Raw genomic sequence first — 59,553 nt, forward strand, 5'->3', positions numbered from 1 at the left:
GAACGGAGATCTAGAGTCTCAACCCTCAGTGTATCGTATGAAGGTCCACTTGTTCGGCGCAGCTTCATCTCCTGGTTGCGCCAACTATGGTCTCAAACATCTCGCTGCCGAAGGACGAGGAAGCTTCAGCGAGAAGTCTATCGAGTTCATAGAAAGGAACTTTTATGTTGATGATGGGTTGACGAGCGTATCGTCTGAAGCTGAAGCGGCCCAGCTGGTGAAAGAAGCAAGAGAGCTTTGCAGCATCGGCAAACTTCGGTTGCACAAGTTTATCTCTAACAGCAAGGAAGTTATAGCCACAATTCCCAAGGAAGAATGTGCTGAGGGTGCCAAAGACCTGGATATGGCTTTGGGTGAACCACACATGGAGAGGGCGCTTGGTGTACTATGGTGTGTCGCATCAGACGAGTTCCAGTTTAGGGTAGTTGTTAAGGAACGCCCACTCACAAGAAGAGGAGTGTTGTCTACAGTAGCCTCTGTATATGATCCGCTTGGGTTTGTGGCACCCTTTGTCCTGGCAGGGAAGCAGATCTTGCAGCAGATGTGTCGTGACAAGATCAACTGGGATGACCCCATTCCAGATGACCTACGTTTCCAGTGGGAATTCTGGCTCCAAGGTCTACAAAAGTTGTCGGAAGTAAGAATCCAACGAGGCTACTTGCCATCAAGTTTCAAGGAAGTGCAGAGTTATGAGCTCCATCACTTCTCCGACGCTAGTACCTCAGGTTATGGAGAGTGCTCATACCTCAGAACAATCAGCACAGCAGGAGAAGTTCATTGCTCCCTAGTTATGGGGAAGTCGAGAGTCGCCCCTTCCAAGATTACGACCATACCACGACTGGAACTTTCAGCAGCGGTGGTAGCTGTTCGAACAAGTGACATGCTCAAAAGGGAGCTAGAGATACAAGGTCTACAGGAATACTTCTGGACAGACTCAAAGGTAGTTCTTGGCTACATCAACAATGAAGCCAGAAGATTCCACGTCTTTGTAGCTAACCGTATCCAACGCATTAAGCAAAGCACAGATCCCGAACAATGGAGATATGTGACCTCTGAAGAGAATCCTGCGGATCATGCTTCCAGAGGTCTCACATCAGAACAGCTCATGGCTTCCAACTGGTTCACAGGTCCAGACTTTCTTTGGCAAGAAGAACTTCCCAAAGGACAAGTCAAGGGGGGAGAGTTCGCAGACAATGACCCAGAGCTGCAGAAATCCCTGGTCCATGATACCCAGGCAAAGGAAGAAAGATCATTACTAGATCACCTTCACAAGTTCTCAGACTGGGCAAGAGTGGTAAAAGCTATCGCCAGGCTCAAACGACGTGTCAAGGAAGCCATAGGCTTCAAATTGAGGTCTAGTGAAGCTACAAGCATAGAAGAAAGGAGAGAGGCAGAGCTCACCATTATAAGGATGGTTCAAGAAGCAGCCTTCTCCCATGAGATACACAACCTTAGGCACCAGAAATACATCAAGACCAAAGATAAAGCAAGCAAGTTGCATAAATTGAGTCCATTTCTGGATGAGCAAGGTATCCTCAGGGTGGGAGGTCGCTTGGCTCATGCAACTCTTCATTCCCACGTGAAGCATCCTGCAATCCTGCCAAGAGATAGCCACTTGTCAGTGCTGCTCGTCAAGCACTATCATGAAAGAGTACGACACCAAGGACGTGGAATAACGATCAATGAGCTGCGATCCAACGGTATATGGATCCTAGGATGCAGCAATGCAGTTTCCTCGCACATCTACAAATGTGTGAAATTCAGAAGATGTACAGAAGAGCAAAGGATGGCAAATCTTCCGAAGGAACGCATGGAGACCACGCCTCCCTTCACATACTGCGGGATGGACTGCTTTGGACCCTTCTATGCCAAGGACGGAAGAAGAGAGTTAAAGCGTTATGGGCTCCTACTCACTTGCATGGGCTCTCGAGCAGTTCACATTGAAATGCTTGATGACTTAACCACCGATGCCTTTATCAATGCCCTGCGTTCATTCATCGCCATACGTGGTAATGTTCGTCAAATCAGATGTGATCAAGGCAGCAACTTCATTGGCGCAAGACGCGAGTTTGTGGATGCCCGGAAGGAAATGGATCAAGAACGATTGAAGGAACTTGGATGCGAGTTTATCATGAACACCCCATCTTCAAGTCACATGGGTGGTGTTTGGGAAAGGCAAATCCGCACGATACGAAGTGTCTTGACATCCATTCTTGATCAGTCAGACGGAAGACTCGACAGCGCTTCTCTGCGTACCTTTCTCTATGAAGTCATGGCGATTTTAAATAGTAGGCCCCTAACTACGGAATATCTGAATGATCCATTAGGTCCAGAACCGCTCACACCAAATCACATCTTGACAATGAAGTCCACAATTCTCTTACCACCACCTGGACAGTTCATCAAGGAAGATCTTTATCTCCACAAGAGATGGCGCAGAGTACAATTCTTAGCCAATGACTTCTGGGCAAGGTGGAAGAAAGAGTACCTCCTAAACCTCCAACACAGGCAGAAATGGAATAAAGACAGAAGAAACGCAAGTATTAATGACATTGTCATATTGCAAGATGATACTGCACCACGCAACCAGTGGAAATTGACAAAGGTTACAGAAGTGTACCTGGGACAGGATGGCCGGGTGAGAAGATGCAAGTTACTGATCAGCGACTCAACCCTGGATGAGAGAGGTAAACGCATCACCAAACCCACCTATCTGGAGAGGCCCATCCATATGACAGTCACCCTCCTGGAAGCCAATCAAAAACCCTGCAGACCCCTTTCACAGAAATCACAGGTGATTGGTGGGAGTGTAACTGACAGTTAATCTGTAAGTCTATGTCGTTGTTTTTTGTTTGAATTGTTTACGTGTTCGCTATACGAGGGAAATGATAAGACAGGTGGAACTACGTGGCTAATAACTGTTGTAACGGGGATCATTATCGTAGCAACACATCTTTGGGGGTGAAGGCTTTCCCGCGCGATGTTAGCTAAGTTTTCATGTTACCGGGTGTAGTTCGTAAAGGTTGATATGTGTATGTTAGGATGAAGCGTGAATTCATGCCAGGAATATAAGTGTGAAGTTTGATTTCCTCCCTTCTGTAATAAGCAGCCAATGAGGTATTTTTTCCTTTATTCGTGTGCTCAATCTGATACTGTTATAGCTCCGGCTAAACTGTTTATGTATGTAATTACTTCAGAGTTACACCAAGCTAATAAGTCACTCATAAGACAAGAAGGTGTAAGAGTGTGCTTAAACTGTATTTTCATTTACTTTATAGTTCTCACGGAAGGTGATAATTCTGACTAAACTACAGAATAAAGCCGCCAGTTAAAATCAAGGTACGGTTGTGCTCGTGGTTACTGGAGGGAGTTACAAATAGTTATGCACGCACAAAGTTTTGTTTTATTTTGTCTTATTTCTTGTTTGTTACAAAATATTTTTTTATTGTGAATCTTCAAAAAGTGGTAGGCATGTTGTGTAAATCAAATGATACAAACCCCCCCCCCCCCAAAAAATATTTTAATTCCAGGTTGTAAGGCAACAAAATACGAAAAATGCCAAAGGGGGTGAATACTTTCGCAAGCCAGTGTATTATGCCCCCAGCCTCTGGAATAGCCTGCCAGAGAATCTGAGGGGGCGAAACAGTGTACATACTGTATTTAAAAGAGATCTTAAAACACACCTTTTTAGCTTTGCTTTTCCTTAGGATTCTGTTTTGTCATTCAGTTTTTGTCATTCTTTTGTTTTTTTTCCTCTTGTTTGTTGTGTAGTAAACATTTGTTTTTATTTTCTCCTGTGAAGCACATTGCATTGCATTCCATGTCTGAAATTTGTATAAATAAAGCTTTATTTAATTTCATACATTGGCAAGCCAGTGGGCAATAGGCCAGGCGACAGGCAGTTGGAAGTTTCTTACAGCTAAAATGGAGGAGTACCTATACAAGTCGAGCTAGATCATTGCATGGTGTTGCTTTTATTATTGCGCAATTGTTGCATTTCTCAGTGTATTTGAATATTTTGTGGCTCCTCAAGGTTTTTAGTCAATGAGTACTACTACAGGTACAAATAAATGTCACACCTCCTTCTGGAACCTTAATGGTCAACTTGAGATGTGTGCTTCCAATTAAAACTTTAGGAATATGGAAAACTTTAAATTACACATGCATTTCTCAGGTTAGGATTCAATCCAAAGCGCATGCATACTGTAGGTCAGAAACAAATAACAATAAAATCTGGGCTTAGATGAAATCAACAGGAAAAAAACCACATCCCAAAACTGTCTCCCAGCATGTGGAGACTAGAGCGGCGTTTTCTAATGATTATTATAGGGGTTTCAAGTTAAGGATTGAAAAAACCTGACCAGACTAACAGTATTTCATAGAGCAGATGGTTGCCAGATTCACCTAAAGGATTGTTATGGGGAGGGAGGGACGTCTAGGCCACCCTTCTCGTGGCATGTTGCTCTCACAGACAACTGACACTAGAGAGTCACAACTTTTCTTGTTTGCAGGGACTGCCCCCCCAAAAACCACCAAGTTCAGAATTAGAAACAAACTATACCATTAATTCACAAGTCAAAACACAAACAGTAATTCAAAAGCAAAGTCTATAGATGGAAGGGTCTTGTTGGAGAGAAGGGCCTACATTTTCCAAATAGCCTGATGAGTCATCTCTTACCTGAAGAATTTCTATTGAGAGAGAACTTTTAAGTGCTCAGGGAGTCTATATAAATAGGTCTATTTATATATTTGGTACTGTGTAAAATGCAGTTCCGTGTCTTACTATGATCAGGTTCACTCCACTCTTGAGAAACCATATAAATGCATGTAGCGATAAGGTGCATACTCAAATACAATACTGAACAAAAATATAAAAACACAACATGCAACAATTTCAAAGATTATACTGAGGTACAGTTCATATAAGGAAATCAGTCAATTGAAATAAAAGCATTAGGCCCTAATCTATGGATTTCACGACTGAGCAGGGGCGCAACCATGGGTGGGCCTCGGAGGGAATATATGCCCACCCACTGTGGAGCCAGGCCCAGCCATTCAAAATCAGTTTTACCCAACAAAAGACATGACGACAATCATTCACAAGGGGGGTCAGTTTGAGGTCCTGCGTGTGTGTCCACCTAAGCTTGGGAAAGGGGGCGTTCTGGTGTCCTCCTCATGGCAGACAAACAGGGCTGAAGGAAATGTATCAGTTCTCAAGAAAAGCCACGTAGTCAGTGAGTCTGGCCAGCTGCTGCTCGTTTGGAACCAGCGATACAGGGGGAGGATCTGTTGAAAGAGAGAGAGTGAGTGAGTAAGAGAGGGATTCCTCATAGAGCCAAGTCTTCTACCATGTAGCATCCTCCATCCGTGTGCGTGTCAGAGTTTCCGTTATGAAAATGTGGTGCAGGACATTTGACCAGCAGCATTTCCATTTACCAGACATTTTAGAAATTTACCAGAACCATAGGCCTATGCATTGGGTGCGTAACCTGATTAAGGCATCCACCAACGGTGATCGGAATGACAGAAACCACATTCAGATTATAGTGAATTAATCTTAACAAAACGTGCAAGTCGAGTATGCAATGACGTGTCTCTTACTTACCGCTCACTTTGTAGATGATAGAATAACTGTTGACATTTACTTTTCCTCAGCCAACAAGACGAGAAACGAAAAGTACAATCACTAGCCTAGGCGGTGCGTGAAGTTTGGGGAAGCCAATTTTCACCATAAAAATGCAACTGTATTCGCAGACTTATGTAAAATAGCCTACTATTCGGAATGTGATGAGTAGAGTGTATAGTCATAATTTAGGCTAATAATATAACTCAAAATCACTGTTCGCAAGAAAGACTGTCCAATGCATGGCTGAGCGCATATAGCAGAGAGGCCTAGGCTATATCAGATGTGTTTTTTCTTTCTTTGTGCAGGAAAAATTAAGCTTAGACGTATCATTCAATTCTACTACACTTTATAATACTGCAGACATTAGCAGACTATTTTTTAATTACAGGGTAGCCCACTCTGCTGACACTGACAAACAGATCAATAAAAACGACGTTGTCCATATAATAGGTGAGACAAATAGAATATGACATCCATCTAAGCTGGAGGAGGAAATTATTGCCCAAAAACAAACTTAAGTGGCACTGACCCGACAATGACAGAGTGAATATGTGCAGTGAGCACTCACCAGGGATATGGTCAATGCTCTCCGCTGGTGCCAAACAACATGAACATGACAGAAATGGGCAACAGGTTTCAATGGCATATGGAAGTCTTTATAAAAATAGGCTAATTGCCTCCACTGAAATGGTCAGATTTTGCCTAGGCTACTCTGAAGAAAGGTAAAACATGCCTCATAATATGTAGTAAAACTTTCAGGTTTCAAACAATTAAGAAACTATACACTTTCAAAATGCATACTGCCTCCAGCTCATTGCAAAGTGGTGTGTGACGCACTGATGAAGCCTGCCTTCATTTGCCTATGCATTTAAAAAGCAAATGGGAAGCATGCTTCAATTTCCAGTTGAGAAATAAAAATAATACCTATAAGTACGGCGTGGGACAAAAATATATTTTTAACACAAGATTGCATTTAGCATTGTTGCGCAATGATTGGGCTTATGAAAGCGCTGTCTGGCAGATTTTCTGCTCAAAGGCTCTGTATGCTGATTCAATGTAAGAAAAATTGAGGTGCGAGAGGATTAATCGAGGGGCTGACGGATCAAGTCAGATGAACATATGTGCCACAGATTCTCAGCATGATGGTCTGCTGATTAGAGAAAGGGGCTGTTACAAGGTCCCGCAAAATGTTTCCATAAAGAAATGCGTCTCAAACCAGACTGATCAACAAGCCACCCACTGGGCGTGTCGACAGTTAGGATTGGAGGGAAAAGAACGGCATATGTGGTGATGAGAGTTGAGGGGAGGGGGAAGATGAGGGAAGGGAGTGAACAATGAGCGAGCACAAGAGAGAACTATGGTTACGAAGTGGATGAAAGAGAACACAAGTGGGGGGGAAGAAGGAAAGCATGATGTGTGAGAAATAAAGGGATATCTGATGTTGCTCATTCCTGAACCTGTATTTGACCAGTTACACAGGGACAGAATGTCTCAGGAGGTAGGCCAGGCAAAGGAAACAGAACAGTAATATGGGGGTAAAAATGCGCAAAGAAAAACCTATGAGAGCCCACAAATACATGAGAGAAACAGAGAGGAGGGGAAAGTAAGGGCGGTGAGGAGGAGTGGAGTCAGTGTCTAAGCCAGCTATGAATGACCTCATAATTCACAGCTCTGGACCGGGTTCGCTCTCACACACAACACACACACGGCATATGGTTAAATGGAGCATATGGGGGAATGACAGTCTGGTTGGAAAATGCCATCTGCACCAGAAGAGGGCGTGATTGAGCAAAGTAGGGGGAAAAAGGCTCAGGCATGACAAATAGCCTACTGACGGGAGAAAAGAGAAGGGCAATAGCTCCACCTACCTGGCTTCTGGGGCATTACCATCCTGGTGGCAGGGTCTGCCTGCCAACCCTGGCTCACCACCCCTGTGGGAGGGAAAAAGTGATAAGAGAGAGGAGGGTTGGGTGGAGAAAAGGAGGGCAAAATAAGCGAAGAGAGGAAAGGAGAAAAGTTACGAGACACTATTTTCAGGTCTAAACTTGAAGTCACATGAAGAGATTAAGGATATACAAAACAATGGTATACGACTGTGTTATTGATCCAGTAGCCAGATGGTAGTGAGTATAGATTAGGTTCTACACTGCTTCTGCTTACCCTTCACGGCTTCCTCCACGGAGTAGCCCACAAAGGCGGCAAAGTCTTCGGCCATGATGGAGGTATACGCCTGGGCCACCAGGCCATACGCCCTCCGACGAGTGGTCTCTGTGGGAATAAAGATGGGTACACACGTGAGATGTATGCATTTAAGAGAGGGCCATTTTGTCTTTCAAACATGCAAAAAAAATCTAATAACACCTCATGTAAACTGCACAATGTGGAGTCCAGCCCCATGGTCAAAAAGTAATGTTATTGTACTATTCATGTAGCAGCGCTAACAACAATTTGTCTATACTTGGACTGAGAAATAGCAAGTCAAATAGGCCTACAGTGTAAGGCAGATGTTTTTTATTTAACCTTTAACCAGGTAGGCAAGTTGAGAACAAGTTCTCAATGTATGTAAAGATGTAAGGAAAAGGCGAGCACAAAACAAGGTCAGAGTATGATTTGGTCCCGAGTCAAGAGTGGGTCAACTGCTCCTTATGACGACATTGCAAAACAATTTAGCCTCACAGCTGACGGCAAACCAGACTTTGGCTTACACCTTTGATGGATTGTATGTTTATTGATACCCCGACAGCTTCAATGAACAAGCCCTAAGTTATCGCCTTCGCACTTTATAGCCTAGCAACAGTCTGTGTGTATTAACAACCCCCCATTCGCTACAACAGTGTTACCGGTGGTAACATAACAACTGGGACAAGTGGAGACAGCTGCAAGGACGGGCACAGTGACTGTCCGGGGTTTTTCCCCCTTTCTTCTCCCCAAAGAGCCCCTGTTATCAATGTTACTTAATTTTCTGAACAAAATGCCACATTTGCTTTTAACTCCAGGCATTGGCCCAGAAAAATCAACCGATATCCTTCCAACCACATTATGTAGCCTACTGTATATGGCACAATTGAGAGCCAGAGCATTATCAACTGGTGTGCCCAAGTAATATAAATTAAAAAACTTAACTGGTCCTGCCTTTTTAAGTACACCTACAAAATGCCAAACCCATCTGATGTCTTTCTCAGCCATCTACAGTGCATTCGGAAAGTATTCAGACCCCTTGACTTTTTCCACATTTTGTTACGTTACAGAATTTCCCCTCATCAATCTACACACACAAATACCCCATAATGACAAAGCAAAAACAAGTTTAGAAATTTTTGGAAATGTAAAAAAAAAAATGTAAACTGAAATCTCACATAAGCATTCAGCCCCTTTACTCAGTACTTTGTTGAAGAACATTTGGCAGTGATTACAGCATCAAGTCTTCTTAGGTATGGCGTCACAAGCTTGACACCTGTATTTGTGGAGTTTCTCCCATTCTTCTTTGCATATCCTCTCAAGTTCTGTCAGGTTGGATGGGGAGCGTAGCTGCACCGCTATTGGGTTCAAGTCCAGGCTCTGGCTGGGCCACTCAAGGACATTGAGACTTGTCCTGAAGCCACCACTGCGTTATCTTGGCTGTGTGCTTAGGGTCGTTGTCCATAGGGTCGTTGTCCTATTGGAAGGTGAACCTTCGCCCCAGTCTGAGGTTCTGAGCGCTCTGGAGAAGGTTTTCATCAAGGATCTCTCTGTACTGTGCTCTGTTCATCTTTCCCTCAATCCTGACTAGTCTCCCAGTCCCTGTCGCTGAAAAACGTCCCCACCACGATGCTGCCACCACCATGCTTCACCGTAGGGATGGTGCCACGTTTCCTTCAGACGTGACGCTTGGCATTCAAGCCAAAGAGTTTAATCTTGGTTTCATCAGACCAGAGAATCTTGTTACTTTAGGTGCCTTTTGGCAAACTCCAAGCAGACTGTCATGTGCCTTTTATTGAGGAGTGGCTTCCGTCTGGCCACTTTAGCACAAAGGCCTGATAGGTAGAGAGCTGCAGAGATGGTTGTCCTTCTGGAAGGTTCTCCCATCTCCACAGAGGAACTCTAAAGCTCTGTCAGGGTGACCATCGGGTTCTTGGTCACCTCCATGTCCAAGGCCCTTCTCACCCGATTGCTCAATTTGGCCGGGCAGCTAGCTCGAGTCCTGCTGGTTCCAAACTTATTCCATTTTAGAATGGATGGAGGCCAATGTTTTTGGGGACCTTCAATGCTGCAGAAATGTTCTGGTACCCTTCCCCAGATCTGTGCCTCGACACAAACCTGTCTTGGAGCTCTACGGACAATTCCTTTGACCTCATGGCTTGATTGTTGCTCTGACATGCACTGTCAACTGTGGGACCTTATATAGGCAGGTGTGTGCCTTTCCAAATCATGTCCAATCAATTTAATTTACCACAGGTGGACTCCAATAGAGTTGTAGAAACATCTCAGGGATGCTGAATGGAAACAGGATGCACAGGAGCTCAATTTCAAGTCTCATAGCAAAGGGTCTGAATACTTATGTAAATAAGGTATGTGTTTTTTATTTTAAATTAGCAAAGAAATTCTAAAAACCTGTTTTCCCTTTGTCATTATGGGATATTGAGTGTAGACTAAATACATTTTTAAAACAAATTCAATCTATTTTAGAATAAGGCTATAACATAACAAAATGTGGAAAAAAGCCAAGGGGTCTGAATACTTTCCGAATGCACTGTATTTCCTGTGCTTGAGGGGTATAAAATCAATGTCACTTAAATCTCGCTGGATTGATTGCATTCATTTTATTCTTGCATGTGCCGATAATTTTTTTCCCGTTAATGTTACAATCACGGAAACGTTTGTAATGTTAAACACACCCTGGTAATGACTGAAATGGACTCAAAGGAATAGATTGTCTTTCTGTTGAATCTATAAGAACACTCAAGCTTTGTCAGGGATTTAACAGTCTTGACACATACCACAAGAAATAGAAGATAACAGTGCCTTCAGAATATATTCACAGTGCCTTCAGAAAATATTCACACCCCTAGACTTTTTCCACATTTTGTTGTGTTACAGCCTGATTTTAAAATGGATTAAATGTAGATTAGTGGGCATCGGCCAACACACAATACCCCATAATGTCAAAGTGGAATTAAGTTTAGAAATTTGTACTAATTAATTAAAAATGAAAAGCTGAATTGTCTTGAGTCAATAAGTATTCAACCCCTTTGTTATGGCAAGCCTAAATACACTCAGAAGTAAAAACGTGCTTAACAAGTCACATAATAAGTTGCATGGACTAATAATAGTGTTTAACATTTTGTTATGACTACCTCATCTCTGTACCTCACACATACAGATAATTGTATGGTCCCTCAGTCAAACACAGATTCAACCACAAAGACCAGGGAGGTTTTCCAATGCCTAGCAAAGGACACCCATTGACGTGAACATCCCCTTGAGTATGGTTAAGTTAATTGACTTTGGATGGTGTATCAATACTCCCAGTCCCTACAAAGTTACAGGCGTCCTTCCTAACTTAGTGGCCGGAGAGGAAGGAAACCGCTCAGAGATTTCACAATGAGGCCAATGGTGACTTTAAAACAGTTAGAGTTTAATGGCTGTGATAGGAGAAAATTGAGGATGAATCAACCTTGTACAGTGGGGGGAAAAAAGTATTTGATCCCCTGCTGATTTTGTACGTTTGCCCACTTACAAAGAAATGATCAGTCTATAATTTTAATAGTAGGTTTATTTGAACAGTGAGAGACAGAACAACAAAAATATCCAGAAAAACGCATGTCAAAAATGTTATAAAATTATTTGCATTTTAATGAGGGAAATAAGTATTTCACCCCTCTGCAAAACATGACTTAGTACTTGGTGGCAAAACCCTTGTTGGCAATCACAGAGGTCAGACGTTTCTTGTAGTTGGCCACCAGGTTTGCACACATCTCAGGAGGGATTTTGTCCCACTCCTCTTTGCAGATCTTCTCCAAGTCATTAAGGTTGAGGCTGACGTTTCAGAAAGATTTCTGGCTCCCAGGTGTCTTTTTTACAGGTAACAAGCTGCAGTTAGAAGCACTCCCTTTAAGAATGTGCTCCTAATCTCAGCTCATTACCTGTATAAAAGACACCTGGGAGCCAGAAATCTTTCTGATTGAGAGGGGGTCAAATACTTATTTCTCTGATTGAAATGCAAATCAATTTATAACATTTTTGACATGTGTTTTTCTGGATATTTGTTGTTATTCTGTCTCTCACTGTTCAAATAAACCTACCATTAAAATTATAGACTGATCCTTTCTTTGTCAGTGGGCAAACGTACAAAATCAGCAGGGGATCAAATACTTATTTCCCCCACTGTAGTTATTCCACAATACTAACCTAATTGACAGAGTGAAAATAAGTGAGCCCGTACAGAATTAAAATATTCCAAAACATGCATCCTGTTTGCAACAAGGCACTAAAAGTAATACTGCAAAAAATGTGGCACAGCAATTAACGTTTTGTCTTGAATACAAAAAGTGGAATGTTTTGGGGTAAATTCAATACAACACATTACTGAGTACCACTCTCCATATTTTCAAGCACAGTGGTGGCTGAATCATGTCATGGGTATGCTTGTAATCATTAAGGACTGGAGTTTTTCAAGATAAAAAATATAAACCAAATGGAGCTAAGCACAGGCAAAATCCTAGCTGAGTTAGTTGACTTAAATCTATTTTTAAATCTATGGCAAGACCTGAAAATGGTTGTCTAGCAACGATAAAACAATTTGACAGAGCTTGAAGAATTTTGAAAATAAAAAGGTGCAAATGTTGCACAATCCAGGTGTCAACAACTCTTAAGAGACATACCCTGAAAGACAGACAGCTGTAATGACTGCCAAAGGTGCTTCTACAAAGTTGTGACTCAGGGGTGTGAATACTTGTGTAAATGAGTGTACTTCTGCATATTTTTTTTTTTTATAAATTAGCAAAGAACATGTTGCTAATGTTTTCACTTATGGGTATTGTGTGTAGATTGGTGAAAAAGATATACATTTATTCAAATTAGGCACATCATTTTCTGTATTTTAACAAAATATTTTTTGCTTTTCTGACACCATTACAAAATGTATACAAGTGCATTCTAAGAAAAAAGTCAATTTTGACAATAAATGTAATAATGGAATTCCCACCAAAATCCCTGAACTAATTATTTGTCCGCCCCAGTAAAATGTTGTGCTCCAATTCAGTTAATTAATAACGTTTGGAGTGTCTTCATCCATTGTCTAACTGTTGCATTTATTAGAATTGTTCTTAAAACCTTTTAACAATTTTGATGACTGTTGCTAGCACCACTGATAAAATATTACAACTAATTCTAAAGGAATTTGGAGACTACAAGAACAGATGACAGAAGCCATTGAATCAGCTGAGTGGCAGGGTACTAATCCAAAGATGACTAGTCATGTGGGCCGGCCCCTCCAAATGCCTCCCCTACAGCTCTTCAGAAAGGAGTTGGTAGTTGCTGAGCAAGTCGGTCTATGACATGAGGGGGATGGTACTTAATGGAGAAACAGGACCCCCACTGACACTCTATTCCAGGGCCTCTGTCATTTCTCAACATCTTAACTTTTAAAAATAGCCCCCCCCCCCCCCCAATCTTCACCAGGAAAGGCTTGCCACTGAGGACTTAGCAAGGGCTTTTATTTTTAAATGCTGGCACATGCCAAGTGAGAGCAACAACATATTGGGACAACACTCAAACTATAGTTATATTGCAAAACCATTTTGTTTTGAACTTCAAACTGATTTGCTGGGTATGCATGTGTGTTTCTCTGTACCTTGAAAAAAGGAGGAATGAAGGGCATTCTTGAAATAATCAGAATCTGATAAAAACAAAGAAATATCTGCTTGAGTCATTTGAAGCATTGTTTATTTCAGTATGCGACAAAAACAGATCTGTTGAAATATTCTGTTGCCAGTTGTGGGCACGCAATCAATTCAAGCATTTATCCGTTTGAAACAACCACAGGCATTCTAGATGCAGATGAGAAATCCCAAATCAAATCTTCATTCCCATCTCAATCTCTACACCTGATAAAGTCTTCAAGTGGTTGTTTACCAGAGTGTATTCAACCTAAAGTACATAACAAATAGATCTGATATGGAAATACAAAAGTATAAAAAAACTATATAGTTTACAAAATGGCAAAATTAAGAGTACAAAAACCTAAATATTGCACTCAAAACTGGGGTAAGCCATTGTGTATCCAAGTCAATCCACTCCTAACGAAAACATTCTGATGCAACCAACGTCTTCCTTCCTTCCTCCTAAATGATCTTAATATCTCTGAAACATTGAAACTAGAGTCCCTGCCATGAACATTCAGGTTGAAGAACCTTCAAAAGTAGTAAATAGTTAATTTGTTCATTTCGTATATTTAAGTTTCATCACTCCTCCTCTTCGTCCCCTTCCGCATCCTCAAACTCGTCATCGTCGACCATTCCAAAGTCCATCTTGGCCAGGACGACCTCCACATGCTCCGTGGACAGTGTGAAGTGGTCCATCTTCTCAAAGCCTGGCTCGGGCCTCTCCTCACCCAGGGAGCTCTTGGCGGTGTCCTTGGTCTGTGTAATCAGGCCCTTGGAGGCCAGCAGGAACTCGGCAGCACCGCTCTGCTCCAGGGCCTGAACCGCCGTGTCAGTCAGCTCTGAGCCTGCCTGCAGTCGCTCGCCATAGCGCTGGGCCAGCGCCCGCAATGCTGTAACCTTCTCGTCCTGCTCCTTGCCGATCTGTTCCAGCAGCATGCCCTTACGCTCCTCCAGCACAGCGTAGAGCAGGTCGAAGCGCTCGCCCAAGCTTTGCTTGGCGCGCTGTGCATTGTCCTGCACCGCCCGGCAGGCGTCCTCCATCTGGTTGAGTAGGGCCTGAAGGCGCCCATTGCCCGCCACCAGGGCGTCGATGGCGTTGCTAAGCTCGCCCTTCTGCACCTGGTAGACACTGGCCAGCGGCGACACCTCACAGTCCTTGTGCTGGCCAAACACCTTGCACATGGAACAGGTGGGCATCTGGCAGGTAACGCAGTAGATGTTGATCTTTTCCTCCTCGTGCTCCTGGCACATGGGTTCTTTAGAGTCCTTGGGCTTCAATGGAGTCTCTGTGCTGTCACTGCTGCCACTACCCCCGCCGCCCTCCTGCTGTTGCTTGTAGATGTCAATGATGTTCTCCACCAGCAGGTTGCGTTGAAGGCCGTGCACGCCGTGGCGGTCCAGGACCACCTCGAAGCGGCAGGTGGGGCAGCGGAAGACGCCGCCCGAGAAGCGGTAGGGATTGCGTGAGTCGTAGAGGTCGCTGGCACAGCCACGGCACAGGTTGTGTTGGCAGGGAAGGATGACCACGGGCTTAGTGAACATCTCCAGGCAGATGGGGCAGCTCAGCTGCTTCTCCAGGCTCTCCATGGGGCTTGGTGGACGCACCACCGAGCCTGTCCTCTGGACATCCATGCTGAAATAAGCTTCTCCTTAATGTTGGGCTAGAAAAGCTGAGTCTCTTTTTCGACACAGCCTTCTCAAACTTCAGTGTGTCTTGGACGACTGCTTCTCCTATAGGCTTTAACAAGCCTGTAACTGTGGAGGCTGGGGGTTGAACCTTTCTCTTTGGTAGCTGCTTCAGAGTCCGCTGAAGTGCTGACATCTGTTCTGACTGGGGAATAGCAGCCCTGTCCTTTATACCAGCCTGCGACACCCGATATCTCCCACCAACCAGGGTACATATTCCTCCCTGCTTGTTTGCCAGGCTCTTTTCTGAGAAAATGGCCCCCACCCACTGGCTGCTGCATGTGTCATATGTTACACAAGGAGCGAGATCCCCTCCCGCAGTGACAGAAATCTGACAGGGCCAGGAGTACATTCAGCAGAGATAAAGCCCCCCATGTGACTGTCCCAGAGCAGTCGCACCCGAGGGAGGTTTCCTTAAGGGTAAACAACATGCCTTGTCACGTCAACACACCCCTGACTGTTTACCACGGGCTGGTTTTCCAGGAGTATTACGACAAAGCCAACATAGGCTTCATAAAGCTAACCACCTTTCTCGCTGGTGTAGCCTACTTATACTCTGGTCATATCAGAGCACTTCAGTAGATTAAATAAAACTCTTAGCAAGCATTCACAACACCCTCTGTGGCAGACCCCAAACCCACTGTTTGAGGTTTCATGCTCATGACATGCATTGCACCATCATCCTATAAATATGCAAAAAAATCTATATTTCTCTCTTCATACTTTTGCCCCTTCTACATTTGCCCACTGAATGGTGTTTTGAATCCAACATTTTACTCGATAAACTGCCCCAACAAAACAAGCAGAATAAAATACCTCCCAGTGACTTTCTTTGGATTGATTTCCATTATATTACACAAGCGGTCAGCTATAGGTTAAACCCCAGATCGTGGAAATTAAGATGGCCTTGAGTAACTCTCCTGTAAATGTGTAGCACATTCCGTGACGTTGAAAAATTATAAAAAATAAAGAACAGTGAGCACCAGGGATGAGCTATTCTAAAACCTTGCCGCATGAGTGACTTCGTGTATGGGTCTACCAGGGTCCAAAAGTTAGAGGTGGTTACACATGGGGGGTATGAGCAGTGAAGGTCATAAGTGTTTCCATATGACACTAATCGGCAGAGGCAGGAACTTACTGATGGATATTTTAGTGTAATTTAAGAAGACACCATCTTATCTGTCAATTTCATAACCTTGTGACAATACCTTTGTAATATACTCATCTATATTGACTACTGTCATTTTGAGAATCAAGAAAAATGATCTGTTTTGAACAATTGTGGTAGGCTAAATGGTGTGATGCTGCTTATGGTTTAAAGGGCTAGATTAAACAAGGTGAACTGTATCATATCATGCTGTGCATCAATGGGACAATTTGTTCATGTTCTTATAGAGCCTATTAATTATCAAGGGGGTATTACAAAAACTTTTAAAGATGGAATCCGCAGTATTGGGAAACAGCTCCACTGTCCACTTGACAAAGAGCTGGGGAGCATCACGTATCGTAAATATACATATGCTGCTGTTCTATCGTGTGTGCAATAAGGGGAGAAAAAAAATGTTTGCAGTAACTTTTTTGTTGTTCTTATAGAGCAAATGGACATGGCAGTTTCACCATTCAGGATTCCAACTTTAAGCTCCCTCATGTTTGCCCCCATTTACCACATCACAGCTGGGAAACAATGTAGGATGCAAGTGGCACCCTTTTATTTATTATTTATTTAACTAGGCAAGTGAGTAAAGAACAAATTCTTATTTACAATGACGGCCTATCGGGGAACAGTGGGTTAACTGCCTTGTTTAGGGGTAAAATGACAGATTTTTACCTTGTCAGCTCAGGGATTCGATTCAGCAACCTTTCGGTTACTGGCCCAACGCTCTAACCACTAGGCTACCTGCCACCCCTTTTGATCATCAAGAACCCTCAATAGGCAGCAGACTACAATGTACAGTTGAAGTCGGAAGTTTACATACACTTAGGTTGGAGTCATTAAAACTTGTTTTTCAACCAGTCCACAAACTTCTTGTTAACAAACTATAGTTTTGGCAAGTCGGTTAGCACATCTACTTTGTGTATGACAAGTCATTTTTCCAACAATTGTTTAGACATTATTTCGCTTATAATTCACTGTATCACAATTCCAGTGGGTCAGAAGTCTACAGACACTAAGCGAAAAGTGCAAATCAATCCCAGAACAACCGTAAAGGACCTTGTGCCTTCAAACAGCTTGGAAAATTCCATAAAATGATGTCATGGCTTTAGAAGCTTCTGATAGGCTAATTGACATCATTTGAGTCAATTGAAGGTGTACCTGTGGATGTATTTCAAGGCCTACCTTCAAACTTAGTGCTACTTGCTTGACATCATGGGAAAATCAAAAGAAATCAGCCAAGACCTCAGAAAAAAAATGGTAGACCTCCACAAGTCTGGTTCATCCTTGGGAGCAATTTCTAAACACCCGAAGGTACCACCTTCATCTGTACAAACAATAGTACGCAAGTATAAACACCATGGGACCACGCAGCCGTCATACCGCTCAGGAAGGAGATGTGTTCTGTCTCCTAGAGATTAATGTACTTTGGTGCGAAAAGTGCAAATCAATCCCAGAACAACCGCAAAGGACCTTGTGAAGATGCTGGAGGAAACAGGTAGAAAAGTATCTATATCCACAGTAAAACAGTATATCCACAGTCCTATATCAACATAACCTGAAAGGCCGCTCAGCAAGGAAGAAGCCACTGCTCAGAAACCGCCATCAAAAAGCTAGACTACGGTTTGCAACTGCACATGGGGACAAAACTCGTACTTTTTGAAGAAATGTCCTCTGGTCTGATGAAACAAAAATAGAACTGTTTGGCCATAATGACCATCGTTATGTTTGGAGGAAAAAGGGGGATGCTTGCAAGCCAAAGAACACCATTCCAACCGTGAAGCACAGGGATGGCAGCATCATGTTGTGGTGATGCTTTGCTGCAGGAGGGACTGGTGCACTTCACAAAATAGATGGCATCATAAGGGAGGAAAATGATGTGGATATATTGAAGCAACATCAAAACATCAGTCAGGAAGTTAAAGCTTGGTTGCAAATGAGTCTTACAAATGGACAATGACCCCAAGCATACTTCCAAAGGACAACAAAGTCAAGGTATTGGAGTGGCCATCACAAAGCACTGACCTCAGTCCTGTAGAAAATTTGTGGGCAGAACTGAAAAAGCGTGTGGAGCAAGGAGGCCTACAAACCTGACTCAGTTATACCAGCTCTGTCAGGAGGAATGGGCCAAAATCCACCCAACATATTGTGGGAAGCTTGTGGACGGCTACCCAAAACGTTTGACCCAAGTTAAACAATTTAAAGGCAATGCTACCAAATACTAATTGAGTGCATGTAAACTTCTGACCCACTGGGAATGTGATGAAAGAAATAAAACATTCTCTACTATTATGACATTTTACATTCTTAAAATAAATTGGTGATCCTAACTGACCTAAGACAGGAAATATTTACTAGGATTAAATGTCAGGAATTGTGAAAAACTGAGTTGAAATGTATTTGGCTAAACTTCGACTTCAACTGTAAACATTGCAAAATGTGCTATATAACAAGTGTGGGGCCACTAGTTTCATAATTTAAGTAAGAATACAAATTCTTACATCAACTACCCAACATTTTATTTAATCCTGCTACAAATTGTCCAAAGCTAATTCTAACATGAAAAACTTAGCTGCTGATTGTGTGAACACTAACAAATCTATCCTTATCCAATGTATTTCTTCTTGTCTAGCCTAAGGGTTAGGCTATGAATATAGTAAACTGGTGAGAGACAAAGCCTAAGCAAGAGTTCAGTCTGTCTCAACAGGTCAATACAGTGAGCCTCAAACAAATCTGCAGTCAATCAATCACTCACTCAATGTGTAGCACTACTCTCTGGAGTGTATTCAATAACACCCAGTAACAGTCTCCAGAATATGTTTTTCTCACCAGAAGACATAAAAAAAAAAAAACAGTATGCATATTCTAAGATCCCCTGTGGGACTAATGTTATATTTCAAAACCTGGAAACTCAGTCACATTGTGTTAGAAATGCAATTTGAGCCACTTGTGCAAGCCATCATTCAGGTCAGGTGTGTGCAATTGGTAACAGAAAAGTGCACGGCCATGACAGTACCTCGCAGGGCCTCCATGACTGGCAGGATGTTTTCAGACCACTGGTGAGCTGCGATGGCCGAGTAGATCCCTGGGAAGTCTCGCTGCCATATACGCTGACCCACGGCCCATAAGGCCGTCAGTTCTGGGTTTGCCTGCACACACCACATGTTTCAACCCACTTCACTGACATTACCATACATTGGGGCCTAGACTATAATGAATGACATGCAGGCTAGGAGTCTTGTTGCTAGTGACACATTGGATACACTCATTCTCATGTGTTGAATTAATTAAGCGTGCAGGGCAGGTCCCACTTGTCTACGATCATTTTCAACGTGGGAAATTATAGGTTGAGTACCTATTCAATAGTTACGGGGTTCCCAGTATAGCGTTAACATTTTTAATCTAACAACTAGGGATGTTAACGGATAACCGGTTAGCCGCTGAAAATACATTTGATTGGTCATGCTCATCCGTCTATAGGTTAAATTGCATAATTTAGGAGTTAAATTGGCACGTGTGTATATTCATTAGTTATCATGTAGATTATCCCACCTGCACAGCATAGAGCCTAGTTTTAGGAGTGGAATGGCCTATCAAGGGTAGGCAACCCTGTTCCTGGAGTGCTGCAGGATTTGTAGTTCCAACACTAGGCACCACACCTGACCAACTGAATTAATTGATCAGTTCAGTGATTGCCTAAATTCAACACACCTGGTCTTCCTGCAGCACTCCAGGACCAGGGCTGCCTGGCCTATCACCTGTCAGACAGCGCAGCTCTTTAAAAATCTGGAGTGAAGCATGTGCTTTTATAAACCCAGTCATTGTGCAACAAATAACAATTCTAAATGCAATTGCATGTTAACTGTTTTGATGGCCACGATTAAGAGCTACTATTTTAAATTCTCAAACTCAACTCGTAATTAAAGAGTCCCTTCCATTCGCCATTCAAGTGCATAGGCTAGTCAACAATAGGCAGGCTATCATCGTGTCACCTACCACTTTTCAATGTGAGCTTGAGGCAGTATAATTGTTTGAAACCTGAAAGTTTTACTTTGATTAAAATAATGAGGCATGTCTTACCTTGCTTCAAAACTTGGGAGGTAATTATTTAATAAAGACTTAATGTCATTAACCAGCATTTGTCTCCTGTTCTATTGGTTTTCATATCAACTTTCCTTCGTTGTCCAGAAGCCAAAGGCACAATCATAGTCATATTAGCAACCCATCCTAGTTGTTGCCATTAGATTACCCTCTTTCTATGTTTGAGATTCACCTCTATTACATATGGAACCACTCGCATTTGGTGCACTGTTTAGAACAGTGTTTTTCACATTAATAGCATTTTGGAAAATGTTTGAAAATGGGGTTTTATTAACTGTTTCATTACAGAAGTTGCATGTTCAATAATAGACTTGCTATTGTTGTATGTTTCCATTAAACTCTTAAAATGTCTTGTCTGCATGCATTATATTTTGTTGGTCAGTAATTTGACTGTTTGGAGAGAGAAAATCTATTTGTTGACCGGTTAATGAGGGTCGGTCAGTCGGCAGCAAAATTGACCCGAAATGTGCATACCTACTAAGAAAAAGATGCTTTTGACACTAAGACATTTACAAACATTTACAGCTATCTAAGTATGAGAAATTCTAACCCTTCTCACCGATTTAATGGCTTGAGGAATTCGCTTCCACAAGTACCTTGCATTATTCCTGTAAAGAGAAAAAGTAATCTGACAATTAATTCCAATCATGTCTCAGTGGGTAGAAAATCTTATCTTTAGAAGGGCTTTGGAAAGGCATAGCCTGACTTGCATGTCATTGTGCAGTAGATAGAGCACCAACAGCTGGGCATACACTTGAGGGGTAGCAATGCCACCTGGAGCCTGGCAATAAAAAGAGCATGAATTAGTCAATGCCTATGGTCAGACCATTCAAGCCAATTAATTACTCATGAAGTTCCACATTTGGTAGCACCCTCATGACTTAGGATAGCCCAATAATGGAGTAAAGGAGCCTACGTTACTCCTTACAGTCCAAGGACCTTACTTGTTCTGTTTAAAGGCGAATTGGCTCGAAGTCAAAACAGCCAAATACTCCATCTAATCCTGAATCGATTCTCAATTGCAGTACGGTTCTAGAATCAAATCCCTCTACTTCTCATATCAAATGTCACAAATGCAAAATACACACTTACTGTACATTGTTAAAACAGTTGCAGCCGACAATATATTTCAGTGACAACATGTTTGGGGCATCAGTCTTCCATTTACACAGAGGTGTTAGGAGACGCAGATAGCTAATTAGCACAAGTAGTCAACTGTCTTCAGTCTGTTTTCCGTAAACACGCACTGTAACATGGAGATATGGCCAAGTTGGAAACATGGAGATATGGCATTACCATGCAGTGGTAGAAAAGATCATAAAAGTTCACATGGGAGGAACCATACAAAGGCCAAATTATCACTATTGTGTAGTTAGAGATGAGAAGACCCCGGCTGAACGACTGGAAATGTGTCTCGGGTAAGAATGACACTGGGAATATTCATCATTACTACATTTGGGTATTGCGCTCTAACAGAATGGCTTGCAAAATGAAGATGCGCAGAACTGTTCTGTGCATCATTTTGCATGCCATCATGCAGGACCAGCTACTGATTTGAAATCAGTAATCTACACGGGAACAACCAGTTAAATGTATTGATGTTGCTAAAGATGGGAGACAGAAGAATAGGAACAAACTAGATGAATTGTAATAATGCGCCATTGTGTGAGTCAGGCTGTTGGTAGATCTGCCCACCTATGAAACCAGTAGGCCTATAGGAGAATAACTTTTCTTTTCTAATTATAAGCCTTGGTCGAACAGGGCGAAAATTATCTTCTCCATGCAAACTCCCAAGTGGCGCTCCCGAGTTGTGAAGCGGTCTAAGGCAGTGCTTGGGGCGTCACTACAGACCCTGGTTTGATCCCGGGCTGTATCACAACCGGCCGTGATCGAAGTTCCATATTGCGGGGCACAATTGGCCCAGTGTCATCCGGGTTAGGCCGCCATTGTAAAATAAGAATTTGTTCTAAACTGACTTGCCTAGTTAAAGGTAATATATATATATATATATATATATATATATTCTGCAACCTTGTGAAGCACATGTATCAAATAAGGAAAATGCGGGCTAGACATATGGCAAAACGCATGTGTATCTGGTGGACATCTGACATGAATGTTCCAGTGTCAAGCTAAGAATGTAGCCTTTAAAGCCACTAGTCTGAATTATGTATATACCAAAGAGTAGCATACATTTAGAAGCTTAGTTTAAAACGTTGTCTGTGCATACCATCAAAGAGTAGGCCACCAACACAAAACGTACGGTTAAACAACGGACCAAATGCAAGCACTAGCCAACTGACGTACGGGTAACATGGTACTTTACTCACAACTCATTCAATGAACTGCGTTAGTCAATTTCATGTTATGAGCTAGCTAATTAGATGTGTTGTTTGCCAACAAACGCTAGTGTGTCTGTGTGTGGCTGGATAGCTAACTACTGAACTTAGCAGCCAGCTACACCAAACGTAAATAACGGAGCAGATGCAAAAGCACTAACGTTAGCGATATGTTTAGCAACATCATAACTAGCTAAGTTAGCAAACCACCGTCGTGTAGCTAGCTACTTTCACTCACAGCTCCTGCAGCGTTAGCTTTGTTCAATTTAACGGTAATGTTATGATCTAGCTAGCTACTTTAACTCACAGCTCCTGCAGCGTTAGCTTTGTTCAATTTAACGGTAATGTTATGATCTAGCTAGCTAGATATGTTGTGTTCGCTGACGTTACCTAGTTAGTGTGTGTGGATGGGTAATTTAGCTAGCTACAAACCAAAGCGATTATCTTCGAACACCGACATTTAAATTATACAATTTTGAAGAAATACATAACTACCTCAAGCTCCTGTGTTTCGCACTGCTCTAAAAGTTTATCATAATTTTCACCCATTATCACTGCGGCAGGCATTTTGTTGCTGCCCAGATCAGTCATTCGACCAGATACTGGGTTTCCAATTGCACTAGTAGTTACCACAGCCACAAAGTCCAATTGGCTTGGTCTTAAACATTTATACAAACAAACATTTTCTTCTTGGTATTCATTTAAGGTTAGGGGCACGGTTTGCAGTGTGATTATGGTTAAAATCACATTTTAAGATGAAAAATTGTAGAAATGGGCGGGGTTTATGACTGTGTTGCTGTGGTAACTAGTGAAGACCCAGATACTGGTTAATTTCTTCTTTAAATTTGTATTGGTTGATCGCAACCAAGTGAAAGCTGCATACACCGCAACCTACTGTATTGGAGTGCTAGGCCCCTATTAATCTATTTCTCTTATCTAGCCGTGTTTCCTCCTACTGTTCTAGGAAATTAAAAATATATAAAAATTGCCCTACACAAATTTAAACCTCACCACTATTCTACTACTAGGCTGATGCTACAGCAGGCCGGCAGCCTGGGAGGATTCAACACACCTTGTTACTCTTCTTCAGTAAAATCTTGTACACCCAAGTACTTCTCTGCAACTACCACCACAACATTTATTTTCTGTATTTTATGTTCGATTTCTGCAGTACAGTTGATAATCATGGCTATGAATGCTTAGAAACCAACAGCATAACGGAAGCACATGTTATTCCTACTCACAGGTATTTACATTTACATTTAAGTCATTTAGCAGACGCTCTTATCCAGAGCGACTTACAAATTGGTGCATTCACCTTATGATATCCAGTGGAACAACCACTTTACAATAATGCATCTAAATCTTTTAAGGGGGGGGTTAGAAGGATTACTTTATCCTATCCTAGGTATTCCTTAAAGAGGTGGGGTTTCAGGTGTCTCCGGAAAGTGGTGATTGACTCCGCTGTCCTGGCGTCGTGAGGGAGCTTGTTCCACCATTGGGGTGCCAGAGCAGCGAACAGTTTTGACTGGGCTGAGCGGGAACCTAGCTTCCTCAGAGGTAGGGGGGCCAGCAGGCCAGAGGTGGATGAACGCAGTGCCCTTGTTTGGGTGTAGGGCCTGATCAGAGCCTGAAGGTACGGTGGTGCCGTTCCCCTCACAGCTCCGTAGGCAAGCACCATGGTCTTGTAGCGGATGCGAGCTTCAACTGGAAGCCAGTGGAGAGAGCGGAGGAGCGGGGTGACGTGAGAGAACTTGGGAAGGTTGAACACCAGACGGGCTGCGGCGTTCTGGATGAGTTGTAGGGGTTTAATGGCACAGGCAGGGAGCCCAGCCAACAGCGAGTTGCAGTAATCCAGACGGGAGATGACAAGTGCCTGGATTAGGACCTGCGCCACTTCCTGTGTGAGGCAGGGTCGTACTCTGCGAATGTTGTAGAGCATGAACCTACAGGATCGGGTCACCGCCTTGATGTTAGTTGAGAACGACAGGGTGTTGTCCAGGATCACGCCAAGGTTCTTAGCACTCTGGGAGGAGGACACAAGGGAGTTGTCAACCGTGATGGCGAGATCATGGAACGGGCAGTCCTTCCCCGGGAGGAAGAGCAGCTCCGTCTTGCCGAGGTTCAGCTTGAGGTGGTGATCCGTCATCCACACTGATATGTCTGACAGACATGCAGAGATGCGATTCGCCGCCTGGTTATCAGAAGGGGGAAAGGAGAAGATTAATTGTGTGTCGTCTGCATAGCAATGATAGGAGAGACCATGTGAGGATATGACAGAGCCAAGTGACTTGGTGTATAGCGAGAATAGGAGAGGGCCTAGAACAGAGCCCTGGGGGACACCAGTGGTGAGAGCGCATGGTGCGGAGACAGATTCTCGCCACGCCACCTGGTAGGAGCGACCTGTCAGGTAGGACGCAATCCAAGCTAATCAAAGGTAGCCTCTTAGGATCGCTTGACCTACTCACAGAGAGCCTCTTAGGATCCTCACCCTACATATGACACCTTCTGTACTACTCTGATTCTGGCAGCCTCAGCCTGCCTTTCTCTCACCGGACACTTCTTATCTCCGGCACCATGGGTAACCCTACAGTTAAAACACAACTTTTCCCACTGATACTACACATTCCTTTGTCTCATGCCCTCCTGCACACTTCTCACATCTAGGAATCTCCCACATACAAACTGCTGCAACATGACCAAAAGCTTGGCACCTAAAACACCGTAATGGGTTTGGGACAAAATCACTGGATAACTGACACATCTAACTTGACTTTGTCAGGTATTGATGCTGCATCAAAATTCAGCAGGACAAAGGCCCTCCCGAGTGGCGCAGCGGTCTAAGGCACTGCATCACAGTGCTTGAGGCATCACTACGATCCCAGGCTGTGTGACAGCCGGCCGTGACCGGGAGATTGGCCCAGTGGGTTAAGCGAGCAGTGTGTCAAGAAGTAGTGTGGCTTGGCAGGGTCGTGTTTCGGAGGACACATTGCTCTCAAACTTCGCCTCTCCTGAGTTCGTAGGGGAGTTGCAGCGATGGGACAAGACTGTAGCTACCGATTGGATATCACGAAATTCGGGAGAAAAAGGGGTAGAAGTACAAACAAACAAAAATAAATTCAGCAGGACAGACAGTATCTTCTGTTTCACCACACTCTCCACCAGGTCTGCATCTCCCCAAACGGAGGGCATCGCAGACACCGGGAATCTTCCATTTCAGTTGATCCTCCTCAGCATAACCCCACCCCAGTTATCACTTCTTTCACTGGCACCCTGCTGCAGAGAGAGCAGTCACAGTTCTTGTCCCTAGGTGGGTGGTGCGGAGCGCCCACTCCCTCTGGATGGAAGAAACGCAAAAGTCCACTTCACCTGTCGCCAACTTAATCTCCACCCAACCTGACACCAGCATATAGATCAGCCAGAAGGTAAGGATTCATTCTCTCCAAAAACCTCACTCCCACTGGGCCAGAATCATCTTTGTCATCATCGGGATGAGGCTCTAACTCGGCTGTCTTCACCGCTTATGCCACCGGAGGTAATTAATCCTCTCTTGTCAGGTTCAATTTCTGAGCTATTGGAATACATTTTTTTATTTTTGCACATGACGCCAATCTATCTCAACACACGCTTCCCTTTATACTCAACTCCTTTCCTGATTCTTCTCTGTCCATTTCCACATCTCCACACTCTTGCCGCTCCTAAATCCGCTGTAGTAGAAAACTGTTCAAATGGTTCTTGTATCTTGAATTTGGCGCAATGTCACGTCGACTCAAAAAGCTCTACCAACCACCATTACTCCTGTGCTACTACCGAACTGGATCATGTCTAGATGGGATCCAGCTTTTGTCAAATTGACAGAGACTTTTCTCACGTTTTGTTGTGTTACAGCCTGAATTTCAAATGGTTTAAATTGAGATTTTTGGTCACTGGCCCACACACACCCATAATGTCAAATTGGAATTAGGTTTTTAGAAATGTTTACAAATAAATGAAAAGCTGAAGTCCATAATATTTAATCTCTTGAATTCAGGGTAAAAATGTGCTTAAAAAGTCAATGTATTTGTATTATGGATCCCCATTAGCTGCTGTTCAGTCGAGTGGTCAGGTGCCACAAAAATTGGCTCAGAACAGGGCAGCACAATTGGCAGTTTATACAATTTTAAAAACATTACAATACATTCACAGATTTCACAACACACTGTGTGCCCTCAGGCCCCTACTCCACCACTACCACATATCTATAGTACTAAATCCATGTGTATGTGTGTGTATAGTGTGTATGTTATCGTGTGTGTGTGCATGTGTCTTTGCCTATGTTTGTATTGCTTCACAGTCCCCACTGTTCCATAAGGTATTTTTTAAATCTGTTTTTCATTCTAATTTTACTGCTTGCATCAGTTACTTGATGTGGAATAGAGTTCCATGTAGTCATGGCTCTATATAGTACTGTGCGCCTCCCATAGTCTTTTCTGGACTTGGGCACTGTGAAGAGACCCCTTGTGGGGTATGCATGGGTGACCGAGCTGTGTGCTAGTAGTTCAGACAGCTCGGTGCATTCAACATTTCAATACCTCTCATAAATACAAGTAGTGATGAAGTCAATCTCTCCTCCTTTGAGCCAGTAGATTTTCAAATCAAATGTATTTATATAGCCCTTCTTACATCTGCTGATATATCAAAGTGTTATACAGAAATCCAGCCTAAAACCCCAAACAGCAAGCAATGCAGGTGTAGAAGCACGGTGGCTAGGAAAAACTCCCAAGAAAGGCCAAAACCTAGGAAGAAACCTAGAGAGGAACCAGGCTATGAGGGGTGTCCAGTCCTCTTCTGGCTGTGCTGGGTGGAGATTATAACAGAACATGTCCAAGTTGTTCAAATGTTCATAAATGACCAGCATGGTCAAATAATAGTAATCACAGTGAACAGGTCAGGGTTCCATAGCCGCAGGCAGAACAGTTGAAACTGGAGCAGCAGCATGGCCAGGTGGACTGGAGACAACAAGGAGTCATCATTCCAGGTAGTCCTGAGGCATGGTCCTAGGGCTCAGGTCCTCTGAGAGAGAGAAAGAGAGAATTAGAGAGAGCATACTTAAATTCACACAGGAAACCGGATAAGACAGGAGAAATACTCCAGATATAACAGACTGACCCTAGCCCCCCGACACATAAACTACTGCAGCATAAATACTGGAGGCTGAGACAGGAAGGGTCAGGAGACACTGTGGCCCCATCCAATGATACCCCAGACAGGGCCAAACAGGTAGGATATAACCCCACCCACTTTGCCAAAGCACAGCCCCCACACCACTAGAGGGATATCTTCAACCACCAACATACCATCCTGAGACAAGGTCGAGTATAGCCCACAAAGATCTCCGCCATGGCACAACCCAAGGGTGGGCACCAACCAAGACAGGAAACCACGTCAGTGACTCAACCCACTCAAGTGACGCACCCCTCCTAGGGACGGCATGGAAGAGCACCAGTAAGCCAGTGACTCATCCCTGTAATAGGGTTAGAGGCAGAGAATCCCAGTGGAGAGAGGGGAACCGGCCAGGCAGAGACAGCAAGGGTGGTTCGTTGCTCCAGTGCATTTCCATTCACCTTCACACTCCTGGGCCAGACTACACTCAATCATAGGACCTACTGAAGAGATGAGTCTTGACCAAGTCTGCGTCTCTCGCATGGGTAGGCAAACCATTCTATAAAAATGGAGCTCTATAGGAGAAAGCCCTGCCTCCAGCTGTTTGCTTAGAAATTCTTGGGACAATTAGGAGGCCTGCTTCTTGTGACCATAGTGTATGTGTAGGTATGTATGGCAGGACCAAATCGGAAAGATAGGTAGGAGCAAGCCCATGTAATGCTTTGTAGGTTAGCAGTAAAACCTTGAAATCAGCCCTTGCCTTAACAGGAAGCCAGTGTAGGGACGCTAGCACTGGAGTAATATGATCAAATCTTTTGGTTCTAGTCAGGATTCTAGCAACCGTATTTAGCACTAACTGAAGTTTATTTAGTGCTTTATCCGGGTAGCCGGAAAGTAGAGCATTGCAGTAGTCTAACCTAGAAGTAACAAAAGCATGGATTAATTTATCTGCATCATTTTTGGACAGAAAATTTCAGATTTTTGCAATGTTACGTAAATGGAAAAAAGCTGTCCTTGAAACAGTCTTGATATGTTCGTCAAAAGAGAGATCAGGGTCCAGAGTAACGCAGAGGTCCTTCACAGTTTTATTTGAGACGACTGTACAACCATCAAGATTAATTGTCAGATTCAACAGAAGATCTCCTTTTTTCTTGGGACCTAGAACAAACATCTCTGTTTTGTCCGAGTATAAAATTAGAAAGTTTGCAGCCATCCACTTCCTTATGTCTGAAACACAGGCTTCCAGCGAGGGCAATTTTGGGGCTTCACCATGTTTCATTGAAATGTACAGCTGTGTGTCATCTGCATAGCAGTGAAAGTTAACATTATGTTTTCAAATGACATCCCCAAGAGGAGAAATATATAGTGAAAACAATAGTGGTCCTAAAACGGAACCTTGAGGAACACCGAAATTTACATTTGATTTGTCAGAGGACAAACCATTCACAGAGACAAACTGATATCTTTCCAACAGATAAGATCTAAACCAGGCCAGAACTTGTCCGTGTAGACCACTTTGGGTTTCCAATCTCTCCAAAAGAATGTGGTGATCGATGGTATCAAAAGCAGCACTAAGGTCTAGGAGCAGCCTCTGATGCAGAGCCTCTGTTTGACGCCATTAAAAGGTCATTTACCACCTTCACAAGTGCAGTCTCAGTGCTATGATGAGGTCTAAAACCAGACTGAAGCATTTTGTATACATTGTTTGTCTTCAGGAAAGCAGTGAGTTGCTTCGCAACAGCTTTTTAATTTTTTTTGAGAGGAATGGGAGATTCGATATAGGCCGATAATTTTTTATATTTTCTGGGTCAAGGTTTGGCTTTTTCAAGAGAGGCTTTATTACTGCCACTTTTAGTGAGTTTGGTACACATCCGGTGGATAGAGAGCCATTTATTATGTTCAACATAGGAGGGCCAAGCACAGGAAGCAGGTCTTTCAGTAGTTTAGTTGGAATAGGGTCCAGTATGCCGCTTGAAGGTTTAGAGGCAATGATTATTTTCATCATTGTATCAAGAGATATAGTACTAAAACACTTGAGTGTCTCCCTTGATCCTAGGTCCTGGCAGAGTTGGGCAGACTCAGGACAACTGAGCTTTGGAGGAATATGCAGATTTAAAGAGGAGTCCGTAATTTGCTTTCTAATGATCATGATCTTTTCCTCAAAGAAGTTCATGAATTTATTACTGCTGAAGTGAAAGCCATCCTCTCTTGGGGAATGCTGCGTTTTAGTTAGCTTTGCTACAGTATCAAAAACTTTTTGGGATTGTTCTTATTTTCCTCAATTAAGTTGGAAAAATAGGATGATCGAGCAGCAGTGAGGGCTCTTTGATATGGAAGACTTCCAGTTTAGTGTGGCGCCATTTCCGTTCCAAATTTTCTGGAAGCTTGCTTCAGAGCCCAGGTATTTTCTCTATACCAGGGAGCTAGTTTCTTATGAGCCGTGTGGCTCAGTTGGTAGAGCATGGTGTTTGCAACGCCAGGGTTGTGGGTTCGATTCCCACGGGGGACCACTATGGGGAAAAAAATGTATGCTCTGGATAAGAGCGTCTGCTAAATTACTAAAATGTAAAATGTTATGACAAATGTTTTTAGGAGTGCAACTGCATCTAGGGTAATGCGCAAGGTTAAATTGAGTTCCTCAGTTAGGTGGTTAACAGATTTTTGTCCTCTGACGTCCTTGGGTAGGTAGAGGGAGTCTGGAAGGGCATCAAGGAATCTTTGGGTTGTCTGAGAATTTATATCACGACTTTTGATGCTCCTTGGTAGAGGTCTGAGCAGATTATTTGTTGCGATTGCAAACGTAATAAAATGGTTGTCCGATAGTCCAGGATTATGAGGAAAAACATTAAGATCCACAACATTTTTTCCATGGGACAAAACTAGGTCCAGAGTATGACTGTGGCAGTGAGTAGGTCCAGAGGCATGTTGGACAAAACCCACTGAGTTGATAATGGCTCCAAAAGCCTTTTGGAGTGGGTCTGTGGACTTTTCCACGTGAATATTAAAGTCACCAAATATTATAATATTTTCTGCTATGACTACAAGGTCCGATAGGAATTCAGGGAACTCAGTGAGGAACGCTGTATATGGCCCATTAGGCCTGTAAACAGTAGATATAAAAAGTGATCGAGTAGGCTGCATAGATTTCATGACTAGAAGCTTAAAAGACGAAAACGTCGCTTTTTTTTGTAAATTGAAATTTGCTATCGTAAATGTTAGCAACACCTCCGCCTTTGAGGGATGCGCGGGGGATATTGTCACTAGTGTAACCAGGAGGTGAGGCCTCATTTAACACAGTAAATTCATCAGGCTTAAGCCATGTTTCAGTCAGGCCAATCACATCAAGATTATGATCAGTGATTAGTTCATTGACTATAACTGCCTTGGAAGTGAGGGATCTAACATTAAGTAGCCCTATTTTGAGATGTGAGGTATCACGATCTCTTTCAATAATGGCAGGAATGGAGGAGGTCTTTATTCTAGTGAGATTGCTAAGGCGAACACCGCCATGTTTAGTTTTGCCCAACCTAGGTCGAGGCACAGACACGGTCTCAATGGGGATAGCTGAGCTGACTACACTGACTGTGCTAGTGGCACAGCCTGCTGCCTGGCCTGCACCCTATTTCATTGTGGAGCTAGGGGAGTTAGAGCCCTGTCTATGTTCGTAGATAAGATGAGAGCACCCCTCCAGCTAGGATGGAGTCCGTCACTCCTCAACAGGCCAGGCTTGGTCCTGTTTGTGGGTGAGTCCCAGAAAGAGGGCCAATTATCTACAAATTCTATCTTTTGGGAGGGGCAGAAAACAGTATTCAACCAGCGATTGTTGTGAGACTCTGCTGTTGAGCTCATCACTCCCCCTAACTGGGAGGGGGCCAGAGACAATTACTCAATGCCGTCACATCTTTCTAGCTGATTTACACGCTGAAGCTATGTTGCGCTTGGTGACCTCTGACTGTTTCATCCTAACATCGTTGGTGCCGACGTGGATAACAATATCCCTATACTCTTTACACTCTGCAATTTTTTTGCTTTAGCCAGCACCATCTTCAGATTAGCCTTAACGTCGGTAGCCCTGCCCCCTGGTAAACAGTGTATGATCGCTGGATGATTCATTTTAAGTCTAATACTGCGGGTAATGGAGTCACCAATGACTAGGGATTTCAATTTGTCAGAGCTAATGGTGGGAGGCTTCGACGTCTCAGACCCCGTAACGGGAGGAGTAGAGACCAGAGAAGGCTCGGCCTCTGACTCCGACTCGCTGCTTAATGGGGAGAACTGGTTGAAAGTTTATTTCGGCTGAATGAGCGACACCGGTTGAGCATTCCTACAGCATTTCCCTCCAGAAGCCATGAGAAAGTTGTCTGGCTGCAGGGACCATGCGAGGGGATTTATACTACTATCTGTACTTACTGGTGGCACAGACGCTGTTTCATCCTTTCCTACACTGAAATTACCCTTGCCTAACGATTGTGTCTGAAGCTGGGCTTGCAGCACAGCTTTCCTCGCCGTAAGGTGATCGTTCTCCTGTATATTATGAGTACAGCGACTGCAATTAGAAGGCATCATGTTAATGTTACTACTTAGCTTCGGCTGTTGGACGTCCTGACGAACCATGTCCAGATAAAGCGTCCGGAGTGAAAAAGTTGAATGAAAAAAGTTGAGTGAGGGAAAAACTAAAAATATAAATGGTAATTAAAAAGTAAAAACCGTAAAGTTGTCAGGTAGCAAAGTAAGGTTAGCAACAAAACGCACAGCAGCACGTAAACAAGTCTGCAAGTTGTGACCGGAAATGACACAATATTGACATACATATTATCTCTGTGTACTTCCAGGGGCCAGCCGTGCTGCCCTGTTCTGAGCCAATTGTAATTTTCTTAAGTCCTTTCATAATTTGGTCTGATATACTTAGGTGTGTAGTGTCAGCGTTTGTTGCTGGCATGTCATCCCTAAGTTTGCTTATCTTGCCAATGAGAAAGTAGTTGAAGTATTTGGCAATATCAGTGGGCTTTGTGATGAATGAGCCATCTGATCCAATGAATGATGGTGCCGAGTTGGCTTTTTTCCCAAAATGTAATTTAAGATGCCCCAAAGCTTTTTACTATCATTCTTTATATAATTTATCTTTGTTTCATAGTATAGTTTATTTTTATTTAGCTTAGTCACGGTTTCTTAATTTGAAGTACATTTGCCAATCAGTTGCCAGACTTATTTGCCATACCTGTTGCCTCATCCCTCTCAACCATACAATTTTTTAATTCCTCATCAATCCAAGGGAATTTAACAGTTTTTACAGTCATTTTCTTAATGGGTGCGTGCTTATTAGTAACTGGAACAAACAATTGTATAAATGTGTCAAGTGCAGCATCTGGTTGCTCCTCATTACACACCACAGACCAGCAAATATTCTTTACATCATCAACATATGAATCATTACAAAACATATTGTGTGACCACTTATACACTATATTAGGCCCAGCCTTTGGAACTTTGGTTTTCCTAGATATGGCTATTATATTGGGATCACTACATCCTATGGATTTGGATACTGCTTTAAAGCTAATTTCTGCATCATTAGTAAAGATGTGATCAATCCATGTTGATGATTTAATTCCTGTGATGTTTATAACTTCCCTGGTAGGTTAACTGATAACCTGAACCAGGTTGCAGGCACTGGTTACAGTTTGACATTTTTTCTTGAGTGGGCAGCCTGATGAGAGACAGTCAATATTTAAATCACCCAGAAAATATACTTCTCTGTTGATATCACATATATTATCAAGCATTTCACACATATTATCCAGATACTGACTGTTAGCACTTGGTGGTTTTAGCAGCTTCCCACAATAATGGGCTTTAGGTGAGGCAGATGAACCTGTAGCCATATTACTTTAACAATATTTAACATTAGATCGTCTCTAAGCTTTACAGGAACATGGTTCTGAATATAGACCGCAACACCACCCCCGTTAGCATTTCTGTCTTTTCGGTAGATGTTATAACCATGTATTGCTACCACTGTATCATCAAAGGTATTATCTAAGTGAGTTTCAGAGACAGTCAGATTATGAATGCCATCTGTTACAAGCAAGTTATTGACTTCATGGACCTTGTTTCTCAAGCTGCATATGTTAATATGAGATATTTTTAGCACTTTTCTGGGTTGCTTGATTGTTTTTAATGCTTATCAGAATAGACTTGCTCATGTTATTTATATCGGAGCTGATCGTGCAGGGTGAGCAGCACAAATTGGTCTTCCTACTAGGGCACACCGCCTCAGTGCTAACAGTGTAAATTTGGTTCATTGGCCCATGATTACTGCATACAATAGCTGTAGGATAAACAGAGGTATTCGGTGCAATTAGGGGCACATAAATTAAGTTACATTGTTTGCCAATGCCCCTAGGATAATATACAATTCATGCAGCGTTATGAGGATTCATTGTCACAATGGTAGGGATTAACTGAGTTGGTCTTGGATCATTGAAAAGTCATTGTTTCAATGCAGCCTTGAGTCCAGGAGCCAAGATGATTTGGATGGACTCCGTCATTCCTGTAGAGCAGAGGTTCCCAAACGTTTTATAGTCCGGACCCCTTCAAACATTCAACCTCCAGCTGCGTACTCCCTCTAGCACCAGGGTCAGTGCACTCTCAAATGTTGTTTTTCGCATCATTGTAAGCCTGCCACACACACACGATACGATACATTTATTAAACATAAGAATGAGTGTTTTTGTCACAACCCGGCTCGTGGGAAGTGACATAGAGCTCTGAAAGGACCAGGGCACAAATAATAATATAATAATAATAATCAATAATTTTGCTCTTTATTTAGACATATATTTATCTTACATATAAAACTATATTTGTTCATCAAAAATTGTGAATACCTCACCACAGGTTAATGAGAAGGGTGTGCTTGAAAGGATGCACATAACTCTGCAATGTTGGGTTGTATTGGAGAGAGTCTCAGTCTTAAATCATTTTCCACACACAGTCTGTGCCTGTATTAAGTTTTCATGCTAGTGAGGGCCGAGAATCCACTCTCACATAGGTATGTGGTATGGTGGAAAATTGCAAGATTATGTTATAATACTTTTATTGCATCAAATGGTTGTTTTATGCAACATCCTCAGTAGAACACACACACAATAGTTATAAGAATAGAGGATTCTTATAACTATTGTGTGTGTGTTCTACTGAGGATGGGTCTCTTGGAGATAACACTGACAGGAGATTTACTACGTCTTTTGGGTGATAAAACCTAAAGAGACCGCATTCCAGAGCATGACTTAATGTTTCTGTTCTATATGGTACCAGGGAGAGATGACCCCAGGGCCAGACCCTGGTCTGTTCACAAAGATATCTGTTTTTACAGCAGGTACTATCTGCTGTGAATTATAAGTATCTGTCATACAAATCTTAACCTTGTGACCCATTCTATACGTCTGTTGTTCGTCATGTAGGTTGAAAGGGGTGTATCTTGGCTATAAAATACCTTTTACTTTTGTCTCGGGGCTCTCAACGAATCATCTGAGCGTGATTTGTCAACCAGCCATCATTATCGTAGAGCACTCAATCGATTCACTTTATATGTGTGCGTTGTATTGACCTGCTCCCTTATTAATAAGTGATTAAAGATTTAGTTTAACTATAACTCTGACTTGTGTGATAAGTTTGTCTCTCCTCATTTGATAGTAAAGAAATTAACCACCACAGGTTGCAAAGGCCATCCGTGTCTTAACAGCGCAATTTGTCAAGGCAAGTGCAGCCCTATCCAGAAATCTGCCAGAGGCTTCTGATTTAAATTCAATTTACACATAACCGCTTGTTGCAATTTCAATGAGGCTCTCTTGTTCAGATATCGGTAAGTGGACTGGAGGCAGGGCATGAAAGGGATAACGAATCTACCGTAAATTCCGGACTATAAGCCGCAACTTTTTTCCCAGGCTTTGAACCTCGCGGCTTAAACAATGACATGGCTAATATATGGATTTTTCCCGCTTTCAATTAAAAAAAAAAAAAAAACACATTCTGTGACGTGCTCAGTTTTTTGGCGGCATGAAGCTTTCATTAGACCAATGAAATTGCCGAATGGGTTAAGGTCAAACAACTTTTTTGTTTACGGTTTAGATTAAATCGAGCACTCTCAAACTTCCCATCATTCTGATTACGGTAGTCATTTTGTCACCCTCATCATGGCAAAGACACGGAGAAATGCATATGATGCAGCTTTCAAGTTGAAGGCGATTGATCTGGCTGTTGGAAAAGGAAATAGAGCTGCTGCACGGGAGCTTGGTCTTAATGAGTAGATGATAAGACGTTGGAAACAGCAGCATGAGGAATTGACTCAGTGCAAAAAGACAACTAAAGCTTACTGCTCATTTTAAATTTTTTGTTACAAGCCGTGTTTCGTTATAGCCTATTTATTTTTGTTACAAGCCGTGTTTCGTTAAAGCCTATTTATTTTTGTTACAAGCCGTGTTTCGTTAAAGCCTGTGTAAAGTAAATTTGTTTGAATGTACCGGTAGGCACCTGCGGCTTATAGACATGTGCGGCTTATTTATGTTCAAAATAAAAACATTTTTTAAATTCAGTGGGTGCGGCTTATATTCAGGTGCGCTTAATAGTCTGGAAATTACGGTAATTGTTTGTGTCGTTCGTTTCGGGAAAGTATCTGCGTAATTGCGCACCCAGCTCACTCGGGTGCTTTGCTATATCACATTTGACATTGTCTGTAAACTTGACTTCATTTGCACACAAATCATACAATGATGAAAAGACCTTTGTGTTGTCCTTGTTAATGCAGACATAAAATAGCTCCAACTTCTTAATCATAGCCTCAACTTTGTCCAGCACATTGAATATACAGTTGAAGTCGGAAGTTTACATACACTTAGGTTGGAGTCATTAAAACTTGTTTTTCAACCACTCCACAAATTTCTTGTCCACAAACTATAGTTTTGGCAAGTCAGTTAGGACATCTACTTTGTGCATGACACAAGTAATTTTTCTAACAATTGTTTACAGACAGATTATTTCACTTATAATTCACTGTATCACAATTCCAGTGGGTCAGAAGTTTACATACACTAAGTTGACTGTGCCTTTAAACAGCTTGGACAATTCCAGAAAATTATGTCATGGCTTTAGAAGCTTCTGATAGGCTAATTGACATAATTTGAGTCAACTGGAGGTGTTACCGTGGATGTATTTCAAGGCCTACCTTCAAACTCAGTGCCTCTTGACGTCATGGGAAAATCAAAAGAAATCAGCCAAGACCTCAAAGAAAATTGTAGACCTCCACAAGTCTGGTTCATCCTTGGGAACATTTTCCAAATGCCTGAAGGTACCACGAACACAGGCAAAAGCCCAAAGGAAAACCTGGTTCAGTCTGCTTTCCAATAGACACTGGGGAATGAATTCACCTTTCAGCAGAACAATAACTTAAAACACAAGGTCAAATCTACACTGGAGTTGCTTACCAAGACAACATTGAATGTTCATGGGTGACCTATTTATAGTTTTTACTTAATTTGGCCTGAAAGTCAATGGCAAAACTTGAAAATGACTATCTAGCAATGGTCAACAATCAACTTGACAGAGCTTGAGGTGCTACTACAAAGTATTGACTTGGGTTCATTTTCAATTAATTAGATTCTTTTCTCTGGAAACATGTTTTCACTTTGTCATTATGGGGTATTGTGTGTAGATGGGTGAGTATTTAAAAAAAAAGTTTTTTATCCATTTTGAATTCAGGCTGTAACACTTCAAAATGTGGAATAAGTCAAGGGGTATGAATACTTTGTGAAGGCACTGAAGAAGGTCCCTCAGTCAAGTATTGCATTTCAAGCACAGATTCTCCTACTATGGGGCTTTTCTAAATCCTCATCAAGAAGGGCAGTGATTGGTAGATGGGTAACAGTAACATTGGACTGCGTCAAATCAGTCCTTCATGGTCGAATTGCTGCAAAGAAACCACTACTAATGGACACAAATAATAATAAACTTGCTTGGGCCAAGAAATACATGCAATGGACATTAGACCGGTGGAAATCTGTCCTTTGGTCCAAATGTGAGATTTTTGGTTCCAACCACCGTGTCTTTGTGAGACGCAGAGTAGGTGAACGGATGATCTCCGCATGTGTGGTTCCCACCGTGAAGCGTGGAGGAGGTGGTGCTTTGCTGGTGAAACTGACAGTGATTTATTTAGAATTCAAGGCACACTTAACCAGCATGGCTACCACAGCATTCTGCAGCGATACGCCAGAACGACAGATTTTTACCTTGTCAGCTCGGGGATTCGATCTTGCAACCTTTCAGTTACTAGTCCAACGTGCTAACCACTAGGCTACCTGCAGCCCCCCCAAAAAAAGAAAAAAAAAGAAACTACTCTTACAGTAATTATATACTTTGCACACTAACTGACGCCCGTTTGGAGTAAGATTTTTTTTTATGTATTTACATGTAAATGTCTTGGACCTTCGTGTATTTTTGTCGGAACCAGGCCACCTTGGAAAGGGAGTTGGGCCTGTTTGTGGCACGCTTGTAAGGCTCTGAATGTCCAAAAGGGGTCCCCACCCGTCTCCTACTGTTGTTCTCCTCTGCTGTCGTCCGGTATCTGCTGACTTGTCGTGTAGTCCTGAACAGAACTACAGAGTTTATTCTACTTCTATTCCCTCTGGAAGATGCTTATTTGAAGATAGGCTAGCCAGCCGTGTTGATGGTTCCCAATGGGGTGATGAGAGTAGTAGAATACGATGGTTTGAAGAGAGCAGTAGAATGGTCCCACTTAAATTCACTTTTCTAGATACTTTACTTAGGACAACTAATCTGCCGTACCAGTGATCGTCCGGGAGGTAACTTTATCGTCTCTACCTTGTGTTGAGGTTCAAAGTAAACAGGAAGCCAGTGTAGAATCTTGACTAGAACCCCCAAAAAATGTCATATTACTCCAGTGCTAGCCTCAGCCGTATTTTAAAATTGATTAAATCTTTTTTCCCTCATCAATCTATACAATACCCCATGATGTCAAAGCAAAAACTGTTTAAGACATTTTTGCTAATTTAGTTTTAAAAACGGAAAAATCACATTTACATAAGTATTCAGACCCTTTACTCAGTACTTTGTTGAAGCACCTTTGGCAGGGATTACAGCCTTCTTGGTTATGACGCAACAAGCTTGGCACACTTGTATTTGGAGAGTTTATCCCATTCTTCTCTGCAGATCCTCTCAAGCTCTGTCAGGTTGGATGGAGACCGTTGCTTCATGCTATTTTCAGGTCTCTCCAGAGATGTTCGATCGGGCTCTGGCTGGGCCACTTGAGGACATTGAGACTTGTCACAAAGCCATTCCTGCGTTATCTTGGCTGTCTGCTTAGGGTTGTTGTCCTGTTGGTAGGTGAACCTTCGCCCCTGTCTGAGGTCCTGAGCGCTCTGGAGCTGGTTTTCATCAAGGATCTCTCTGTACTCTTTGCCTCGATCCTGACTAGTCTCTCAGTCCCTGCCGCTGAAAAACATCCCCACAGCATGATGCGGCCAACACCATGCTTCACCGTAGGGATGGTGCCAGGATTCTTCCAGACGTGACGCTAGGCATTCAGGCCGAAGAGTTCAATCTTGGTTTCATCAGACCAGAGAATCTTGTTTCTCATGGTCTGAGAGTCTTTAGGTGCCCTTTGGCAAACTCCCAGTAGGCTGTCATGTGCCTTTTACTGAGGAGTGGCTTCCGTCTGGCCACTCTACCATAAAGGCCTGATTGGTGGAGTGCTACAGAGATGGTTGTCCTTTTGGAAAGTTCTCCATCTCCACAGGGGAACTCTGGAGCTCTGTCAGAGTGACCATTGGGTTCTTGGTCACCTCCCTGACCAAGGCCCTTCTCACCCGATTGCTCAGTTTGGCCGGGTGGCCAGCTAAAGGAAAAGCCTTGGAGGTTCCAAACGTCTTCCATTGAAGAATGATGGAGGCCACTGTGTTCCTAGGGACCTTCAATGCTGCAGACATTTTCTGGTACCCTTCCCCAGATCTGTGCCTCGACACAATCCTGTCTCGGAATTCCACGGACAATTCCTTTGACCTCATGGCTTGGTTTTTGCTATGACATGCACTGTCAACTGTGCGGCCTTATATAGACTGGTGTGTGCTTTTCCAAATCATGTCCAATCAATTGAATTTACCACAGGTTGACTCCAATCAAGTTGTTTTCATCTCAAGGATGATCAATGGAAACAGGATGCACCTGAGCTAAATTTCAAGTCTCATAACAAAAGGTCTGAATACTGAGAGCCAGTTTCATCATAGCGCTTGAAGGTTTTTGCGACTGCACTTTCAAAGTTCTTGAAATGTTCTGCATTGACCGACCTTCATGTCTTAAAGTCATGATGGACTGTTGTTTCTCTTTGCTTATTTGAGCTGTTCTTGTCATAATATGGACTTGGTCTTTTACCAAATAGGTCTATCTTTTGTATACCACCCCTACCTTGTCATAACAGAAGTGATTGGCTCAAACGCATTATTAAGAAGGAATGAAATTCAAAAAATTTACTTTTAACTGAAATGCATTCCAGGTGACTACCTCATGAAGCTGGTTGAGGGAATGCCAAGAGTGTTCAAAGCTGTCATGAAGGCAAAGGATGGCTACTTTGAAGAATCTCAAATATAAAATATATTTTAGATTTGTTTAATACTTTTTTGGTTACTACATGATTCCATATGTGTTATTTCATAGTTTTGATGTCTCCAATTTTATTCAAGAACTTTGAACGTTTTTTCAAGTGCAGTCACAAAAACCGTCAAGCGTTATGCTGAAACTTGCTCTCATGAGGACCGCCACAGGAAAGAAAGACCCAGAGTTACCTCTGCTGCAGATGATAAATTCATTAGAGTTATCATCCTTAGAAATTGCAGCCCAAATAAATGCTTCACAGAGTTCAAGTAATAGACACTGAAAGATTAGTGGAATCTTTGTGGCTGGACAGGTAGGATGACTGACAGTGAAGGTGAACAGGTGGTCACGGTTCAGGTGACAGAGGAATGGATGAGACTGAGGTAGGAATTCCTTTAACCATAAAGTGGTATATTTACTGGGTAGGCTGTGCTGCATAACAAAGGAAACAGAATAACATGTATCAAATTCATAATCACAAAGATCAAATCATAACAATCATTCATTATTAACATAATTAGGTAATTCAGCAATTCAGTTCAATACAAAGTCAATAGGAATCATCCTTGAGTCATTTAGGATCATAACTATTCATCATAATCAGGAGAAGAATAATACAAATTCAATCAGTGATCGGTTATTCCATCTACAGTATAATCCCCATCAGTTTGATATCAGAATTGATCAGTTCAGCAAACAAGGACATTTCATATTTCACCCTTTCAAGTTTGTCTTCATATGTACATGTAATTTCATTACATATTATCCATATATCGATGGCATAATTGGCCTGTGATGATCTGTAGGGCGGTGATCATTGACCATTTACATTAAACAATAGGTTTGAAGCGTGCGCTCCAAGCCGCGCTCTGCGGTAATAACTATAAACAATAACTAATGGCACACCTCCAGGCTGTGAAAGGGCTATTTTACCAAGAAGGAGAGTGATGGAGTGCTGCATCAGATGACCTGGCCTCCACAATCCCCCGACCTCAACCCAATTGAGATGGTTTGGGATGAGTTGGACAGCAGAGTGAAGGAAAAGCAGACAACAAGTGCTCAGCATATGTGGGGCTGGTTGAGAGAATGCCAAGAATGTGCAAAGCTGTCATCAAGACAAAGAGTGGCTATTTGAAGAATCTCAAATATTGTAACGAGTGTGCTGAGAGTCGGGAAGCAAGTTCAGGGAGTGAGTGTTTTAATAAATAAACGCAACTAAATACAAAACAACAAACAGAAACAACACACAGACATGACACTGGAACAAGGGAAGACATATATAGGGAAAATAATCCAGGTGAGTGATGTGCGTAATGATGCTGACAGGTTTGCACCATAACGAGCAGCCTGGTGGCCTAGAGGCCGGAGAGAGAGCACACGTGACAAATATAAAATATATTTTGATTTGTTTTAACACTTTTTTGGTTAGTAAATGTTATTTCATAGTTTTGATGATTTTTCTACAATGTAGAAAATAGTAAAAATAAAGATGGCCACTCCAATACCTTGACTTTGTTGTCCTTAAAATCCACACAAATAAAATACGTTGGTGAGGAATAAGCTAAAAGTCAATCAATCCACACATTTTGATAACTACTTATATTGAATCACACAGTTCGTAGGATCAACACAGTTATAAGCAGCAAGCCAGAACCCAACCACAGACTAGAAAGCAGCCAGCGCTAGGACCCACAATAAACAACAAAGGAACAGAACTCACCAGCATAACACCAGCAAGGAGAAAGCGGTGACTTACTCAATGCGATTAAATGCTGGGGCCCCATTATAAACAGAAACGCAATAGTGTTACCAGTATGATAGTGGGAGGCAAGTACTACACTGGTCCGCGGTAGAGTCCAAAAGAGTAAATCCAAGTAGGCTAAACCAATTGGAGTTCAAGATTGGCAGTAGTCCAAAAACATCCAAGGCACAATGTCAAGTGGAAGAATGAAAGCAGCAGTAGGCATCTGTCTGCTCAGATAAAGCCCCCGTGCAGGCCCCAGTGCAGAGCAGGGTGTCCAGGTATATCCATGTTGGTTTCAAAAGTTTCAGGAGACCTGTTTTGTATGTCTCCTTAAAAAAACTACAGTATGTATGCAATAGTGCTATACTGACCGACCCTACAATTACGTCTGTGACCCTGTGCATGTGACTAATAAACTATACAAGGAGTGGTTCAATTACATTTTGGGTGCTGAGACACTTTTGCCTTCCTAGCATTCTTTAGCTTGACAATTTTCTCATCAATTGTTTTTTCAGTAAGCTTCAAGTTTCTTTTTGTGTCTCTTCTTTCAGACATTTTTTTTAATCCACATTTTCAGATTCAATAATACAATATTTGTCATTCACATTTTCAGATTCATTTTCAGATTCAATAATAACTTCACATGAACCTCTCCTCGTGGGATGAGATTGTCCGCTGTTCGCGGTACTGTGGAGGCACGAGCTGAGGAAAAAGGTATGAGCTGGCCGAAGACGAGAGCGAGGACGACTTGTCGCCTGTGCGGCCCGGAAGTATGCGGTTGAAAAACCTGTATCTATGGGTCCGGAGTCCGAAGGGGCGCCGGAATCCGAGTTCGAAAGGGGAAAACCCGGTGAATGACTGGGGTACTTCTCGGATCGAGAACATTAGGTGGGGTAGTAGCTGGTCCCAGTTCTTCCCGTCCTGCTCGATGACCTTCCGTAACATTTGTTTGAGCATTTTATTGAACCGCTCGACCAACCCAGATCCGGACCTCCGTCTTTCACCCGCAGACGGAGGTCCGGATCTGTTTGATCTGCAGGAGAGCACACAAATATTTCATTAGGCGGGACATGAACTCAGTACCTTGGTATGTCAGGATATCGTTCGGGGATGCCCAACTGGCTAAAGAGGTGGAACAGCTCTCGGGCGATTCCCTTGGATACCGCCACCCATAGGGGAATGGCCTCAGGATACCAGGTGGCATAATCTACTATTACCAGGATGTACCGGTGTCCTTGTGCCATTTTTACCAGGAGTCCCACAATGTCCATGGCGATGCATTCAAAGGATACCCCGATGACCGTATGGGGACTAGCGGGTTTTGGAAGTGTGCTTTTGGGGCCGTGATTTGACATCCGGGCAGCTGCGACAAAAGTCTTCCATGGCCCTCCTCATCCCAGGCCAGTGGAACCGAGCGGCGATCCGTTCCTGGGTCTTCTCCATTCCCAGGTGCGCCCCCATCAGGTGGGCCAGTTGAAGAATGGTTCCCACGTACCATCGGGGCAGCAACAGTACCTCACGAAGTTTCCCCTGTTGGCGTAACACCTGATACAAAAGGTTATTCTTGATTTGGAAATGGGGGTATCGCCAGTCACTCACCCACAGTGGGTGTCGCGGCTGGTCCCACGATGTTGATGAGGGGGAGTATGGGCTCCTCCAGTTGTTCACCGGGGGGGCAGCCGAGACACCCACTGGGGGCCAACTGAGGGGACAGTTCGGGACTGTCCAGTGGGAGGATCCGAACTTGAAACCCGCCGCAGCCCAAGTGATAGTGGTGGATGGACATCTACTTCTGTGGGTGAGTGACTGGCGAAACCCCCATTTCCAAATCACGAATAACCTTTTGTATCAGGTGTTACGCCAACAGGGGGAACTTCGTGAGGTACTGTTGCTGCCCCGATGGTACGTGGGAACCATTCTTCAACTGGCCCACCTGATGGGGGCACACCTGGGAATGGAGAAGACCCAGGAACGGATCGCCGCTCGGTTCCACTGGCCTGGGATGAGGAGGGCCATGGAAGACTTTTGTCGCAGCTGCCCGGATGTCAAATCACGGCCCCAAAAGCACACTTCCAAAACCTGCTAGTCCCCATACGGTCATCGGGGTACCCTTTGAATGCATCGCCATGGACATTGTGGGACTCCTGGTAAAAATGGCACAAGGACACCGGTACATCCTGGTAATAGTAGATTATGCCACCTGGTATCCTGAGGCCATTCCCCTATGGGTGGCGGTATCCAAGGGAATCGCCCGAGAGCTGTTCCACCTCTTTAGCCAGTTGGGCATCCCCGAACGATATCCTGACATACCAAGGTACTGAGTTCATGTCCCGCCTAATGAAATATTTGTGTGCTCTCCTGCAGATCAAGCAGATCCGGACCTCCGTCTGCGGGTGAAAGACGGAGGTCCGGATCTGGGTTGGTCGAGCGGTTCAATAAAACGCTCAAACAAATGTTACGGAAGGTCATTGAGCAGGACGGGAAGAACTGGGACCAGCTACTACCCCACCTAATGTTCTCGATCCGAGAAGTAACCCAGTCATTCACCGGGTTTTCCCCTTTCGAACTCCTCTACGGGAGGAGGCCACGCGGCCTACTGGACCTTGCCAAGGAGGTGTGGGAAGCCCAGCCGACCCCCTTACTTTCTGCGGTGGGATTCAGACCAACACCTTGTCTCCGACCTGGTCTTCTCTGGGCTGGGTTCCCCGATTGTAGACAAGGGCTTGGGGACGCTGGGCCTTCTCCATGTGTTTCCTTACCACTGGCTATATGGGTGTCATCTGCTCCCTCATCGTCTCAACGTGCTGTGCTCCCATCCGATTCTCGTAACGCTTGATTTCCAGGTACTGATGTTGGTCCAGATGGACGCATGTGACATGGGACTAGGGGCCGGTCTATCCCAGCTACGCGATGGGGAGGAGCACCCCATCATGTACATAAGCAGAAAGCTGATACCCAGAGAAAAAAGGTACTCCGTTGTCGAGAAAGAGTACCTAGCGGTGAAGTGGGCACTAGACACTCAAGTATTACCTGTTGAGTACCCACTTCACCCTGGTCACAGACCATGCTCTCCTGGTCTGGATGGCCAGGGGAAGGTTCACAAACGATCGGGTCACCAGGTGGTTCTTGTTCCTTCAACGCTTTCTCTTTTTCTGTTGTGCACAGGTCAGGGGCGAAGCATGGTAACATGGATGCCCTATCAAGAAGGGAGACATACGTCGTACTGACGACAGCCCCTTCCCCGACAGAGCTAAGTGGGGGGGGGGGCGGGGTGTGTAACATACAGCAGGTTAGCCACCAAGGGGGGACTCTTCGATCCCTGGTGACCGAGTCTACATCACACAGCAATGGCTCCCTCTGCTGGACAAGCCAGGTCTCGACAGGCTCTTCGGCCAGAACTAATTGGGGCTGATTGTGGTTGGTAAGTAATCAAGGGGCTGATTGCTCACCAGCAGGACGAGTCCCATAAAGCTGCCAGAAGGGCAGCACATAGGGTTGGAGACTGGAGGAAGAGAGGTTACTCCCGTATAGTCGTGCTCAGTACCAGAGATAATGGAGGGAGCTCGGTTTTGTTCCCGACAGGATACAGCAAGACTCCGGAGCCCAGAAGACAGTATACCGGAGGAGGTCTTCTGGAGGAGACCTATTATTTTCTCTTTTTTATTTATTAAATACCCTTGAAACCGAGCTAATACAATTGTGTCCCTGTCTGATCTGTGTAAACGTCTTGACCAAAGCCCCTGGTCTGCCACATTATGTAAATGTACTAGTTCAGTTTTTTATTTTTATATATAGATTTGCCAAATAAAAAAATAAAAAACAGTTTTTGCTTTTTCATTAAAGGGTATTGTGTGTCGTTTGATGAGGGGAACTTATTTTATTTTAGAATAAGGCTGTATCGTAACAAAGTGGAAAAAGTCAAGGGGTCTGAATACTTTCCGAATGCACTGTATACCGCAAAAATGTGTTCAACTTATTTTTTTTCCTGCAACCAGATGAGGTTCGTCCATGGAAGAAGAGGATGGTCATTCTCATTTTTTGGGGGGTCAAAGATATTAATATGGATGTAGAATTTGGATCTGTTGAAGTCCACAAAACTGTTGTTAACAAGCTTTTACAACACAGAAGAAGGCCCTCCCACTTTTTGATTAAAGTATACAGAATTGGAGGCAGCTGAGGGGAGGACGGCTCATAATAATAGCTGTAATGGAGTCAATGGAATGGTATTGAGCAAATGGTTTCCATGTGGTTGATACCATTCCTTTCACTCTATTACAGCAATTACTATGAGCCGTTCGCCCCTCAGCTGCCTCCACTGGTATACAGTGAATAATCTATTCCTTTAAATAAATAAATACTGCAATGTATTACTGAAGCAATTCGAAAGCGATAATCCAACACTACACCACCACTGAAATGCTGCCAGTGAAGCATTTAGCATCCTAATTAGAAATTACACGAATAAATGTCATTCTTTTTCACACTCCATGCACCATCTGTTGTAACCCTGTAGAATCTCACCCCACTGTTCTTACAGAGCACTCGACCCCTTCCAAAACAAGACAAAACCCCCTTGTCCTTTACACTGACGTGCCAGGTTGCAACCTTTTCGATCTTATCTTGTAACCTCTGCCCTGACATCTAGTGCAGCTCCGGGGTGCCACTTTAAATGAGTTAGACATTACAGCGAGGTGGGCTACTTTACAGGCTGCACTGAATGCATGATTTCCTATAGGCTCTGAGGGTTGCTGTTTTCCAAGATGGTGTTAGTGAGGTTCAGGTACTGATTTATTCCTACACCCTTCCCAAATATACCACCAAATCTATAGGTAACATTTATACCAGTTAATGGACAGACATTAATCACTGTAGGCAAAATCATTGCTTTTAATGAGAAGATGGGGGCTGGTTGAGAAAGATGTGTATTTTAGTGATAATAAACCATACCAATGAATAATCTCGATTAATATGCAATGCCCATTCTTTCAGATCTGCATATGCTATCCCTGAGGCTGCAATTAAAATCAGATAAAATATACATTAAACCTTTGCTTGTTTGGTGTTCGGAGAATACCCAATGCCCTCTCATCAGAATAATAGCCAAAAATACTCCCTGGGATTGGAATCCAAAATGCTTTAATTTCTATTCATGTGAAGTTGGAGTTAACTTTGCAGCAACACCACCGTAATCAAGTCGGTGAAAAAAAAAACACAGAAGGGAGTACAAAACCCTACAAAGTCTAGGTGAAAAATGACCTAAAATATTGACTCTGCATTACAGATGACCCTGAAGTTCAGTTGATTGATGAAGTCTAAATTTACGGACGCTGTCAATGTTTGAAGCCCTTCCTCCTCTTAATGTGATTAATGGGAAACCCCAGCGCTGCTTTCAGAGGCAGAACACATACATTTTCAGAAGTGGTATATGGGCATCCAGTAACTGGCAGATGCAGAGGACTAAGATGAGGAGGAGGAAGAGTTGGAGGAGAGAACGAGGTTAAAAAGAGGAAGAGGAGCAGAGGAAGAGGACAAGGAAGATGGGGTGGAATATTGCAGATTAATGTTAACAGTTAAAGTTAGGAATAGTACACCTACTAATGCAATTTTCATACTATTGTGTCAACCCAAACCCTACTGTACTGGTTGTGATATTTTCTTGAAATAAAGATAGATACCCACATAATGTTGAATGCCCCCACTGTTTTATTGAGTGCATTGTTTTTTTCCGGAAGCCTCTCGGCCTGACAAAGACGTTTGCAGAACACATTCATCCCAAACCAGGTCTTACTGTAACGATCGTCGTAGTAAGTGGACCAAGGCGCAGCGGGTTGAGTGCTCAATTTAGCATTTATTGTGAACACGACAAATAAACAAAACAATAACCGAACTAAGGCTCACACAGCAGTACAAAGAACAACAACCTCCCACCATTCCCATGACAAACACATTCATAATTATAGGACCTTCAATCAGAGGCAACGATAGACAGCTGCCTCCAATTGAAGGCCCAAATCCCAATGACCTAAACACAGATCTAAACACCCTAGAACAGACATAGAAATATACAAACATAGAACAATGACCAAAACCCCGGAATACATAAATCAAACACCCCTCTACATACACACACACACCCCAAACCATATAAAACAAATACCCCCTGCCACGTCCTGACCAAACTATAATAACAAATAACCCCTTTACTGGTCAGGATGTGACACTTACTCCACACATAAGGCCCCACTACCCAGAACAATGCCAGTCACTGGACGGTGGCAATGTCGCTGAGAGTCAATAGTATGCAAAAATACACACTTGCTCTCCTGACCTCTTAAATGATATTTGAGAGCCACTTTGATCTGATATCATGAGGTCATTCAGCACCCAGTCCTTTGAAAGTAATGAATTGCCTGTATGAATTACCGTTTAGTAATGCAGACTCTATGGTACACACATGATCTACCTCAAATCACAATGTCTAAGAATAATGCAACAGGAAGGAGTCTTTTGTGCTCGTGTTTGAAGTAATGAGGACAGAGGGATGCATTCATGTCTCTTTCACTGTTCCTTAACCACAATGCATTTTCCTAACAGATTTGTATCTCTAGGTTAGGAAATTCTGTTGCATACATAATAAACATCATACCACAAAAAAAGATTTTGATAACAGAATCAAATACTGGTGACCACTCAATACATTTGTAACCCAACTTTGCTTGGTTGAGTGTGCCAAACAGTTGCTGATACTTACATCTTCATTTGTATTCCTTCAGCAAATGCTGCCAAATTAGTTGTGAATCACCAGCCAGTTGATAACTAATGTATCATGCTCATTTCCTTTCAAGAATAGAGATGGAGAATAACGTGTTATTGATGATAGTCATGTGTACAGGAAATGAAGTCGCTACTTATTGAGCTACAGAAGACATTGAAGTTCCCAATTGTATGAACTTTGTATCATGTTATAGAGCATCATTTTCTGTCTGCGAAACAAACTAACTTATTACTTGCAAAATTGGTATCATGATGTTGTACGTTTTCTATAAAGATGTATGTGAAGGGCGAAAATTTGAATAAAAAGTGCAACAATGTGTTGCATGCAGCTACAGTGTACGCTAAGAAAGTGTGGCACTAGGGAGACATTAATTTAAATGCAACCTATATTTTTGACTATACATATCATCATTACAGGTGTGGGAGAGGAAGAGTGGGATATGTATATGTTCCCTGAGTATATTGAGACAAGGAGTCTCGTGGTCTTGAGACCACTGCAGCACAGAAATGCGCTCTTTGTCTCATCACAGTCTCAATCCACAGGGTCTGGTCTTGGTCCCGTAATGGCCTTGATTCACTGGGTCTTGGTCTCAAGAGGTTGGCTCTAGATCTGGGTTTTAAGGGTTCTGGTCTGGGTTGCAAGTTCTGGTCTTGACCATAATGTCTGTTTTACCACATCTCACTAGCTACCAACCTAAATGTCACATTATTAGAAAAGGTAGTGGTGCAATAACTCTCAAAGTTCGATACATCACATGAATCACTGGAGCATACTTTTCCTTTTGAAGCCTACTAACTGTTCTCATGAAAACTATCAGATCGGCTCTTCACTTCTCTTGGATCTACTTCCCTTGGAGTAATAATGGTTAATAGAATTTTAACATTGGTTTGAGCTTTTTATCAAAATGTGTAGATTTTTGTTGATTACTTATTATTTGCGAGGGCTGACAAAATGTGAGTAAGGACCATTTGATGAGTCATTGCCAGATGAGATTAGTCAAAAGGGCTGTTACCTCTAAAATCATATTTCTTTCAATATCACTTTACGTTTCCAGGACAAGTATTTTATGTTGAAAGGAACGTATCTATTTTCAAAAGTTTACATGGCTGAAGGCTTGGAGTTCAAGTCCCATCAGTGAATCAGATGAAGTCGAGCGTAAGCAAATTGAGTGAATCTGTAGCGCATTTGTTCTGGCAATGGATTGAATTCAGGCTTTAAACTTCTACAGGATCGGTATCCCCCGCGGGACAGTTGAGCTAACTTGCGCTAATGTGATTAGCATCAGGTTGTAAGTAACAAGAACATTTGCCAGGGCATAGACATATCTGATATGGGCAGAAAGCTTCAATTATTGTTACTCTAACTGCACTGTTCAATTTACAGTAGCTATACATTGAAATAATACCATGCTATTGTTTGAGGAGAGTGCACAGTTATTAACTTGAAAATGTATCAATAAACCAATTAGGCACATTTGGGCAGACTTGACACAACATTTTGAACATAAATGCAATGGTTCATTGGATCAGTCTAAAACTTTGCACATACACAGCCAAAATTGGAATTGTGCCTAACCTAAAATAATACATTGTGACCTTACTCTTGCATTTTTTTACCAAATCTAATGTGTTACATTCTCCTACATTAATTTCACATTTCCACAAACTTCAAAGTATTTCCTTTCAAATGGTATCACGAATATGCATATCCTTGCTTCAGGTCCTGAGCTACAGGCAGTTAGATTTGGGTATGTCATTTTAGGAGAAAATTGAAAAAAAGGGTCCAATCCTTAAGAGTGTGTTTACACAGGCAGCCCAATTCTGAAATTTATTTTGACCAATCAGATCAGCTCTGAAAAAGATCTGATGTGAACAGATCTGATGTGATTGGTCAAAATACCAATTAGTGGAAAAAATATCAGAATTCACACACCACCTGCAGTTTGGAGGAGTTGTTGCCAGAGGAAATGTCACGATGACATTCATGTTCAAGTGTAATTACAAGGACATAGCAGTACATCACAGAAACCAACTGGATAGAATGGAACCCTAAAATCCACTCTCAAATAAATGGGATTCTGTGGACACTCAATCAGAATAGCAAACACATTCTCTGCAAGGAACAGAACACTCGTTGGATTAGAAATCCATTATTAACGTGACACCAACTTTCCCTGCGCCATCATGAAATCTCATCACTACAAAGCAAAAAGTCAGAATTCTACTTCTACAGGTCAAGCTCGGTAAAACAAATAAGATCATTTTTTTGTGTGCCCTTCTGTTCGAGAGGCATTGGTTTTATGCACTTTCAGACAGCAATATTATCGTTCTTTCATACATCAAACACTGTCCTTGCAGCCCCAGTGCCAAAATACAAGCAGAAAATTCAATACATTAATAAAAACAAACCGATGCAGTATCTCAGGTGGTCCTCTGCTCAGTGTGTTTTGTATCAATGTTCATGAACTAGAAAAAAAGTTGAAATCCTCCAAATATGATCATTTCCATATACAATATTTGGCTTGGTTGTAGACGTAGTAGTAGTGGTAGTGGTGGTAATAGTGGCGGCGGCGGCTTCCGAGTGGCGCAGCGGTCTAAGGCACTGCATCTCATCCCTGGTTCGAATCCAGGCTGAATCACTTCCGGCTGTGATTGGGAGTCCCATAGGGCGGCACACAATTGGTCGTCCGGGTTTGGCTGGGGTAGGCTGTCATTCTTAATAAGAATTTGTTCTTAACTGACTTGCCTAGTTAAATAAAGTTTAAATAAAAAAGTAGTAGTAGTAGTAGTACAACATTACCTTTATGATATGAAGGACCTTTATGATTCATATAAAGCTGAAGAAAGTTATATATAACAACCTTTATTTTCAAATTCTGCTATGGTGTTCATTTTGAATTCCACAGATTATAAATTTAAGTAACAATTCTACATTGACACATAGAAACAACAGAAATTGGACAATGGTAATTACAAGAAATGACTGGAGACCTTTCAATTCTAACAATGTGCAAATATAAATGATCTAATGACAATAACACTTTAAACCGGGCCCAGTCCCAGAAAAACGGACACTTGGCCCATTTATTGAACATTATGACAACATTGAAACAACATTTTGACCTATTTAGCATGTGGGATATCCCATACAAGCACAGATTTTATAAACCATACAAGATGTTGACTCACGTTTGACCACTAAAACACCAAATAAAATGAGGAGAAAGTCTAACTACACAGATAAAAACTTCCTACCCAGCAGGCACAAATTGACACAACGTCTTAAGAACAATTTTCTGGTTGTAAACTGATTTTCTGATTGAGAAGACGTCATATTATCAGATGTCATATTTTGGTTGTTATCTTGTCAAATAACCAGATAAAGATGTATTTATATTGGTTGCTAAAAATACATTAATGAAACTTCCTTATATAACCAGTATACAACCTGACAATGACACCATAATTACCTCATTGCAACCAACTTTCCCCCCTGAGTAGCAACTAACTAGTTTAAAAGACAGCATTAACGAATTGTACATGGCAGAAGGACAGGGAGGGAACATGATCTAGTACAGCCCAATACACAGTGTTAAGGTGTAGAAGTCACAGGGGATAGGCACTTCGGCATGTACGTCTCATAACCACAAAGCTACAGAAAGACCAATACAAAAATGAGTATGGCTTATGTTTATGGTTGTGCTAAAGTGGCAGAAATGTAACAGTCTAGCTATCAATCAACTTTTATTCCACTTGTCTAATGAATTCCATTGAATTTGCATGTAAAAATATGTTGTTTAAACAGACAATGGTGTGCATTTACCACATGTACATGGGGATTCTGTGGTGGTTTGCAGAGTATAATGAGTTGTAGTTAGGAACCAATCTGTGTGCCACAAGGAAATATAACAAGTTCTGAACAGCATAACTCTCCCACTTACATGCAAGATCGCAAGAGATGTCAAGTGAAAATAGTGTTCTAAAAGAATTAGCCTTCACCTGAATATAAATGAAATGATAGTCTAGATGATAAAATGCCAGATTTGTCAATGTATGTCCTTTTTCGTAATTTGATCACTCTGTTGTCACAGAAAATGTTCCTGCACCGCAGGAAATGCAACTTTTAGTGTATTTGAGGTTTAAAAAGGCTTTTAAAGTTTGGAATTTCCACTTTAAAATTTGCCCCAACAAAAATGTATCAACCCCTTCAAAAATGCTCATTATAATCCACATAATAATTCACATTTCCTGTTGTGGAATGATTATTTTCCTGCTGTGAGAAACTGGTCAAATTAAGATAGTATATCTGTGTACATACAGAAAGACAGAGAGCGATTATAAATACTAAAGGTCCAGACGAAGTCCAGGTCTATCATCTCCTTAGGCCACCTAAAATAAATACTCACTCACTCACTCACTCACTCACTCACTCACTCACTCACTCACTCACTCACTCACTCACTCACTCACTCACTCATTCACTCATTCACTCACTCATTCACTCATTCACTCACTCATTCACTCACTCACACTTTCTCAAATGTATGCCACAGCGGGCCTGCTAGAGAACTGTGCTGATGGTGTCAAAGTCTTTGCTGATCTGCGAGCTGCTGGGCAGGGACTTGAGGTACTCCATGTGCCTCTTGGCATCCTCCTGGTTCTGCCGCACGTAGTAGATCACGTAAGCTATCACCATGGTGAACCAGCCGAACACAATGACAAACATGGCCACGTCGGTGGTCTTGTGGTTGAAGTTGCAGAAGTTGATGCCCGAGTCCAGGACCTGGATAACGGGTTTGCCGGTGTACTCCTCCTCCACAGCCGTGTGACAGCTCATCTCATTGACCGTCTCTGGGTCCAGTCTCAGCTCCCTCAGGACCTCCTGCAAGCTGCACTCGCAGTGCCAGGGGTTGTTGGAGAGGCTGATTTTGGCCTGAAGTTTGGCGAATGCCTCTTTGGGCACCCTGCTTATGCGGTTGTTGGACAGGTCCAGGACCCGAAGGACGTCGGAGATCCCCTGGAAGGCCCCAGCATCCACCGTCTCAATGGCGTTGTTGGACAGATCCAGTTCCTGTAATCTGTTGAGGTCCTTAAAGGCCTGTTTGGGGATCTTGGTAATCCTGTTTGAGGCCAGCAGCAGGACTACAGTGTCACGCGGCAGGTCAGCCGGGATGTTCTCCAGGTTGCGTGACATGCACTGCAGCACGACAAGGCTGTTCTTCTCCATGCAGTGGCAGCTCTTGGGACAAGCGGTCACCAGTGCACTTCCGAACAATATTCCAAAGTGCAAGGCCCACAAGAGAGCCGAGACAGCTGAGAGCAAGGGATTTCTGGGCCGATCATGACCCATACGGTTGGACATATTCAGCTGTGTGCTCCTGCTGGTCCTGTCATGAAAGAGCAGTCATGGTTAAACCTTGTGCCATGTTGTTCTATCGTTATGGCTTGCAAACCACACGACAAGACAGTTTTAACTTCCTTACAAGCTGTCAAGGTTTTATCTGTAGTTAATCCATCAGATCCTTCGGTGAAGTATCATTTTCATGTCCTCCTGTTTCCAAAGGGTTTCAGTAGAGCCCAGTTTCACATGCGTTGCATTGGGAGTATTCCAGACAGAATCCAAGAGGCTGCTTTCTGATTGGAAAGTCAAGAGAGTTACTCAAGAGGGAAAAGTATCTTAGAGGGAGATAAAGGCAACTGTGAGGTGGAGGTAGGCTGAATGTGTTACCGGTACCCTCCTGCCATGTCGAGAACTGAAAGAACAAAAACAGAATAGCGACAGTCCTAGTGAAAAAGGGAATTACTAGACATAGCTTCTTCTTAGAAGCAGTGACACAGAAAACATGAAGGCCATACTGTAAGAGATTTAGGGTAGGTTTAAATATTTTAGGGATAATGTTTAATATCAAGATTACTTTCCTAAAATATTTGTACAATTGTCCTGAGTGCATCAGCCAAATTGGTTTTGCTTGCAAATTGGGCATAGTCAATTCAAGCGTCACAGTGTTTACACATTTGTAAAATGATAATCAAGGACAATCCATTTTACTTAAAGGAAATCTCATAAAGCAGAGAGACAAATAGATTGATCATCACTTACATTATCGGATGATATTAGGATAGCCTAATTCATTTATATGGACTTAAAACATTTGAATGAAATTAATTTCTCCTGCTTCTGCAGGATAGTGCCAGTTTAATAATGATTACACTCTTATGAACTGTGCTTCTCTTCTCATAACGTAACATATCAATGCTTCAGCTGCTCAATCATATTTCCACATAAAGGAAAACTGATGTCATACGTTTACACAACTAGAATGGATCCACTGTGCCAATGTATTATATCATTTTCACAATAGGTGCACCCTCTTGTGGATTATGCTGACCATACAGGTTATTGTTGTACTTGATGTCAACCTGCGATGGGACTGGGGCATCAATGTGACATTTAGATATCAACCATTTTTGGCTACTGTACGTCTCAATGTCTTCATCCCATGAGCACGCACACACACAAAATGCAGACAAGATTTCTTAAACAAGCCCCTCGCGTTCACATTTGAGCTGGAGATCATGGGGAGGTGTCGACAGGATTTTACAAGCTAAAATGCATAAGGGCACACTGGGACAGCCTGTAGTGACAATATGAAAGCACTGCCTTTGTTCTTTTACAAAAGAGGCCATATTAATAGACCATGGCAGCCCTGCAGTTGAAGTGAGTTTAATTGAATGAATAAGATCATATGAGATTAATTTGGAGACAGAGCCAAAATATAACAAAATGTTAACAATTAGAGGTACTAATTGGTTCTGTATTTTGTTGGGTAACCATTTCTATTCCAAGTAAAATAGATTAATTATTGTAAATGCAGTAAAATGTTGAACACACATGTCATGCAGCAAATTGCTACATCCCTTTTTGGACTTTTAAATTAATGATATATACCCATTGATTCTTGAAGGATATGACTTGTAAATGCCTTATGAGCTTAGTTCAACTGTTGTACCCCATCAGAACCCAAAATAGAATCTTGTTTACTCCACTGTTTGTAAACAATGTAATTGTAAACAATTACTGTATAGCCTCAAAACATAGTTTAAACTATAATTTTGATATCATAGATGGTCAGTCCTTGCATCCACAGCTCTTGGAATTTGAGAGTAGTTACATTTCTTCAATCCCATCTCTAAGCTTTTTACCAAAACAGTGGTGGGTAAATTTGAAACTGTTTGTACTGCAGATTGCCCCTCTAGATAATGTAGTGCTGAATGTATCACAGATCAAATTAGGAGAGTTACAATCCGCAATATGATCACTTATAATAATAAGGTTTCAGGCCACAATCCTGGTTTGCTATAAAGTTGAAGGGTGGGGCTAGATAAATGTAACCACTGTCAAACTCATAGGTGTAGCTATGGGTGCAAGGACTGAAAGGCAAGGAGATCATCATGAGTTGCAAACATATTTTGAAGCTATAAAAACCATCAAACCCAAAAATAATGTAATAAAACAACCTTATATAATGGGGGAAGACAGTTCTAAGCTTATAATGCATTTTACATTACATTCCTTACATTTAGAAGTTATATAAAACCATGCTATTTAATTGCAGTAGTAGCCTAGCAAATTGTAACTCTACATAATTTTACTGATTTATCTTAATTTAAATTGTCCTATACTGAATTATTTGCTCTTACAAAAACCCACCCATAATCAAAAATATTAATCCTATAGGCATTGGACATTAAATGTAGACAACTATGGCCTTTCAGAGTTTTTCGCACCAAAAAATACTGAAACTTTTACAGTAGGCAGGATACAGATAAAACTTACTGGAATCGTGGCCAATAATTTTGTCCGGAGTGTTACCGTTACCATTATATTAAAAATTATTCCGCGTTATATCATAGTTATAAAAAGGAGCACACATCAGGTGTTTATCCAGCAGTCCATTTGCTCCAGAAGGCGTGCGTAAAAACTGGTGGACTCGTTTCCATTTTGAGAATATGTGCTTTTATATTTCAAATTTCCGCCAAGATCCATACTTCTTTAAGGATAATTACTGCAGACATTTCTTATGAATATAAAACAAAACATAATTCAGACAGCTGTGGTCTGTACAACATGTCTTGCTTTCAGCACAAGGCATTCTACTCATAGTCTAAAATGTCAGCGGTCAGCATAAAACCGAAGTTTCCGCATGGTCTGTACATAGTATTCCAAGTAACATCATCTCCAAAACAGGTACCCTACACCATAGATTACAGTTGTAATAGCTAATAGCATACCGTTTTTTTTAAAGGAGATGACAGCAGCCACACTTGTTGATGTTCCTGTTCAGTCGCAGGCCACATTCATCAGCGCGTCCTGCGCCCATCAGTGGAGAGCATAGAAGAAGGTCGGTCGGGCTGTGTGTCGATTGGACTACTGTTAGTTTGGCAAGCCTCCACGTATTCCCTCGCTTGAAAAAAACGAGTCGATCCTGTATAGTCAAACAATAAATTTAGGGCATGGTGGTTGAATAAAATTGGCCAAAAAACCTATTACAGGTTAACAATTATTACAGGTTAACAATTTGAAACATAAATGTAAGGGGGATATATTAGGTGTTGTAAGACCTTGACTATAAACTGGTGAGTCGGTGAAGTCAATACACATGTGTTGCTTATTGTCATCAGTAACATTCTGACTGGACAGGCAACGTTGCGTGCACCAATATTGCTAAATGAATACATACATGTAATTCAATCGTCAAACTGCTCTCGCGCTTCAACGGGTGTCGGCGTAGCCAGGCGCGTAGAACTTGGTTCTATTTGAGACACTTGACTCACTGTAAATTCCTCCTATCCCATCTACTGATTGGTTTTCACAAGCATACTAACCCAAGTGGGTGATTAAAAGATGAACAAGGAGAGATTAATCAAATAAAACGAACTAGGTTTCCACTTGTAACTGTGGATTAATTGTCAGAGTAGAGAACACACCATTTTGTATGACTCAAAATGTGTCAAAATTAAATTTTACAAAAAAAAGAACAATAGGCATTTCAGGTAAAATAACCAACACACTATCACAGTTTATTGTGCAATAGACACAAATGACTTATTCGAAATGTGTGACAGACACATGAAAAGTCCCCTTTTTGGTGTGTATTACACGATTTACATCACAATGAATTTCATGTGTATTACACGATTTTCTTTCTTCATAATGCATTAGTGTACATTACACAAATTCCAATTTGTGGTGGCTAATGTTAGCTAGGCTAGCTAGGTGGCTAACGTTAGCTAGGCTAGGCGTTAAGGTTAGGGTTAGGTGTTAAGGTTAGGGTTTGGTTTTGGGGTTACGGTTAGGGCTAGTTAAGATGCTAGCTAAGTAGTTAAAGGGTTAGGGGAAGGGTTAGCTAATTTAATAAGTAGTTACAACGTAGCTCAAAAGTAGTAAGTAGTTGCAAAATAGCTAATTAGCAAAAATGCTAACGTTATCCATGATGAGATTCAAACACACATCCTTTGGGGTGGTAGATGTTCTAGTGATTCAATATATTGGAATAATCTATCGCGGTATAACAACTCGTACTCTCAGTGATAGATTATTCCAATATATTGACTCACTGTGCCACCTAAAAAATAATTTACAACCTGTGTATGACATGTTGATTAACTTGCAGGTGATTATGAAATTATGTAAACATAATTGTGTTATTTTCAACCCAGTATCACAGATTATTGTGAAATAGACATGATTTGCTCATTGGAAATGTGTCTATTTTTTGGTGTGCAATATACAATTTTGTATACAGTGCATTTTAACTTATACCTTATACATTTATGCTACAAACATTCATTTACAAGGGCACAGTTATCAAAGTACCTCAATGCATTCACATATCAGGCAGCAGCCCTGTGTTTAAAATTTAAATGGAGGACATAACTGTAATTAAGAGAACATTTTTAAATTCTTTCTTCCATGGGTGAATTGTTTTTAACATCAACCCCAGACAATATGACCAAAATATCCCTCAAATGAAACTACGTACTAGCAGATGTTTACACATCCTCTGAGGATTGTAGTGGAGTCTTGTGCCTTTTAATGTAACACAACACTTTTTATGTGAGGAACTCTAATAAATGTGTCTTCTCATCTGAGAAAGCTTGATAGATTTATAGTTGGTTGTAATAGCATTACATTAAGCGGTGTCTGTTGGCTCTCGCATAGCGTTCTATGACCTGGTACCAATTTCTTTTGGAAATTGTTTTCTAACTAACCTCCTCCACCCCAACTGGCTTGGATTCAGATAGTTTTTTGTGTGAAGCAGATGAAACCAGTACCATACATATTGTATAGCTGAGAGAAACTAGGATGTATGATAGTATAATAAGCATTTGAAGTTGTTTTCCATCATTATTAATGGAGGCACTCAGTTACCTCTGAAACATGAAGAATGTTCAAATTTAGTAAA

The 59,553-nt window shown here is 42.3% G+C and overlaps 3 protein-coding genes and 1 long non-coding RNA gene across 5 annotated transcripts; 1 reads left to right on the forward strand and 3 right to left on the reverse strand.

Annotated features, from left to right (window-relative positions):
• Positions 1-2,807: 2,807 nt before the first annotated feature.
• LOC123729578 (uncharacterized) lies at positions 2,808-3,338 on the forward strand. Its single transcript, XR_006761224.1, has 2 exons — positions 2,808-3,117; positions 3,279-3,338. It is a non-coding gene; the product is annotated as an uncharacterized lncRNA (long non-coding RNA).
• A 487-nt stretch (positions 3,339-3,825) lies between these two features.
• On the reverse strand, positions 3,826-23,508 carry LOC106581673 (COP9 signalosome complex subunit 8). Of its 2 annotated transcripts, none has more exons than XM_014163877.2 (7): positions 23,263-23,508; positions 21,139-21,209; positions 20,988-21,036; positions 19,344-19,476; positions 7,787-7,894; positions 7,495-7,557; positions 3,826-5,286 (listed from the first exon to the last, which is right to left on the reverse strand). In XM_014163877.2, the coding sequence occupies exons 1-7, from the start codon at positions 23,356-23,358 to the stop codon at positions 5,207-5,209; spliced, it is 600 nt and encodes a 199-aa protein (XP_014019352.1). In that variant the 5' UTR covers positions 23,359-23,508; the 3' UTR covers positions 3,826-5,206. The 2 variants fall into 2 exon arrangements, with proteins under 2 accessions (XP_014019352.1, XP_014019353.1); XM_014163878.2 differs by lacking the exon at positions 23,263-23,508 and adding an exon at positions 23,006-23,211.
• LOC100194566 (muscle specific ring finger protein 1-like) lies at positions 13,528-15,286 on the reverse strand. The gene is given in 1 exon segment (NM_001139652.1): positions 13,528-15,286. A coding segment is annotated over 1 exon segment (1,053 nt). The 5' UTR covers positions 15,121-15,286; the 3' UTR covers positions 13,528-14,067.
• Positions 23,509-51,958: 28,450 nt separating the features above from the next.
• On the reverse strand, positions 51,959-57,590 carry lrrc3 (leucine rich repeat containing 3). Its single transcript, XM_014163858.2, has 2 exons — positions 57,380-57,590; positions 51,959-54,840 (listed from the first exon to the last, which is right to left on the reverse strand). The coding sequence occupies exon 2, from the start codon at positions 54,447-54,449 to the stop codon at positions 53,649-53,651; it is 801 nt and encodes a 266-aa protein (XP_014019333.1). The 5' UTR covers positions 54,450-54,840; positions 57,380-57,590; the 3' UTR covers positions 51,959-53,648.
• Positions 57,591-59,553: the final 1,963 nt, after the last annotated feature.

The sequence above is a fragment of the Salmo salar genome, chromosome ssa21 (assembly GCF_905237065.1).
Source record: "Salmo salar chromosome ssa21, Ssal_v3.1, whole genome shotgun sequence".
Taxonomy (NCBI): Eukaryota; Metazoa; Chordata; class Actinopteri; order Salmoniformes; family Salmonidae; genus Salmo; species Salmo salar.

Coding starts and splice junctions, on each gene's coding strand:
- LOC106581673 (XM_014163877.2), bottom strand. CDS start 23,358: ATGACTGATCTGGGCAGCAACAAAATGCCTGCCGCAGTGATAATGGGT. Junction 21,037..21,138: donor TATCTACTGCACAATGACAT/GCAAGTCAGGCT, acceptor TTCTCTTTACAG/GAATAATGCAAGGTACTTGT. Junction 7,558..7,786: donor CGTGGAGGAAGCCGTGAAGG/GTAAGCAGAAGC, acceptor TCCCTCCCACAG/GGGTGGTGAGCCAGGGTTGG.
- lrrc3 (XM_014163858.2), bottom strand. CDS start 54,449: ATGTCCAACCGTATGGGTCATGATCGGCCCAGAAATCCCTTGCTCTCA.